General features: G+C 41.6%; 2 protein-coding genes across 2 annotated transcripts; both read right to left on the bottom strand.

The window, feature by feature from the left end:
• Nucleotides 1-25,798: 25,798 nt before the first annotated feature.
• Nucleotides 25,799-50,438, bottom strand: LOC109919993 (WD repeat-containing protein 31). The gene is made up of 7 exons (XM_048613347.1): nt 50,289-50,438; nt 49,424-49,578; nt 32,477-32,606; nt 31,981-32,055; nt 31,653-31,659; nt 30,426-30,611; nt 25,799-26,758 (listed from the first exon to the last, which is right to left on the bottom strand). Exons 2-7 carry the CDS (start codon nt 49,468-49,470, stop codon nt 26,598-26,600), a joined length of 606 nt encoding a protein of 201 aa, XP_048469304.1. The 5' UTR covers nt 49,471-49,578; nt 50,289-50,438; the 3' UTR covers nt 25,799-26,597.
• A 2,499-nt stretch (nt 50,439-52,937) lies between these two features.
• LOC109919994 (ganglioside GM2 activator) lies at nt 52,938-66,063 on the bottom strand. Its single transcript, XM_020520021.2, has 4 exons — nt 65,740-66,063; nt 64,294-64,455; nt 62,592-62,774; nt 52,938-56,298 (listed from the first exon to the last, which is right to left on the bottom strand). Exons 1-4 carry the CDS (start codon nt 65,848-65,850, stop codon nt 56,143-56,145), a joined length of 612 nt encoding a protein of 203 aa, XP_020375610.1. The 5' UTR covers nt 65,851-66,063; the 3' UTR covers nt 52,938-56,142.
• Nucleotides 66,064-72,089: the final 6,026 nt, after the last annotated feature.

The raw sequence follows: 72,089 nt of genomic DNA, 5'->3' as shown, positions 1-72,089 counted from the left end.
GCAATGGATTCATGGTCATCATTAGTCTTTTAATTCCAGATTTTTTTTATTGAATTCAAATTCCACTATCTGCCATGGCAGCATTTGAACCCAGGTCCCTGGGACATTATCTGGGTCGCTGGATTAGTAGTCCAGTGATAATACCACGAGGCCGTCATCTCCTGAAGGAGGAGTGGTGGGGGGGTGGGGGGGTCACTCCCTTGTGCAAAATTGGCTGTTTCTACATTTCCTACATTACAAACAAAAATAACCATCACCATTTTCGGAGAATGAGGAGGACAGTTTTCTTTGAGAATTGTATGACTTTCAAACTCTGCCTCAGAAGGTGGTAAAGGAGAAGGAAATGAATGTTTCTAACGTGGGGCTGGATAGATTCTAGTTGAGCAGGGGGTAGGGGTGCCATTGACTGTTGGAGGTAGACGGGAAATTGAAACACAATCAGATCAACCATGATCTAATTGAATGGCAATCTACATGATCCTGACAGCCTGTTTCAAGGTCCCCACTTTGGCCGCCCCTCCAACTGATCCTGACTGACAGTCTCAAGCCTCTCACCCCACCCGCTCCTCTCAGTGACACTGTCACAGGGTCCCCCACCTGCTCCTCTCAGTGACACTGTCACAGGGTCCCCACCCACTCCTCTCAGTGACACTGTCACAGGGTCTCCACCCGCTCCTCTCAGTGACACTGTCACATAAAGAATATTGGAAAGATGGTGAGGAAGCTACCATGGAAAGTTCCTGAATCAAGCCCCCTCCTACCCACAGTTAACCTGCACACACCGTAGATGAACACAGTTTCATTGGGTTTGCAAAGATAATGCATAAATAAACTGAAGAGATGTTATAGGAAAGTATTTGTTCATGAGATAGCTCTTAAGACTATCCATCCCCAATATCCTCCATGGAACAGATAACCTTGAAATTGTTGTTGGTGCTATTGTTGGATAAACACTAAGTGTGTTTGTAAAATGTTCCTTTATCCATTCTATGTGCAGCCACTCACTCATTTAAAATAAATGAATAAATTAGAATAAATAGATCTGGTTAATGCAATGGAAAGAGAAATGATGTTCTAAGTTCCTGAGATAATCCATGCCAGTCCTGAATGATAACTCCCATTGGGCTTTCGGTTGGCCAGTGTTAAGGTGAATTGGAAAAGAAGTCTGGGCCATTATAGCTCTCATGTCTCACATTAACATGCCTGCGGTCTATTTCCCACCCAGAGCTGGCAAAAACCCACTCTCCACGAGGATAGATTTCTGCAATTGCCTCACTGAAAGCTTGTGACGGGTGGGAGGTAACGGAGACTTAGCTTTCCTCATGGGATTTGGAGACAAGGGACAGCGAGAATAATATTCCAACCGCTTTCTAGGGTCGAGTAGCCGCAGCGCGGTGTTCAGCTGAAGCTGTTTCCTTGCTCAGGCGCAAGTTAAAATTACAGCCGGGATCCAACAATGTCATTAAGGCGTCACATACAGAATGTACAGAAGGATTTCTGATGAAGGGTCTAGGCCCGAAACATCAGCCTTTCTGCTCCTACGATGCTGCATGGCGTGCTGTGTTCATCCAGCTCTGCACCTTGTTGTCTCAGAAGGATCTCTTGTTGCTTGTTCAGGTTAGAATTCCTGTCACCTCCAGGGCATGTTGTAACCCTTCCTTGTTTCTACATGGTGGGTAGATTAAAATCGCCCTCTAGTGTCAGCTTGGCTCAGGTAGAGGCACTCTCTCAGCTTCAGCTCTGAATAGATGGCTGTGGGATATCAATACAGGTGAATGGGGTGATTGAGTCAAACCATAAAATACATGGCAGTGAAGAACAGAAAGTTTCTAAAATGGTCAACCTTTACTTTTCATGAGTTCGATCAGGAGTTTGCTAAGACACTATCACAGCCATGTCTCGTTTTCTCACCTCCATCTCTAGCTCTGACTCATTCTGTTCTGAAGAAATACAGAAACATAGAAAACAGCTCCAGGAGTAGCCCATTCGGCCCTTTGAGCCTGCACCACCATTCAATATGATGATGGTTGATCATGCAATTTCCGTATCCCACTCGGTCTTTCTCTCCATACCCCTTGATCCCTTAAACTGCAAGGGCCATGTCCAGCTCCCTCTTGAATATATCTAATGAACTGGCCCCAACAGCTTCCTGTGGTCGCGAATGCCACAGGTTCTCAGCTCTCTGAGTGAAGAAATTCTGGACCTGAAACTTTAACTCCGCTTTCTCTCCACAGATGCAGCCAGATCTGCTGAGTTTCTCCAGCAATTTCTGTTTTCGCTTCTGATTCATTCTGCATGGATTCCAACTTAAATTCCATGCTTCCTGTTTCCAGGATAACCCATAATCCAAGGTTGCTGAAGTCACTGTCCTTGTCACTTTGAGATCCATCCTCTCTTTGTGTTGCTATGTCCACTTTCTCAACTCTCCTCTTTAGCAGAACCGTTCACGATAACCCAAAGTTGTGTTGTACCTCAATTCCACTTCATCCTTTTTCTCACTCAGTTCTTTAATGATAAAGATTGGAAGGTCTGCACACTTTGATAACTGTTGGCTGTCAAGGCACCTCTTCAGATTCGTCTAGGAAACTTGTGTGAGAAAGTAAAATAGCCTATAGGAAGTTGGTAGATTGTTTTACATTTCTTCCCAAGTTCAAATCGTGACTTCAATGGAAATTGGAATCATTAAGCAAGCTGACAACTCACTATCACCCATACTACCCAATCAAATCAAGTCAAGATTTATCCTTAGTTCTTTTTTGTTTTTATCTGATCTTTATCTCTCCTCCGTCATCTCTTGTCAGGTTTTCATCAATTCCATTTGGCCTTCCATTCTCTGATCCCACATACGCCTCATGTCGATGAGCTCTGAGCTTGGCATGGTGTTGATCTTGCCTTGCACCTCCACAGCCTGGAGGTCTCTTCCTGGGAGTTTAACTTCACTAGATCATCCCTCTGGCCACATAGCTTCGCCTGATCAAAACCAGGGCAGGAGATCACAACATTGCTCAGTCTCCTGTACTCACGGCAGATATTTTGCTCACAAGACTCGCAGCCACTGAACTGGGTGTGTCAGAGTAAGCTGTTTGGCTTCCCAATGGTCTGGCAGCTTTTCCAAATACGATGCCCACTCCAGTGTCTTGTTATGATCTCACATGCCTCGCATGGTAAGGGTAGTGGGCACTGCTTGGTTGAAATTGCTTCTGAAGCATTTGCCAGTTTTGGCAAATATCCTCACATTTGGAGGCACCTTAAGGAGAAACACCGAATGGCTTAAGGTAAGAGGGAAGATGATTTCTCTCTGAGCTCATTGTGTTTAGGCTGTCATTCTATACTGAAATGCTGCACTGTCAGAGATGACATGATGAGATGATAAAGCCAAGGTCCTGTCTGTCCTCAGATGGAATCAAAATGTTCCATGGCAATATTTCAATAGGAAGCAGGAAGCTCTTTCTGGTATCCTAGCCAGGATTTATCTCTCAAACAAAACCTCAAAACAGATTTGTTTTTGGCCATTATCATGTTCCTGTTTGCCCTGTGCACAAAATTACTGGTACCCCCGTAAACTTACTTCATTATCTACAAATGGGCCATCCCACAATTGTGAATGATATCAATTCAAATATTTAACGTTGATCTGTTCTGACCTCATCATCATCTGCTGTAGATTCACTTGTGGACTTCTTAACATCTGACTGGATAACTTTGATATCTCACATAACAGAAGAACCACATGTAGGTAGCGTAACATTGAATGTTTCAACAGACTTTTATTAGTTCCTGGTAGCTACATTAATTATAACCACTATATTACAATAAATTATAATTGTGGTATTAAGGCACATTGGCTCAGTGGTTAGCATTGCTGCATCACAGCACCAGGAACTCAGATTCGATTCCACTTTCAGGCAACTGTCTGTGTGGACTTTGCACATTTTTGCCATCTGCTTGGGTTTCCTCTGGGTGCTCTGGTTTCCTCCCATAGTCCAAAGATGTGCAGGTTAGGTGGATGGGCCATGCTAAATTGCTCACAGTGTCCGGAGATGTATACGTTAGGTGGATTAGTCATAAGAAATGCAGGGTTACAGGGATAGGTTGGGGGAGATGCTCTTCAGAGTGGCTGTGTGGACTCAATGGGCTGAATGGCCTGCTTCCACACTGTAGGGGTTCTATACAATAAATTACAATTGCTATATCTGGGCTGGTACTGAGCAATTTAGTTACAAATTGTTGCATACTTCCACAGTGTGTCATGCTGCAAGTAGCCGTACAAAGATGGAGACTGAGACCTTTATAATATCAGATATGATGATATCATGAACATAAAGTGACATTGCGTACTAGTTGTGAGACATAGCACAACAGCTCACCCTGACAGTGGGAATGGTATCAATTCAAATCTTTCTGTTCTTTAAAGTTTTCTCTCTCTGCTTAACCACAACACATTGGTTAATGTCTAACATTCAATTCTAACATTGGAATAGTGGAGGCTGGCTCATTGAATATATTCAATGCTGAGTGAAACAGATTTTTGGGCTACAAGGGAGTTAAAGCAGAGAGGATAGTGAAGGGACAGCCATGAAAGTGGAGTTAAAACTACGATTAGATCAGCCACAATCTTATCAAATGATAGAGCAGGGTCAAGGGGTCAAATAAGATACCACAGAAGTAAATAGATAATGTGTTCTGGTTCTTAGAACAGATTTTACCAACATTTTACATTACATGCAGAGGTTATACCTCTCAGTTAGAAACTGGCTTTGCACAGAAGCTGAGGGATGAGTTGTAAAAATACATAGAAGCTACAATATGTTAACGGCCCAAACATGAATACATGAATGAATGAATGACTCATTTTATTGGATTACAAAATGCACAAAAAGAAATTTCTTAAATAGAGCTTCATCTTCTGTTCAATTGACAGAAAAATATAAAGGCAGAAAAACAAGAAATAATGTGCAACGTTACAATCCTTCTGGTCAAGCACGGCTTTGGATTTTCTTAAAGTCTCCGGGGTTTCTGTAAGGTATTCCAGCCTCCAGGCTGCAATGAGTCCCTATTCCAGGGCCAGCCGATACCCCAGGAATCCCTGGAGTGTTACCCTCAATATCATTCCCCAACAAGAATAAGCCATTAGCTCTTGGCTGGCAAACATTCCACTGAGAATTAAGCAAAATTTAGCTAAATTTTCAGGGCAGTCCAAACATCCTTCTGCCTTCACTCCGAGCAAGCATGTGGCAGATCAAAGGCCATCCACTCTCACTTGGAAATCCAATGCATTGATGAAATGAAATAGAATCTCAGTGAGACTAGGTTCTCAAATTGCAGCCACTTGTCGTTGACCCAGGTGGGATGGGTGCAGATTTGAGGCTAAACTTTGTGAAAAGCTACACTGAGATCAAGCAAATCCTGTGAGCTCAGAAAATTCCCAAAAAGACTTCAGTCATCCACAGGCAGCATGTTGCCATGATGGGCGTAAAATGAAGGGGATAATAATTCACTATTTAGACGTGAGACTGCAGTGGGGTGAGACAGCAGTCCAGTAGGCAACCCTAGTAATGTGTGTAAATGTGAGAATGGGGTCGTCCAAGGGGCTCGGAGATGGAATATTCAATCATTTCTAGTGCATTAAAACAATTCAAATCTAAAAACATGGCAACATATGCTGTTATTTATACTTTTGCTCATGGTGTCACAGTTTGCAGATGGCTCCTTATAGGTGTTTGTGATCAATATTTGTGTGTGTGTGTCTGTGTGTGTGTATCTGTGTCTGTGTGTGTATGTGTGTGTGTGTCTATGTCTGTGCATGTGTGTCTGTGTGTGTCTATGTCTGTGCGTGTGTGTGTCTGTGTGCGCGTGTGTCTGTGTGCGCGTGTCTTTGTGTGTGTGTGTCTGTGTGTGTATGTTTTCTTACTATTGCAGTCAGTCAGCCATTGTGAAATAACACAGCATCAAACCTTTTGTATTTAAAAAGGAAGATGGCTGGTTTAATTCTTTACACCCTTACCCTCAAGATAACTATATCTCACTCACGCACAATACTACCACCCAATGAAGATAAAAACAATACGAGTGAAAGTGGAATCGGGCTCAGCCTGTACCTAGGGGCAGGTCGTGTTGTTTCACCTTCACGTTGCCTGAAGTGAAGATATCGAAAATGCAGAGATTTCTCAGCAGTTGCAATGGTTCCTTCAGTCGATCTGCCAGAGGGTATTTTTTTTTTTAAAATGGAAGCTCAATGATGGAAGGAGGTACAGTTGGGGAGAGGATAGATCTTGATTTCTCTTTCCAGGCACTGTAGTAAGCATTGACAATCCCTCACAGATGAGGATGACTCCCTTCCACCCTCAGGGCAAGTCCGTAGGTGGCTGCACAGTCTAAGATGGTTACCACAGGCTCTAACACACTTGGGGTAAAAGTCAGTGACAGGGCGTAGGTGTGGCAGCATGTTCCTCTTGCTGTTTTCACCTGGCTTCCAATTTTCCCCAACAACAGATCTCAAGGTGCTTGATGCCTTCCCAGATTCTCCGCCTCCACTTTGGACTGTTTTGGGCCAGTGATTCCCAGGTGTCTGTGGGAATGCCGCACTTCCCCAGTGAGACCTTGAGGGATCACTGAAGCCCTTCCTCTGTCCCCCTGGGGTTCACCTGCCATTTCGGAGCTGGGAGTAGAGCACCTGCTCAGGGAGTCTCGTATCGGTCATGACGTGCCCAGTCGTTTGTAGCCGATCGAGGGGGCTCAGTGCCTCAATGCTGGAGATGTTGGCCTGGTCGAGGGCGTTGGTGTTGGTGCGTCTGTCTTCTCATTGGATTTACAGGATCTTGCACAGGCAGCATTGGTGTTACTGCTCCAGCACCTTGAGATGTTTGCTGCAGACAGTCCATGTCTCAGACCCATATAGGAGAGCAATGAGGCACCTTGGCAGCTGATGTCCTTTTAAAGGCTTCTCTTTACCAGAGGGAAAGCAGTCCGTCTAGGAGTGCAGGAAAAGTTTATTTTAGTAGGAGTAAAAATAGCCACTGTATCCCGTGAACTGGACAAAATGCTAAACCATCGTCTGATTAAGACATCAGAATAATTTTAATTCCAGTCTGAATCCTTCTTCCATACTTTTAAGTCTTTTTTTATCAGTTAATATTTGGGGCAGCCTTTAAAGTCAAGCACTTGTATTTACACTTGTTCAACATCCATCAGTTCTGCTGTGTTGTTCATTTCTGGGAATGTGATCCTTTTGTTTCCACGTTTTTATATTTTTTTCATATTCCCTCATAGGACAAGGGCATCACTGGTCAGGCCAGCATTTATTGCCCATCCCTGATTGCCCAAAGGGCAGTTCAGAGTCAACCACATTGCTGTGGGTCTGGAGTCACATGTAGGCCAGACCAGGTAAGGACGGCAGTTTCCTTCCCTAAAGGACATTAGTGAACCAGGTGGGTTTTTCCTGACAATTGACAATAGTTTCACGGTCATCATTAGACTCCTAATTCCAGGTATTGGAAAAACACACATGCACACACTCTTAGTCTATTTTATAAAATGTAACCAAGTTTCCATGCTTTATCATATAATTATGCAAACATAGCCAATGTCACTTGCCATGATTTGCCAGTGGTGGAGGGAGTGAATGTTTAAAGTGGTGGATAGATTGATAATCAAACTAAATGCTTTGCCCTCAATGCTATGAAGCTAATTGAATGTTCCCTGAGCGGCACTCATCCAACCATATGGAGATGATTCTGTAAACTTCTGACTTCTGTCGAATAGACGATAGAAAGGAGTCAGCAGATTAGCAAGTCACCACAAAATATTGAGTCTCGAACAATATCTCATAGCCACAGTATTTATGCCGCTGATCCAGGTTATCTGTTCAATGATGTCCCACTATGGATGCAATGGTGGGAATTTGGAAATGGTATAGCCATTGAATGCCAAAGGGAGATAGTTAGACTCTGTCACTTGTTAAAGATACCCCACACTATTCCCCTCAGTACTGCCCAGGTCTTCGTGTGTTGGGACACAGGCTGCTTCATTATCTAATTTGTAAACACTGTACAATCATCAAATAATCTGACCCATTTTATGGATGCCTGTACCAAGATTCCTTTGACAGCACCTTCCAGACTCGTGACCTCTATCATCTGGAAGGACAAGGGGCAGCAGACACATAGGAACACCACCACCACCTGCAAGTTCCCTTCCAAGCCACACACCATCTTGACTTGGAAATACATTAACATTCCTTCAGTGTTGCTGGGTCAAAGTTCTGAACCTCCTTCCCAAACAGCACTGTGAGGTGTCCCTACATCACATGGACTGTAACAGTTCAAGAAGGCTGCTCGGTACCGCCTCCTCCAGGGCAATTGGAGACGGTCCTGGCCCAGTCAGGAAATTAAGTGTAAAATTCTACATTTAGAATCAAAGAACCACAGATTGACAAGATATTAGATTGATAGATACAAACATTTACAGGAATGGTCATAGAAACATAGAAGATAGGAGCAGGAGGAGGCCATTCGGCCCTTTGAGCCTGCTGCACCATTCTTCACAATCATGGCTGATGGTCCAACTCAGTAGCCCAATCCTGCTTTCTCCCCATAACCTTTGATCCCATTCGCCCCAGGTGCTATATCTAGCTGCCTCTTGAATACATTCAATGTTTTGGCATCAACTACTCCTTGTGGTAACAAATTCCACAGGCTCACACTCTCTGGGTAAAGAAATGTCTCCTCATCTTCATCCTAAATGGTCTACCACAAAGCCTCATACTGTGACTCCTGGTTCTGGTCATACCCACCATCGGGAACATCCTCCCTGCATCCACCCTGTCCAGTCCTGTTAGAATTTTATCAGTCTCTATGAGATCCCCCCTCATTTGTCTGAACTGTAGTGAAAACAATCCCAACCTAGTCAATCTCTCCTCATACGTCAATCCTGTCAGCCCCGGAATCAGCCTGGTAAACCTTCACTGCACTCCCTCGAGAGCAAGAGCACCCTTCCTCAGAAAAGGAGACCAAAACTGCACACAATATTCCAGGTATAACTGCAACAACACATTCCTGCTCCTGTACTCGAAACCTCTCGCAATGAAGGCCAACATACCATTTGCCTTCTTTACCGCCTGCTGTACCTGCATGCTTACCTTCAGCAACTGGTACACAAGGACACCCAGGTCCCGCTGCACACTCCCCTCTCCCAGTCTACAGCCATTCAGGTAGTAATCTGCCTTCTTGTTTTTGCTTCCAAAGTGAATAACTTCACATTTATCCAAATTATACTGCATCTTTGTTTCCCCTTTGTCAACCAATTTTCTATCCATCTCAATACACTTCCTCCAATTCCATGCGCTTTAATCTTGCACAATAATCTCTTATGTGGGACTTTGTCAAACACTTTCTGAAAGTCCAAATATACTACACCAATTGGCTCCCCCTTGTCAACTCCACTAGTTAAATCCTCATAGAATTCCAACAGATTTGTCAAGCATGGTTTCCCCTTCATAAATCCATGCTGACTCTGTCTGATCCTGCCTCTGCTTTCTAAATGCTGTGTTATAAAATCCTTGATAATGGATTTGAAAATTTTCTCCACTACCAATGTTAGGCTCACTGGTCTATAATTCTCTGTTTTCTCTCTACCTCCCTTTTTGAATATTGGAGTGACATTAGCCACTCTCCAATCTGCAACGACTGTTCCAGAGTTTATAGAATCCTGGAAGATGACCACCAATGCATCCATTGTTTCTGGAGCTACTTCCTTAAGTATTCTGGGATGTGGATTATCAGGCTTTGGGGATTTATCAGCCTTCAATCCCAAAACTTTTCCCAGCACCATTTCTCTAATATCCCTCAGTTCTTCCCTCTTACTAAATCTTGCATCCTCCAACAATTCATCAACATTGAATATGTTAATAAACAGTGTAGAAATCAAAATATAATCCCTTAATTGAACAAACATTTCTCTTTTTTATTAAACATAAGGTCTGGGAAGAAAAATTCTTATGTCTGTGACTATCATTCACCAACTGGTCCCACTCTATTCTTGAGCTATTAAAATGATAGATTCTTGCTTACCCTGCCTATTTGCCTATGTGCACATGTGCAAAAAAGATCATTGCTAATTCAAAATTTACAAGTAGTATGAATACAAAAATTAGGCAGAATGAATTGACACAGGTCAAAACTGTTTTGTTTTTCATTTGCTACACTAAGTAGCTTATCTAGGGAATAGTGCATTAATGCTGTGGCAATTCTGATTTCTAAATGCAAAAAGATTGCTTAAAAGCACAGGAATACTGTCTCAAACTTTGTTATGAGAAATGTGTTAACATATGCATGTGCTTTCAAATTTAGTAAAGATAGTGTTCAGGATGATTCCTTTGTGTCACTTTCAGAAAGAAAACACTGATATTTATCTGATTTCAACTGCCGTGAAGTCAAGATAAGTCAAACTGGGATGTCATGAAATTCAGTTATGTCATAGTCATCAGTCATTCCTGTAACCAAAACAGCAAATCCCATAGAATTTATCAAAGTAAGCTGAAACTCCAACTTGGCAGCCGGGAACTTCAGATCAGCTGGAATTGTCTGAGTCTGTCTGACCAGTGCAGTCATGAATCAAAGCAGAATTAGACCACAGAAAAGCCTGAAATTGTGGTGAGACAGGCAAGCCATCAATTAACATTAATATCTACCTGTGAAAGGATGTGTGAGATCTGTCTGTACTGTATGGCCCTTTGAGAAAGTTAAGAGTGCAAAAGAGTTGTTGATCAGAGCTGGAGAAGGTGAAGAACATGCAGTAAGTAGAGGATCGTGGAACCAAGTGGAATGGGAGCATCGTGAGACAGTGGGAGATTCCACAGTCTAGATTGTCCACAGTTCTGAAACACAAAGTGAACAGGAGACACATTTTGGAATAGTTTGTCTTTTAACCAGCAAGAGGACGATAACGCTTACTTATCCCAACATTGAAGAAGCTCTGTTAATGTGGCTCAATGCAGTCTGAGCTGAGAACATTCTCACTTCCCAGTCCAATCCTGCAGGAAAAGGGAGTCACCCTGGCAAAAAGGTTGGGGCATGTGGAGTTCACCAGCATTGATGGATGACTGGATAGATTCAAGATAAGGCAGCACATTGTCTTCTGTGTGATAAGCAATGAGGATGTGGTACCTACAGCAACAATAACAGATGATTGCTTAAATTGGCTCACCCACATCTTGAATATGTCCCAAAAGACACGTGGAGGAACCAGACTGTCTTTTGCCAGACTGCTCTTTGCTGTTTAAAAGTGAAACATGTAATGGTGAATGAGTTATTGCTGTGGTCTGCAGCAACATGGATAGCTCTGGAAAACTGTGTGTGTTTTGGTAGAAAGTAGAAGCCATGTTTCTTTGGAGATGTCACGACATTACCAATGCAATGCGAACCAGGATGACAATGCTGCATTTCTGAGGTGTGAATTAGGAAAACAGACAAAACATATCAATGAAAGAAAAAGAAGATAATCATCATTACAGCTAGCCTTAAGAATCAACCTGACATTTGTTGCTCCCAAATCCACATTCAAGTTGCAGGTAATGGAACAGGGGGTGAGTCAAAATACTGATGGCAATTGGTCTCTCGGGTCATTGAGGCCATCAATAAGAAGCAGGAGCACAATACAACTGTTCTAGAGGTCATGTTCAAGGTAAAGACAGCAAAGGAGATAGTGACAGAAGGTATAATTGTAAACTGCTCCCACTACGGCTGGGTTCAAATGGGTTATGACTGAGAAAGGGCAGACCAACAAACCCAATGATGAGGTACTTATCACTCACCTCCAGTAGCACGGAAATTTGAGCAGAGACAACTGAGGAAATTTTCACTGAGGTAGGTGACACCATGAGCTGCACTGACACATTTGGCAGATGGTGCAATTGATTAACTGAGGAGCCTGATGACCTTAAACAGGCTGATGAATACGTGCCACCTCACCCACCTCTTTCCCTAACTGATGACACAAAGACTGTAGAGATGCTCTCGGACTTCGTAGTGCAGTACAAAACACCATAGACATGCTTAACTGCATTGAATACATGATGAACCGCTTAGCACATGTCCAAAGACAACATATACGCTAAGCACAAAAAGATTACAGATGTTTTCTGGCACTAATCTTTGGCCTTTTTCAATTGCTAAACTCAGGCATTTTACAAGGCCATTGTAGGGTTAAACAAATTAATTTTTTTAAATATCGTGTATTTACTGCTGAACTGTGTTTTCATTGGCATTTGAATCTGTTGTTTTATTTTATACCATGTTTGTAGGCATATTGGGTTACATCATGTTGCGTAGAGTGTGAACGGAGCCTCCTCAACAACATGAAGCTCCATTTAACATAAATTTGTGAATGGTTCCCTTGGGATTCAATTCTGCAGGATTTTACTGTAACTATCAAACTTCTGTCAGTGTAATTCTGGGTGTTAAAGAAAGAATGTAGTGCATTTGTGTGTATACAAACCATATCTAACTCCTAGTTTAATAAGGAATGAAATTAAAGCATTAGAAAAGCATACAGAAAAGATTCATAGAATTGTTCCAGGGATGAGGAACTTCAATTACATGGATAGATTGAAGAAGTTAGTTCCAAATAAGAGTCATATTGTCGTCAACTCAAAACCTCTCATCTCTTTCTCCCACAACATATGGTCTAACACTCAGAGATTCTCCAGCATTCTCTGCTCTTATTGAAGAAGTTCGGATTGTTGAGAGAAGGTTGAAAGGAGATTTGATAGAAGTACTCAAAAATCATGAGCAGAAGATTGAATGAAAAATGTTGCTGTGGCTGAAATCCTCCATAAAACTCCCCAAATTTGACATTTAGACAAAACACATGTACAAGCCTGTGATATTGTAACCATGTAAATAGTTAGTATTGTAAATAAACTTCAAGACATCTGTCTCAATAAGAACATGAGTCTCTGTGGTATATTGTTCTATGGGTTAACATACAGTAAATCGTAAATGGCATAATTGTTTGAGAGCGACAGAGGGAGGATTGAAATTGATACATCTACTACTGTTTGCTATCCAGTGTTTCAGTGTTATCAAGTTTATGGGTATGGATAGAGTGAATCTTGATGGAGCAGTTAACGGGCATTCAGAGGAAGAATTGAGTCTTGGCCTGCAGCCCAGTGAAAGTCAGGAAGAATAGCAGAAGAATGGAGAAATCAGGAATACAAAAGTGAAATGCTGCAGCTGCTGGAAATATGTAATAAAGCCAGCATTTAACAGGTCAAGCAGCATCTCTAGAGAGAGTAAGGAGCTTAATGTTTCAGGCTTTTAGCTGAAACATGAATTCTTGTCTTTCTGCCTATTGAATACTGGAGAAGACTGGTTTCTATGGCCTCACCTAACTATAGAGTGAGGAAAAGACAGCTGCTGTGAAAGTTTAAAAAAAACCATTGCAACGTATTTGCTGAAAAATCTGCCAATTTATTTTTACCTGTAGAAAATAAATATTTGAAAGATTTAATTGCTTTAAGGAACTTCTGCTGTGGGGAATTCTTTGTACACAGTGCCCCCTGTTGGATTATCAAACACATTAAATCTACAGAATAAGAGTAAACAACACTAATGATACATAACTTGGACTCTCTATAGGAGCTATGCAGTGGTCTAGATAGAATCATCGAATATTACAGCAGATAAGCCACCCCATGAGGTCTGAGTCTCCAACAGCTAGTCAAATCTCATTTCTCATAAACTTTAAGATTGCTTATGTTCAAGCTAACTACCTATTTTTTTAAAATCATGGACAGTGTTACCAGCTAGGATTTTTGGAATAGAAATCCACATTTTCAGCAACCTTTTTCTCTAATCACTTTAATCCTTTTATGATTATCTTAAATTTGGGCAGTTATTACCATTTGACTAACAATGGATTACTATCAACATTTCATAATCGTGAAGACCTCTAGAAGATCACTGCACAGCTCAAGTCTCTTTCAATAATTGTAACTTTACATCCCTGAGAGTATCTCAGTGAATTTACAAGGTACTTTTTCCAGTTCCCCTACCTGAGAAATCTAACACATGGAGGCACAGTCTCATAAGAAGAGACCAGGCATTTTTAAAACTTATTTTATGGGATGTAGGTGTCATCGACAAAGTCAGCACCTGTTGCTTATTATATAAGGTGATGCTTCGGAATGGATTAATGTTCATGTTACATTGGCTGTACCCATTCTATAAAACTTTAAATTGCACTGCTGGCTATTTGTAGTTATTTACTGCTTTCAAGTTTGTTAAATCTGTTTCTTTGTGTTGTTGTTCAACTTGACAAACTACCAAGAGACTCATGTACAGGTCACGATAATTTATTCAAAAATGCAACAAGATGCAACCTTATCAGTCTACAAGTAAACTCTGCAAAGTCCCACAGGTTTCCAGCTTCTAAATTCTCCACGTCACATCCAATATTCTTAACTTGATTAATTCACACTGTTTGTTCACCAACTATCCCCACGGTTGGGTGACTCATCTCCTTCAGTACATACATCGGGCAATGTTTGTATTTACCTGAGGTGTTCCTTAACCAGTAATGGCAAAAATACTACAAATGCTGAAAATCTTTAACAAACACAGAGAATGCTGGAGAAACTCTGAGTCTGGCTGCATCTGTGGAAAGAGAAACAGAAATAACTTTTTGTGTCTGGTATGTATCTTCTTATAGAGCTTTGTTGATGGTCGAGCTGTCCCCATTCCCTATCCTGTTTCTGTACACGTGGTCTTTCAGTTTTGTCTTCTTCACTTTTTATTAAAAGCACTGATTGAAAATTTCACCCTTAATTAATTGAAACTGATGCAACCCCTTCACTTTGAAATATTGTATCTCTGTATTGCTTACTGGGCTTTATACATTTCTCAGCTGAAACTACGGCTTAACTAGAGTCCCAATTCTTCTGATTCTTTAAGTTTCACTGACTTTACTTCTTCTGCTAGGCTCTTTCTCTAGATTTCTTAACATGTGCTTCTTTTCAGCTTTAATAAATTCAGTTTAAATTTCACTATACCTCACAGCTGCAACTTACGAACTCTAATGAGGCAATTATCCTGAGAGGCGAAATCTCTCTTTTATACTCCCCTTCTTTCTATTTCTGCTTTTTTATACCGTTTATCTTTAAGGGATGTCTATCTGTATCTCCTGATGCCTTCACATTGCTCCCAACAGAGCCTCCTTCATTAAGACTGCTGCATTTTCTATCTCTCTGTGGGTTTTTTTTCTCTTTTTGTAGCCCATACGCATGACCTAACATTTTTTTTTACCAGCTTTTGAACATCCTTTTGCCTTTGAAATGCTGAGCTTGCCTTTTTAGAGCTTTCACATCTGCAGCTTGTTTCTGTTGGTAATAATGTCCCTATAGCTGACTGATTTTTTGTGTCTTATAGAGTCATAGAGCCGTACAACATAGAAACAGACCCTGTGGTCCGATCAGTTCATGCCAACCATTATCCCAAACTAAACTAGTCCCACCTGCCTGTACTTGGCCCATATTGCTCCAAGCCTTACTTATTCGTGAATTTATCCAAATGACTTTTAAACATTGTAACTGTACCCGCATCCACCACTTCCCCTCGAACTTCATTCCACACACGAAGCACTCTCTGTGTAAAAAAAATTGCCCCTCGTGTCTTTTTTAAATCTTTCTCCTCTCACTTTAAAAATATGGCCCCTAATCTTGAAATCATCCACCCTAAGGAAAAGATACCTGCCATTCTCCTTATCTATGCCCCTCATGATTTTATAAACCTCTATAAGGTCATCTCTCAACCTCCTACGCTTCAGCAAAAAAAGTCCCAACCTATGAAGCCTCTCCTTATAAATCAAACCCTCCATTCCCGGCAACATGCTGGTAAATCTCTTCTGAACCCTCTCCAGCTTAATATCCTTCCTATAACAGGGTGACCAGAACTGGATACAGTACTCCAGAACAGGACTCACTAACATCCTGAATAATGTCAACCTGACGTCTCAACTCCTACACTCATAGGTCTGAGGATGTTAAACACCTTCTTTATATCTTCTTAAAAACAATAATGCTCTTTAAATAGTTAACGCATTTGGTTCGATGTTTTCCTTTCCTTCTCGCCTTATTGACCCCTTCCTCGTGGTGGCGTCAGATCCACAAAGCTTTTTTGAAGGATTCAATACAATATTAAAAAATACAGAGTTAATAAGGCTGGTAAATAAAGTACATGCAGCAAGGTTGCTGTAGTACAGGGTCTAGCAAACTCAGCTGTCATTCAACTTAAACAGCATCAGGGAACACAAAAATACAAGTTTAAAGAATAGCACACAAAAAACAATATTAAAAGTATATAGAATTAAAATAACTTTATATTAATATTATTAATCACCACATTGAGAAGAAATTGAAAAAGATGCAATAGTTCTTAGCAGATTCAAGGTCAGAGAAGAACTATACAAAACACAACCCTGGACTTCGTGGAGGTGAAGTTCTTAAGATGCAGCATTCCCTCAAAATTAAACACTAGACTGAGGCTTAGAAGGTTAATCCACTATTATAATCAATGGGTCCAATTGCAGATGATGTTATTAACAGGCAAAATATCAAAGTGACACTTTAGAAGATTTCATAAAAGCTTAAGTTTAGGAACAAATAAAATGAATGAGCAGGATTTAAGAGAAGAGCTCAGTTTGTAGGAGAATCCATAGACTATTCATTAACGATCTCTGAAGGTAAAGGGTAAAGTCACCATAGTTTTACCAGGCCATAGGGCTGCTCTTTCATTATTAAGAGATTACTGCTGGTGGTTTAACCTGAGGGTCACCACAGCTCAGGCAAAGTGAGAGAGAAGTTCAGGAGAGTCCTTTGTGTTGCGAGTGACTGCGAGTGAGGCAGGTAGAGGGACCTTGCAGACAGGAACACAGGAGTCGCAGCCCTTGACATTGTCCCACAGGTATGAGGCACTTGCTCCCTGCGTGGATGAGGAACAGGGCTGCAGGAAGGATGAGTCAACTGACTATGGCACCATGGTTCAGGAAGCCATTCAAGAGGGGGGAGCTAAAGGACAGATTGTAGTTGTAGGGGATTCCATCATCAGGGGGATAGACAGTATCCTTTGTGAGCAGGATAGACAGTCCTGCATGGTGTGTTGCCTGCCTGGTGCCAGGGTGCGAGACATCTCTGACTGGCTTGAGAGGATACTAGAGAGGGAGGGGGAGGATCCAGTTGTTGTGGTCCACGTAAGTACCAACAACATAGGCAGGACTAGGACAAAAGACCTGTTTTGGGATTATGAAAAGCTAGGAACAAAACTAAAAAACAGGTCTTCAAGGGTCATAATCTCTGGATTGCTGCCTGAGCCACGTGCAAATTGGCATCGGGAGGCGAGGATCAGGGAAGTAAACACATGGCTAAAAGAGTGGTGTGGGAAAGAGTATTTCCTTTTCATGGGGCACTGGCATCAGTTCTGGGACAGGAGGGATCTATACCGCTGGGATGGATTCCACCTGAACAGGGCCGGGTCGTGTCCTGGCAAAATGGGTAAACAGGGTGGTCAATAGGACTTTAAACTAGTAAGTAAGGGGGAAGGGAGGAGTGAGCATACAGGGAGTATAACAATTAATGGAAGGCAAAGCAGCAGGTTAGCAGGTGAGGGGGAAGATTCAACTCCATTGAAAATTAGGAAAAAAGTTGAATGGAAGGAGAACTCAAGAGCTGTTAGTAATGGAGGTGATAGGACCCAAAAAGAAGGTGCAAAAACTGGCATAAGGGCACTTTATCTGAATGCTCGGAGCATTCGAAACAAGGTGGATGAGTTGACGGCGCAAATCATGGCAAATGGGTATGGTTTAGTGGCTATGACAGAAACATGGTTGCAGGATGGTCATGACTGGGAGTTAAATATCCAGGGGTATCAAACTGTTCGGAAGGACAGACAGGAAGGTAAAGGAGGTGGTGTCGCTTTGATTTTTAAGGATGATATCAGGGCGGTAGTGAGAGATGCTATAGGTTCTACTGAACAAAAGGTTGAATCCATTTGGGTGGAAATTAGGAATAGCAGGGAGAAGAAATCACTGATAGGTGTGGTCTATAGGCCACCAAATAATGACATCGTGGTAGGGCGGGCAATAAACACAGAAATAGCTAATGCATGTAAAAATGGTACAGCAATTATCATGGGGGATTTTAATCTACATAGATTGGTCAAACCAAGTCGGTCATGGCAGCCTTGAGGAGGGGTTCATAGAATGCATCCGCGATAATTTCCTTGAGGGAAACCTATGAGGGAGCAAGCTATCCTAGATCTAGTCCTGCGTAATGAGACAGGAATGATAAATGATCTCACAGTTAGGGATCCTCTCGGAAGGAGCAATCACAGTATGGTCGAATTTAAAATACAGATGGAGCGTGAGAAGGTTAAATCCAGTACCAATGTCCTGTGCTTAAACAAAGGAGACTATGATGGGATGAGGGAGGAGTTAGCTAAGGTAAAATGGGAGCAAAAACTTTATGGTGGGTCAATTGAGGAACAGTGGAGGACTTTCAAAACGATTTTTCACAGTGCTCAGCAGAAGTATATTCCAGTGATAAGGAAGAACTGTAGGAAAAGAGATAGTCAGCCATGGATGTCTAAGGAAATAAAGGAAAGTATCAGATTGAATAAAAAACACATACAAAAAAGCAAAGAGTAGTGGGAAACTAGTAGACTGGGAAATCTTTAAAGGCCAACAGAAAGCCACAAAAAGAGCTATAAAGAAAAGTAAGATAGATTATGAGAGTAAACTAGCTCAGAATATAAAAACAGGCAGCAAAAGTTTCTATAAATATGTAAATCGTAAAAGAGTGGCGAAAGTAAACATTGGTCCTTTAGAGGATGAGAAGGCCAATTTAATAACTGGGAATGAGGAAATAGCCGAGGCATTAAACAGTTATTTTGTGTCAGCCTCCACAGTGGAAGACACAAATAACATGCCGAAAACTGATGGCAAGAAGGTTATAGCAGGCGAGGACCTAGAAACTATCATTATCACTAGGGAGGCAGTGCTAGGCAAGCCAATGGGGCTAAAGGTAGACAAGTCTCCTGGCCCTGATAAAATGCATCCCAGGGTACTAAAAGAGGTGATGGGGGAAATAGCAAATGCACTAGTAATTATTTACCAAAATTCACTGGACTCTGGGGTGGTTCCCGCAGACTGGAAAACAGCCAATGCGATGCCACTGTTTAAAAAAGGAAGTAGACAAAAAGCAGGTAACTATAAGCCAGTTAGCTTAACTTCGGTAGTGGGGAAAATGCTTGAATCTATCATTAAGGAAGAAATAGCAAGACATCTGGATATGACTTCTCCCATTGGGAACACCCAGCAGGAATCATGAAGGGTAGGTCATGTTTAACTAATTTAGTGGAACTCTTTGAGGACATTACTTGCATGGTAGACAATGGGGAGCCTGTGGATGTGGTGTATCTGGATTTCCAGAAGGCATTTGACAAGGTGCCACACCAAAGGCTGCTACATAAGATAAAGTTGCACGGTATTACAGGTAATGTATTGGCATGGATAGAGGATTGGTTGACTAGTAGAAAGCAAAAAGTAGGGGTAAATGGGTGTTTTTCTGGTTGGTGGTCAGTGGCAAGTGGTGTGCCTCAGGGATCAGTGTTGGGACCGCAATTGTTTACAATTTACATAGATGATTTGGAGTTGGGGACTAAGTGTGGCGTGTCAAAATTTGCAAATGACACTAAGATGAGTGGTAGAGCAAAGTGTGCAGAAGACACTGAAAGTCTGCAGAGGGATACAGATAGTCGAAGTGAGTGGGCAAAGGTCTGGCAGATGGAGTACAATGTCGATAAGTGTGAGGTCATCCATTTTGGTAGGAATAATAGCAAAATGGACTATGTTTTAAATGGTAAAACATTGCAGCACGCTGCTGTGCAGAGGGACTTGGGTGTCCTTGTGCATGAATCGCTAAAAGTAGGATTGTAGGTGCAGCAGGTAATTAAAAAGGCAAATGGAATTTTGTCTGTCATTGCTAGAGGGATGGAGTTTAAAAACAGGGAGGCTATGCTGCAGCTGTATAGGGTCCTGGTGAGGCCACACCTGGAGTACTGTGTGCAGTTTTGGTCTCCTTACTTGAGAAGGGATATACTAGCACTGGAGGGGTGCAGAGGAGATTCACTCGGTTGATTCCAGAGTTGAGAGGATTGGATTATGAGGAGACACTGAGTAGGCTGGGATTACACTCATTGGAATTCAGAAGAATGAGGGGAGATCTTATAGAAACAAATAAGATTATGAAGGGAATAGATAAGGTGGAGGCAAGGAGGTTGTTTCCACTGGCAGGTGAAACTAGGACTAGGGGGCATAGCCTCAAAATAAAGGGAAGCAGATGTAGGACTGAGGTCAGGAGGAACTTCTTCACCCAAAAGGTTGTGAATCTGTGGAATTCTCTGCCCAGTGAAGCGGTTGAAGCTACCTCGCTGAATGTTTTTAAGACAAGGCTAGATAAATTTTTGAACAGTAAAGGAATTAAGGGTTATGGTGTGCAGGCAGGTAAGTGGAGTTGAGTCTCAAAAAGATCAGCCATGATCTTATTAAATGGCGGGGCAGGCTCGAGGGGCCGGATGGCCTATTCCTGCTCCTAGTTCTTATGTTCTAAATAGGCACAGACAATGCCCTGCAGCACAGCGGCTCAGTGGTTAGCACTGCTGCCTCAACACCAGGGACCTGGGTTCAATTCCACCCTTGGGCGACGTCCCATGTGGAGTTTGCATGCTCCCCTCCGGGTGCTCTGGTTTCCTCCCACAGTCCAAAGAAGTTTGGGTTAGATGGATTGGCCATGTTAAATTGCCCATAGTGTCCCAGTGATGTGCAGGCTGGTGAATTAGCCTTGGGAAATGCAAAGTCACAACGATGGGGTGGATCTGGGTGGGATGCTTTTCAGAGGGTCGATGTGGTCTTGATGGGCTGAATGGCCTGCTTCCATACTGTAGGGTTTCTATAATGTCCAGCCTTCATTAAGGAAGTCTATATTTGCTACACTGTAGGTCACTTCCAGGTAATGTGTACAGGTAAGAGGTGGTTTCAGAACAGTGTAAGCATTGATGGCCACACAAATAAGAGGATCTACACATTAGAACACCAACACCATTAGAAAAGATACTTGCATTGTCAAGATATTACCATTGGAAAAGATGCAGGAGGCATTCCTAGGGGAATTAAATTATTCCAGCCATGCCAGAAAAGACAGAACATGTGTATGTCAATGGATAACGTCTTAATTTTTTTGCTTGATACAAGAACAACTTCAATTCTGTCCAAAGATGTGCAAGTGAGGTAGTTTGGGCATGCTAACTTGTTCTGTAGTATCCAGGGATGTGTAGGTTAGGTTGGTTAGCCATGGCAAATGCAGAGTTACAGGGATAGGGTAGAGGGATGGGTTTGGGTGTAATGCTCCTCAGAGGGTCTGTGTGGACTCATTGGGCTGAATGGCCTGTTTCCACACTGTGGGGATTTTATGGATTCTATCGGATTCCACAGAACTGTAACTTATGTTACCATGACTCAAGAAACAGAAGTCACATCCTACAGTAATAAGATTATGCGGTGAAGGTGGAGTGATCGTCAGAAGCATAGGAATGTCACAAGTTAAACTACAATGAAATTCATATAAGAACTTTGTGAACTATGTGCACATTTTCAATCAACTAACCATCACTTTGAGCCACTGCACATGACTGATCGTCAATTTCATCAGGAGAATTGGACAGAGAAACTGACCAGAAGCAGTCAGCTATCCAGACACTGATCCAGAATAAACCAATCAACGGGCAACCAGTGGAAGTCTGCATCAGGCTTCCCAAAACTAGACCAAAGAATGAAGTCAGGTAATTTCTGTGAGCTACTTAATGTCGTCAATATAGAAAAACTCAAAAACTTCACAGGATTGATGGAAATGTTCCAACCCTCTGCCTTCTAAAATAGAACAGGCAAACAGAGACAGTGCTGAGTCAACAGCAATTTTTCAATAACACAGCTGAGAGTTTGAAAACACTTTACTTCATCAGTCAAGCAAAACAATCCGTAAATCAAGATGTTCAGCCTGATCAACTACTCAAGGAAGACAAACTGTGTATGACTCCGTGTAGGCCAGATTCAGGAAACAGTCAAGAAGAAGAAGAAAAAGCCTGCTGTAAGTAATCAGCATACTGAAAAAAATAGACTACCTCTTTCAATTAGAAAGCAATTACCTTATCCAGAAATCCAGGATACTACAAGGAAAAAAATAGTACATGTTTCCATGACGAACATTCATGAGATTAAGAGTTCACCAGATGATGATATGGGACAATTGTTTAAATTAGTAGGGAGTTCTTCTGAGAAGGAAATTCAGGAGATTAAGAGTCCTTCAGATAAGATAATGGACCATCCTTAAGATAGAACACATTGCAGCCATGAAGCAATGATGACAGATGGAATTGCTACTGAATTTATTGGGTCGAGTGTCGATCAAGCAGGCTACTTTGTCTCAGAGCTTGTCATGTTTCATGAGTGTTGTTACATCCATCCAGGCAAGTGAAAAGCATTCTGTTCCACTCCTGACTTGTAGGTGGTAGAGAAAGTTTGGGGAGCTAATATAAGTTAAGTATTTGCCGCAGATATTCCAGCCTCAGACTTTCTCCAGTGACTATAGTATTTATGTAGTTGGTTTTGTTGAGTTTTGGGTCAGTGGTGACTCCCAGGACGTTTGTGGTGGAAGATTCATTGATGATAACACTAATGAATATCTTCTGCTGAAAGTGGAATTGGCTGGATCTTGCATGTCCACTTACCAAGCCTGGCTGCTGTTCAACACTTGGTATATGACAGTATGGAGTCAGGCTGCTTCATTAGCCGAAGAATTTCCAATAGAAAGGAAGGACTGTGCAATCATCAGTAAACAGCCTCACATCTGACATTTTAGTGTTGGGAAACTCACTGATGAAGCAATTGAAGATAGCAAGGCCTAGAATTTTACACCAGAAAAACTCTACAGTGACATCCTGCTGAGATAAATAGTCTACAATTACCACAAACTTCTTCCTTTGAACCAGGTATAACTCCAAGCAGTGCAACCAGTTTCCATTGACTTGGGTTTTAATGGGGTTCTTGGAGCTGTATTGGTTTAAATGTTGTCTTTTGTCAAAGGTAATTTCTCTTGCTTTATCTCTGAAATTTAGTGTTTGCTTCCATGTTTAGTCCAAGATTTTGATGTTTTGGAGAGCTCATCAAAGGGAGCATAAAGAACAAATTATTTTTGAGGAGGAGAAGGTTTGTGCCCATGAAGCTGGTGGAAGTGGAGGCAATCACTGATCGTAAAAGAAAATTGGGTGGGCACTTCAGGAAAATAAATTTGCAGGGCTGTGGGTATAGAGTGAAGAGGTGGGACGGAAACAAAAACAGAAATTGCTGGAGGGACTCAGCAGATCTGATGGTATCCGTGGAGAGAAGGCAGAGTTAACATTTCAAGTGCTGTAACTCTTCTTCAGAAGGGATAGTACTGATTGGATTGTTGTAGAGAGAGCTGTGTGGACATGATGGATTGAATGGCCTCCTTGTCATTACATATTCCAAGGGGCCCTTGGCAGAACTATTGACACTGACTGAGAGCAGGCTGCTGGAGTGGCAGTTATTAGGTTGGATTTGTCCTGCTTTTCATGAATAGTGAATCCCTGGATCATTTTGTATTTTGTTGGGTGTGCGTCAATATTACAGATGTAGTGGAAAAGTTCAGGCTTTAGTCCATGATAACACATGATCAAATCAAGAAAGAACGGATTTTATTTGATATGGTCTACATTACAAATTCTGTTCAATGTAATATCACAAGACATCAGACATTTCCATAATTTCAATTAAACAATTAGGTCCAATACTGATCAATCATCCTAAAATTACTTCTTTCAATGTTTATACAAATTATATTTTTTAAACCAATGATTAAGATCTGCAATTTTATCTTTCTCATTTTTATGTTAATTAAAACACAGTTATTTATACCTTTGCACTCCAGCAAGTAATCTCCTGTGATTATGGGAAGGATAACTTGCTTTGGTGCTCCCAGCTGGGGCAGGCGTATCATGACGCTTTGTCACAAAAGCAATCCAGTAAGAACATTACAGACCAGAGAAGTATTCCATTTAAATGGCACAGAAAGGACACACTAAATACCAATCCTTCCATCAGTAATGCTCCTTCCTCTGTTCTCTGTCAATTATTCAATAGCAACCACATTCAGAGGAGACATATACAAACGGAACAGTACCAGACTGAGACAACAAGGTGCAGGGCTGGATGAACACAGCAGGCCAAGCAGCATCATAGGAGCAGAGAGGCTGACGTTTCGGGCCTAGACCCTTCATCAGAAAAGGGGGAGGGGAAGGGGGTTTTGAAATAAATAGGGAGAGAGTGGGAGGCGGATAGAAGAGGGATAGAGGAGAGGATAGGTGGAGAGGAAACAAACAGGTCGAAGAGGCGGGGATGAAGCCAGTAAGGGTGAGTGTAGGTAGGGAGTTAGGAAGGGGATAGGTCAGTCCAGGGAGGATGGACAGGTCAAGGGGGCAGGATGAGGTTGGTCGGTAGGAGATGGAGGTGCGGCTTGAGGTGGGAGGAGGGGATAGGTGGGAGGAAGAACAGGTTAGGGAGGCAGGGACGAGCTGGACTGGTGTTGGGATGCGGTAGGGGGAGGGGAGATTTTGAAGCTTGTGAAATCCACATTGATACCATTGGGCTGCAGGGTTCCCAAGCGGAATATGAGTTGCTGCTCCTGCAACCTTCAGGTGGCATCATTGTGGCACTGCAGGAGGCCCAGGATGGACATGTCGTCTGAGGAATGGGAGGGGGAGTTGAAATGGTTCGCGACTGGGAGGTGCAGTTGTTTATTGCGAACCGAGCGTAGGTGTTCTGCAAAGCGGTCCCCGAGTCACCGCTTGGTTTCCCCGATGTAGAGGAAGCCACACCGGGTACAGCGGATGCAGTATACCACATTGGCAGATGTGCAGGTGAACATCTGCTTGATGTGGGAAGTCTTCTTGGGGCCTGGGATGGGGGTGAGGGAGGAGGTATGGGGGCAGGTGTAGCACTTCCTGCGGTTGCAGGGAAAAGTGCTGGGTGTGGTGGAGCTGGAGGGGAGTGTGGAGCGGACAAGGGAGTCACGGAGAGAGTTGTCCCTCCGGAAAGCAGATAAGGGTGGGGAGGGAAAGATGTCTTTGGTGGTGGGGTCGGATTGCAGATGGCGGAAGTGTCGGAGGATGATACGTTGGATCAGGAGGTTGGTGGGGTGGTACGTGAGGACGAGGGGGATTCTTTTTTGGTTCTTATTGCGTGGACGGGGTGTGAGGGATGAGGTGCGGGAGATGTGGGAGACACGGTTGAGGGCGTTCTCGACCACCGAGGAGGGGAAGTTACGGTCCTTGAAAAACGAGGACAACTGAGATGTACGGGAGTGGAATGCCTCATCCTGGGAGCAGATGCGGCGGAGGCGAAGGAATTGGGAATAGGGGATAGCATTTTTGCAGGAAGGTGGGTGGGAGGAGGAGTATTCTAGGTAGCTGTGGGAGTCGTTGGGCTTGAAATGAATATCGGTTTCTCGGTGGTTGCCCGATATGGAGACAGAGAGGTCCAGGAAGGGGAGAGAGGTGTTAGAGATGGTCCAGGTAAACTTAAGGTTGGGGTGGAAGGTGTTAGTGAAGTGTATGAACTGTTCGAGCTCCTCGTGGGAGCACGAGGCGGCGCCGATACAGTCATCAATGTAACGGAGGAAGAGGTGGAGTTTAGGGCCGGTGTAGGTACGGAAGAGGGATTGTTCCACGTAACCTACAAAGAGGCAGGCGTAGCTTGGGACACATGCGGGTGGACTGAGGTAGGCTGTCAGCAGGAAGTGCTGCATAGTTACAATGCTGCTGTGTTACATTGTCATCACTTCCCCTTACACATCTACATTCTTTCTGTTATTTACCTAGCTTTTCTCACATCATGACTAAATTGAATTCACCAATAGATTGGCAGAACACATGGTTAAAGTTGTTAAATGTTCTCCTCCCTTAGTAAACACTACAGAGTAGGAATTCCAATCAAATGGGCTATGCTTTTGCTGTAAGCATATGCAACAAATGACATTTGACACTAATGACATCTTAAAAGGTAATAATGGTTAGCAGTGTATGAAAGTAGCACTACTTCACGGAATCTTACAAGTGTGAAATAGAAAGAAAAATAATATAGCTCATCCAACCTGCCCAGCTCCCCAGCCATTACCTTCTGGTCATCTTCTGCTTCAATCTATCCATTCAATGATCCAATGGTTCCTGCCTCAACCACTTTCAAAACCTGGAATAAACGAATCCTGATATACTTCAGTATAATAAATAAATCTGAACCAAACCATTCTAATCCTCATTCCTGAGATCCACATAACATATAGACAAGATGCAGTGTAGAAAACGACTAAAACCAGAGTTCACTGCTTTTTTTACCCACTGACAGCTGATCAGCTAAGGACCTGCTATGTACGATCCCAGCTGTAATGCTACATTGTCACATCTCTGACTTATTCTACCTGCTCAGAATCTTGCCACCTCTGACAGGCTGCAGCTGTTTGAAAGGTTCACTCGGAGTTGGTGAATTCCTGTATTAAAACTGCCACACAGCAAATTCGCAGCATCACTGGAAGCTAATGACGTCAGGGGTCCTGCACCATCCAGGTAAAGGGAACTCACACAAACTATAACACGAAGAGAAAAATACAGGTTGGTTAATGAGACTGTCTGTCTTCGACACCTCCCATCAGAATACCCAATATAAATAGTTTACTTTTCACCACAGGAATCTTAAAAAGCTGATTTTTGGCTGGCTTGAACTCTTTATAATTCTATTCAGTTACTAATCTCTCCTTTTCTATTAGAAAGAACTGCTGAAAGAAATAAAGGAGCTGAACCATCCCACTGACTGAGCAGGCTGTGAAGAGTCTGCTGGAGATTACTCTCTCAATCAGCAGTAAAATAGCATTGAGGTCAAAAAATAGAAATGTTTGAGCAAGAACAGAAGGTACCAGTTAGCTGGGTCATTCCACACTGCAAAGAGTAAAACATAGCCTGCCGTGTCTGCTCCACACTATTTGGACTGCATGTTTGTCCAAGTCCCACTTGAAACTAGCTTTAGGACATGCCAAAGTGCAAATGCATAAAAAGTATTCCAGAAAATTGGAACACATGTTAAAAAAACATTGCACCCTCAAGCTAAGATAGTAGGTGTGCAATGAGAAAATGTTGTTAAATGATTACACTCAAAGGGTTTTCATTGCTGTTTAAAGGAAGCAGCCTGGCGTCAGCACTCTAAGCATCAAGTCTTTATGCCAGCTGAGTAGTTCATTTTGTATTATTATAATTTAAACAGCGCCCTATGTTGGTTCCTTTATGTAGATGCTGTCAATTTACTAAACACACTTGAGAAAAACTCTTAGAGGATTTCCAACTTCCCTCGTTTGGAACAAAACATTTTATCATGGTTTCAGACAGAGTGAAAAATTCTTTATACACTTCTTTATGCTTTTTTAAAACTAATTGTGCACCAAAACACTAGACAAAGCTTTAAAGAATATAAGGCCAGTATACAGCCAATAGTGGAGAATTATCCTGACTAGTGAGATTGATTCACAATGCTAGCCCTATGTTCCATCTGAGTTATACGTTAGTATAACTACTCATCACTCCAACTCTGTCTAGAGAATATTGCTAGACAGAAAGAACTTGGAAATACACTGTAATTTTCACAATGTCAATATCTAAAAGCACTTACAGATTCATAGAGTAATACAACACAGAAATAGACCCTTTGGTCCAACTTGCCCAAGTTTCCCAAACTAAACTAGTCCCAATTGCTGCCATCTGGCCCACATTCCTCTAAACCTTTCCTATTCATGTATCTGTCCAAATCTCTTTTAAATATTGTAACTGTACCTGCATCTACCACTTCCTCTGGCAGTTCATTCCACATACGAACCACTCTTTGTGTATGAAAAAGTAGTCCTTTAGGTCCCTTTTGAATCTTTCTCCTCTCACCTTAAAAAATACATCTTCTAGTTTTGAACTCTCCTATCCTATGGAAAAAGCCTTTACTATTAACCTTATCTGTGCTAATAAAGTACTTCTGAGGTGCATTCACTGTTCTGAGTATGAAGCACAGCAGACAATTCACTCATGGCAAAACAGCAGTGCTATAAATGACCAGATCAGCTGCTTCAGTAATGTTAGTAGAATGTAAGATGTCAGCTAGACAATAGCTCTTGGAATAGTGCCATGGGAACCTTGACATCCATTTGAGAGGGCAGATGGGGACCTCAGTTTAACATTTCATCTGAAAGGTAGCACTTCAGACAGTGTAACACTCCCTCAGTAAGGATAGGAATGTCAAAATTACGGAACTTTATATATAGGATAGACTCAACTGTAATTCAAAGGGTTTAAAATAATATATCATTAACAGGGAGTGTGGCCTCAGAATACAATTCCATCAATGCCATGAAGTCAGATATTGGGCCTAAAAGACCATGGCAGAAGTGTCACCTTTTCTACTCTGCGAGGGGTAACAGGCATTCATTCATGGTTTGTACACAGTGGAAGGTCTGAGACTGGGAATTAATTCTGTAAGGACCCTGGAAATAAACCATATTCTCCCTTAATGTAAAAATGTGAGGTCACCAGCAGCTATCTAAGCTTATGTTGGATTTTGACATAAATTATTTCAGAGATATTAGTAGAAGAGCTGCAGAGCCTGATCAGTAGCACCAGCATCTGACAGAAGCTGAATAAACTGTTCTTCTATGTGAATGTGATGCTAGATAGATTTACACTTTGAGGACAGGCTTTGAACTTGCCCAAAGTATTTGCTTATATGAGACAACAAGGTGCAAAGCTGGATGAACACAGCAGGCCAAGCAGCATCATAGGAGCAGAATAGGAGCTTATATGGAATTGTTAGTCCCAATTAATTTCCTAGGCCTGGACAAATGGCAATCCTAGCCATAGTTGAAATCTGTTTGCTTTGAGCAGTGAAACCCATCTGTATAAAATGGAATCCTCATATCAATCTCACCACAAAACAATGCATACTGGAACATGTATCAAACAGCTTAGGTGAATCAGTTTTTGGTTTTTGGAATATACATACAATTTCGTCTGCTTGAAATCCTACAGTGGCCTAATCATTGGATATTATTTCTCTATGTTTTCAATGATAGTTACATGTTATGAGATGGATTTTAGGTTGTTTCAGTCACCAAAGTAAATTGAATTACATAGATTTTACTGCACAGAATCAGGCTATATGGCCACCTCCTACTACTCTCATCTCAACATATCTGCATAACCTACTACTCCTTTCTCAGTCATAGAGTCACACAGCACAGAAACAGACACTTCGGTGCAACTTGACCATGCCCACCACAATCCCAAACTAAAGTAGTCCCACCTGCCTGTGCTTGGCCCATCTCCCTCCAAACATTTCTTATTCATGTACTTATCCAAATGCCTTTTAAACGTTGTAACTGTGCCCGCATCCACCAATTCCTCTGGTAGTTCATTCCAAACACGAACCCTCTCCGTGTAAACAAATTGCACCTCATGTCTTCTTTTAAATCTTTCTCCTCTCACCTTAAAAACTTGCCCCTTAGTCTTGAAATCCCTCACTAGGGAAAAGACACTTGTCATTCATCTTATCTATACTCCTCATGATTTTATAAACTTCTATAAGGTCACCCCTTAAATCATGTGCATCTCCAGCCTCCCCTTGAATGCATGTATGCTGTTTTCCTCAATCACACCTTATGTCAATGAATCTAACATTCTAACTGTGATTGGACAAAGGCACTTTTTGCCAAACCTTTTTGTCTTGCACTAATCAGAACAATTTACAAGAGATGCCAAAGTAATCAGAAATATTTGTAGCACACGACCAACGCTAGATATGATTCTGCAATTGGGCAATCTTTGCTATATGATTTGGAATGAGTGAAGAATTAAGACAACAACCAATTTAAGATTGTCAGTCAAGGGCACAGTATGATGCACTTGGACGTAACTGGTAGCTAAATAACACCTGATACACATAACTCAGTTCTTTGCAGACAGAAAGGTATTGAACACAAATGGAGCCTGTTTCAACTCAACAAAGCAGTGGAATCATCTTTATGTTTACTCCAACAAATACGCTCATAAATTTTAGAAAACCTACATTAGATCACCCCTCAGCCTTCTATTTTCTGGTGAAAACAGCTCAAGCCTGCTTAATCGTTCCTGAGAAAGACTGTATGTTGCAGTACAACCTAGACACATGCCACCAACTGAAGTTAGTTTCAAAATACTACGATGTGTTGTCCAGTATAAGGACAGTACCTGCAGTGTCACGATTCCAGATCTTCACAGTGCAGTCATGACCTGAGGTTGCAACCAAGGGGAATGAGGAAGTTGCATTTGGCAGAAATATACAGGCTGCTGTGGTCTGTAGGTGTCCCTTGTACTCACACACCTTATGTTTTGTCTGTCTCAGGTCCCATAGCTGGAAGAAGAGATGAAAACCATCTTGTTAAGAACCTCATTAGGACTCTACCAGTTCCTTAGCAGATAATATTTGTAGATGGCTATCAAGTAAAACTTGCATTAAAATTGACCAAATAGAAACTGAAAGAACTGTGGATGCTGTAAATCAGGAACAGAAACAAAGTCCAAGACAACAAGGTGCAGGGCTGGATGAACACAGCAGGCCAAGCAGCATCATAGGAGCAGAGAGGCTGACGTTTCGGGCCTAGACCCTGCATCAGAAAAGGGGGAGGGGAAGGGGGTTCTGAAATAAATAGGGAGAGAGTGGAAGGCGGATAGAAGATGGATAGAGGGGAAGGTGTGTGGAGAGGAAACAAACAGGTTGAAGAGGCAGGAAGAGGCGAACCATTTCAACTCCCCCTCCCATTCCTCAGACGACATGTCCATCCTGGGCCTCCTGCAGTGCCACAACGATGCCACCCGAAAGTTGCAGGAACAGCAACTGATATTCCGCTTGGGAACTCTGCAGCCCAATGGTATCAATGTGGATTTCACAAGCTTCAAAATCTCCCCTCCCCCTACCGCATCCCAAAACCAGTCCAGCTCGTCCCCGCCTCCCTAACCTGTTCTTCCTCCCACCTATACCCTCCTCCCACCTCAAGCCGCACCCCCATCTCCTACCTACTAACCTCATCCCGCTCCCTTGACCTGTCCGTCCTCCCTGGACTGACCTATTCCCTCCCTAACTCCCCACCTACACTCACCTTTACTGGCTCCATCCCCGCCTCTTCGACCTGTTTGTTTCCTCTCCACCTATCCTCTCCTCTAACCATCTTCTATCCGCCTCCCACTCTCTCCCTATTTATTTCAGAACCCCCTACCCCTCCCCCTTTTCTGATGAAGGGTCTAGGCCCGAAACGTCAGCCTTTCTGCTCCTATGATGCTGCTTGGCCTGCTGTGTTCATGTTGTCTCGGATTCTTCAGCATCTGCAGTTCCTACTATCTCAGGTAACAAATACGATTATGTGTTTGAACAGGTAGGATGGGAAGGGAACAGTAGGTAAGGAGTACATACCTCAATACCTCGAGCCTAAACAAAACAACTATGGTGGGAGCAGGATTAGCTGAGTGGCACTCTGACACAGGTCTGACAGGCTGAAAGTGCTCTTCTGTGCTGTGACCAGCCAATGATTCTGGGCAGAGTGGCCTCAGAGATGACAGATGTGATTAGAGCATTGTACAATCAATCCAATGCAGGGATAACTTCTATCCTTTGTCCCTAATCAGACTTTAAAACTAGGCTTCAGAGAATAAAGGATAGGCATGCTCCACTTCCACAGTCTGCCGCCATTTCTTCCTGCCTTTCATGAATAATAACTATATCACCAAGCGGTTTATTAATCATTCTTACCTTGGTCACATCACTTTCATGGCCCATGAATTTCTGCTGCACACAACCAGATTTCCAGTCATATATGACCACTGTCTACAGGGCAGTAAAGTGGGTACACCTTAGTAACAGACTGCACACATTACTACTGAATTCAATTAGAGCCCAAACATTTTTACATATATGCACATATGCAAACATAAACACTTTGTTATCATAACAATGACTGCATTGAGAAATGAACAAGGTGGAACTTAAAGTACACACTGAATACTAAGGCACAGGGTACTGCTGTCAGCAGTTTAAAGCCCGTACCAACCTTCTGGATAAAGAAAGCTAGAGCAAGGCATTATACTGTGAATATAGTTAAATACGAAGGTTTAATAAATTTGTGACTGCGCACGCATTTGCGGGTAAAGCACTCCATTAAAATGTCACAAGACCAATATGCATTCATGTAAATTCCTGTTCATACACATGCTCTCCTATTCTACCATTCTAAGGATGGAAATCTCACCTTGTCCTTTCCTCCAGACACGCAGTTATCAGATGTAAGAGAGGCTAACGATGTCACAGCATCATTATGTGCAGGACTGTATTGCTGAACCACTTGAGTGACAGAACAGTGACCTGCATCGCCATCAATCCTTGAAAAAGTACAACACAGTTCAAGCACACTCCATAGCTCAACCTGAGAAAACCAGTGTATGCAACATTGTCTAGAATATACTCTATACTTCCTTGACAGATTACAAGTATATAATTGCAATTAATAATCCTGTCGATTTCAAGCCCAGGTACAAATAGCTGAAGCTGTGGAGGTCTAGGTAATGAATTAATTAATACACTGTCATTTTACCTCTGTGTTGTTTCACCCATGAGTGAAATAAGAATCTGCTGGCTGTAAGGTTATCAAATGAAATAAATAATTTGCACTTTTAAGCACTTTTCAGTCTCTGAAGATGTTCTATTAGGTTTTAGAAGTAATGTAATCACCTATGAAATGTGGTCACTGCTGGTTTGTTAGTAATCGTAGCGGTAAATTTATTGAAAGTAAGATCGCACACATTGCAATGGGGTCAATGTCCAAATAATTTGTTTCAGTAGTATGGATTGAGGGATATATAATGCTAAGACACTGAGAAAACTCTGAGTGGGCAAAAAGTACATAGGTTTAACATCTCATCCACAAGACAACACCATCATCAGTATAGTGATTCTTTTGTACTGCACTGTAGGATGGAAAAACTAGAAAGTTAGAAAATAATGCTTGGATTAGACAGAGGGAAAACTGGAATATCTTGTATTTGAATTTTCAGAAGACTTTCAATATGGTCTCACACAAGAGGTCTGTAAGCAAAATTATACCAGATGGAATTGCAGGTAATATATTGGCATGGATTAAGAAATCGCTAATGGACAGAAAACAGAGTAAGAATGATTACATCATTCTCAGGTTAACAGGCTGTGACTAGCGTGGTATCCCAAGAACCAATATTTGGGGCCTGCCTACTCAATCTATAACAATGACTTGAATATGAGCAACAATTGTATTTCTTTTATTTTTTCATGTTATGTGGGCATCACTGGCTAGGCCAGCATTTATTGCTTATTCCTAATTTTCCTTGACAAAGTGGTGCTGAACTGCCTTCTTCTTTTAACCGCAGTCCTTGTGATGTAGATACACCCACAGTGCTGTCCATAGGAGAAGTCCAGGATTTTGAGTAAAGGGCGGCATGGTGGCTCAGTGGTTAGCCCTACTGCCTCACAGCACCGGGTACCTAGGTTCAATCCCAGTCTTGGGTGACTGTCCATGTGGAGTTTGCACGTTCTCCCAGTGTCTGTGTGTGTTTCTGCTGGGTGCTCTGATTTCCTCCCACAGTTCAAAAGCTGTGCAAGTTAGGTGAATTGCCCATAGTTTCCGGGGAGGTGCAGGCTAAGCGGGTTAGCCATGGTAAATGCAGGGTAATGGGTCTGGGTTTGGGTGAGATGTTTTTCAGAGGGTCAGTGCAGACTTGATGGACCAAATAGCTCCTTTCCATATTGTAGGGATTCTATGATTCTATTCTACAAACGGCAATTTAACTCCAAGTCAAGATGATGCATGGCTTGGAGTGAAACTTGTAGGTGGTGAGGTTCCCATTCTTCTAATGCCCTTCTGGGTAGTAGAGGTTTTGGCTTTAAAAGGTACAGTCTGAGGGCCCTGGATGAGTTGTTACAACCAACACTGTAAACATAGGGCATGGGGTGATGAATTAGCTGGAAAGTGACCCTATCATCCGGGACAATTCAATCATCATGGAGTGACCAATTAGAGAAAAATCATCCCCATAGTTGGAACAAACAGAATCTGAGAGGGGTTGTTATTCCAATTAGAGGCTGGTTCTCTCTTGTGGTTGCTGCTGATAGTTTCACTGCGATCTATCAGCAGGAAATGGTTGAGGGAAACAATGTGTGATTGGAGGAGCAGCTAGAGGCATTGTAGCAAGAATGACCAAGTCTGCCAAGACTGAAGCAGGCAGAGCTGGAGGCTGCAGCAGGCAGGACCAGCAACTGGAACAAGGAGAGCCAGAGAAGGCTGTTAGACACCAAAGATTAAAAACTGATTAGACAAAGTCAAAGCATATATTTTCTAGTCAGAGATTTATTCCAACTCAGACCTCAACACATTGATTATTTGCTCCACAGTTATACACTAGATTCTCACAAAACAGACATATAACCAATACCCATTCCTGACTTTCATTTGGTCTCCGGCATCCCTGCTAGAACCTACTAGATGATTAAAAGATTAACTCTATTGTTATATATATATTAATTTATTTTTTAAAATGGAAACAAACAAAACATAGAAATAAAAGATGAGAACTTATTGTGCAAAATGACAATATATTATCTTTCTGCCTTCTTTAAGTATACATTAGACTTCCAAACATCCTTTCTCCAGTATTTCTAGTAGTTTCTTAGAGCTTGCCCCTTTCTTTGTAAAGTAATCATATACCTGACAGCTACTATCTGGCCATTTCAATTTTGAAATTTCTCCATTCTCCAGCATCTGTTTTAAAACCAAAACACTATAAAGTCATAGAGTCAAACAGCATCGAAACAGACCCTTTGGTCCGATTTGCCCATGCTGACCAACTGTGAATCCAGTCCTTCCATGGCCAATTGTTTTCCCTAACAGAATGGGAGATGATCTAAGATTACAGAAGGATCTTGATCAATTGGACCAATAGGCTGAGGAGTAGCAGATCGAGTTTACTTTGGATAAATGTGACATATTGTATTTTGGTAAAACAAACAAGGGCAGGACTTTTACAGTTAACAGTAGGGCGCTGGGTAGTGTTGCAGAACAGAGAGACCTGTGAGTGCAGGTACATAGTTCTTTGAAAGTTGCGTCACAGGTAGACAGGATGGTTAAGAAGGTTTAGCATACTATTTACTCATACCATTGAGTAGGAGTTGGGATGTCATGTTGAGGTTGTTCGGGATGCTGGTGAGGCCACTCCTGAAATATAGTGTACAGTTTTGGTTGCCCTGCTATAGGAAGGATATTATTAAATTGGAGACCGTTCAGAAAAGATTTACCAGGATGTTCCCAGATGGGAGAGTTTGAGTTATAAGGGTGGAATGGCTGGGGCTATTTTTCCCTGGAGCATAGGAGATTGTGGGGTGAGGGTTTATAAAATGATGAGGGGCACAAAAAAGGTGAATAGCAAAGGTCTTTTCCCTAGGGTGAGCAAGTTCACAACTGGGGGAGTATATTTTTAAGGTGAAAGGAGAAAGGTTTAAAAGGGGCCTGAGGGGCAACATTTTCACACAGACGGTGGTGCGTATGTGGAATGAACTACCAGAGGAAATGGTGCTGGTAAGTTCAATTATAATATTTAAAAGACATTTGGAGAGTCTGAATTCTGAGTTCCTCAGAGTTCTGAGGAAGGGTCACCAGACCCAAAACGTTAACTCTGTTTTTCCCTTCACAGATGCTGCCAGACCTGCTGAGCTTTTCCAGCAACTCTGTTTTTGTTCCTGATTTACAGCATCTGCAGTTCTTTTGGTTTTTATTCAATGAGTGATAGTTGGTCATGTCTCATTTCAATAACATGGACAAACAGGGACACCAATTCGACTGGGATAATGTGACTATCCTAGGATAAGCCAAGCAAAGACACACACGAGAATTCCTGGAGGCCTGGCACTCAAACCGGAACTCCTATAACAAACATGTAGAGCTGGACCCCATATACCAAAAACTAAGAAACAAATCCTGAAGTGATGCTACCCACCTCAGCAAACCGAGACAGAACATTGACGCTTCACCAGAGTGCACTGATGATTCTTTATTCATTCACGGGATGAGGGCGTCACTGGCAGCATTTATTGTCCTTACCTAATTGCCCAGATGGCAGATAACAGTCAACCATATTGCTGTGGGTCTGGCATCATATGTAAGCCAGACCAGGTAAGGATGGCAGTTTCCTTCCCTAAAGGACTTTAGTGAACCAGATGGGTTCTTCCTGACAATTGACAATGGATTCATGGTCATCATTAGATTCTTAATTCCAGATATTTATTGAATTCAAATTCCACCATCTGCCATGGCAGGATTCAAACCCAGGTCCCCAGAACATTATCTTGGTCTCTGGATTAATAGTCCAGTGAGATTACCACTAGGCCATCGCGTCCCCTATATGATGTTACCTAGTATGGTGATGAAATGTCTGCGAACAAACTTACCAGCTCGGCAAGCAAGCCAACAACCACATCAACAACCCAAGCTACAAATCTTCTCAAAAACCTTGAACAATTTTTACCATCATCCTCTGTCGCCTACCATCAAGCCAATTTTGTATTCGATTGGATAGCTCTCCCTGGATCTCATGTGAGCTAACCTTACTAACCTGTCTATCATGCAGAACCTTGTCAAAGTGACTGCTAAAGTCCATGTGGACAACATTTACTCACCTCTTCAAAAAACTCAATCAAGTTAGTGAGACAAGATTTCCCACACATGAAGCCATGTTGACTATCCCTAATCAGTCCTTGCCTTTCCAAATGCATGTAATCCTGTCTCTCAGAAATCCCTCCAACAATTTACCCACCACTAACCTCAAGCTCACGGGTCTCCAGTTCCCTGGCTTTTCCTTGCAGCCTTTCTTAAATAATGGTAACATGTGCCACTCTCCAGTCTCCGGCACATCACCCGTGACGGTTGATAATACAAATATCTATGCTAGGGGCCCCCAATCTCCTTGTTAGTTTCCCACCAAATCCTGGGATACACTTGACCAAGTCCTGGGGACTTATCTACCTTTGTGTGTTTTAAGACCTCCAGCACCTCCTCTTCTCTAACTTGGACTCTTTTCAAGGCATCACTATTTATTTCCCTGAGTTCCCTAGCTTCCATGTCTTTCTCCATTGTAAAGACTGACACGAAATATTCATTTAGGATCTCACCCACCTCCTGTTGTTCCACACATAGATGGCCTTGTTGATCTTTAAGGGGCATTATGTCTCCGTAGTTATTCTCTTGCCTTAATTTACTTCTAGAATCTGTTTGGATTGTCCTAAACTTTATCTGCCAAGCTATCTCACGTCCCCTTTTTGCCCTCCTGATTTCCCTCTTACGTATACCCTTACACCCCTATACTCCTCAAGGGATTCACTTGATCCCAGCTGTCTATACCTGACAAATTCCTCCATTTCTTGATCATCCAATATTCCCTATTCCTGCCAGCCTTGCCTTTCACACTAAGAGGAACATGCTGTCCCTGAACTCTTGTTATCGTTATTGACTTCTGACCTTGTCCACTCCAGTCCAACACCGGCACCTCCACATCTGTGTTTTAGTGATTCAACAATAAATAATAACCAGGAACACCAAACAAACTCACCTTCTTCTTCCTCAAATAGAAAGATCCTTTGAGACTGGGAAAGGAAAAGGGACCTTGCATCAATGTCTCATCCAAAAACTGGGAGATTTAACACAGTGGGACCTCATCAGAACAGCATTGGGACTGTCATCTGGCTCAGTGGTTAGCACTATTGCTTCATAGCACCAGGGACCCAGGTTCGATTCCAGCCTTGGGCAACTGTCTGTGTGGAGTTAGCACATTCTCCCTGTGCCTGCACAGGTTTCCTCCAGGCACTCCGGTTTCTTCTCACAGTCCAAAGATGTGCAGGTTAGGTGGATTGGCCATGGGAAATGGGTTACAGGGAAGGGTTGGAGTAGGGGGAGTGGGTCTGGGTGGGATGTTCTTTGAAGGGTCAATGTGGGCTTGATGGACTAAATAGCCTGCTTCCATATTGTAGGGATTCTATGATCTTACTTTTGAAAGCCTTCCACTTGCCAAGTGTCCCTTTACCTGCAAACAACCTCCCACAATCAACTTTAGAAAGTTCCTGTCTAAAGCATCAAAATTGGTTTTGCCCCAGTTTACAACATTAACTTGTGGACCAGACCTATCCTTTTCCATAGCTATTTTAAAAGTACTAGAATTATGGTCACTGGTCCCAAAGTCCTCAGTCACTTGCTCAGCCTTATTTCCCAAGAGTAGGTCAAGATTTGCCCCTTCTCTAAAAGGGCCATCAACACACTGTTTGAACACAGTTAAATTCCTCCCCATCCAAAACCTTAACACTATGGCAGTACCAGTCTATGTTTGGAAGGTTAAAATCCCCTACTATTACAAACCTATTATTCTTACAGCTAGCTGAGATCTCCTTACATATTTGCTCCTCAATTTCCCACTGACTACTGTGGGGGGACCTTTAGTACAATCGCATCAAAGTGATCATACACTTATTTCTCAGTTCCACCCATGTAGCCTCACTGGACAATCCCCCAGTAATATCCTAAGTACTGATCCTCAGTCTTTTATTATTCACTCATTTTGTCAAATGTACATCATACCAGAGTGATTTATTATTGATGTATTAGGCAATGGGTATTGCTGCAGAATCTATTTTTAGTATATTTTCCACTTTGGGATTTTTCATTGATTCGAAGGCCTCAAAACTGGCATTCAGTTTCATTTGAGTGTGCAGTTAATTCAGCTGTCCAATTAGACTTTGCAATTCCTCCATTTCAGTTTTGGAAGCTGCTGGGTCTTTTAGTTTTGTCCTACTTTGACTAATTGTATTGGAGCCAACACTTTCCGAATAAAATAGCTTATGCAAAGTGATATTCGATCCATTTGCCTAATTTCCAACTCAATGTATTTGTCTGACCAGAAGTCTGACTTCACTTCTGAATTCTGCTTTATGCCTATTACAATAATGTTTTCAAATTCACTGCTTCCACCCCACAAAAAAAAATCAATGTGCCTCACAAAGATGCCTGAAAACTGTCCCTTCCTGCTGCCAGCAAAACATGACAGGATCTGCTTTCAACTGGTGACAGCCCAATTTTAGTAAGAGGGACCCTACTGAGAAGAATAAAACTCTACAGGCATCATTTAGGTCACATGCACATTTATTTAACTTCTAGAGGGCTCCCACTACTTTTGGTACCTCGTTTGGAGGGTAAAAAAGCACTACCTGTTTTGAGCTGAACTCCCTACATTTCCAATCTTTGGTTCCAATAAAGCTAAAACCAATGTCAAAATTGGTCTTCCTGCTGAAGGTGGATCAATCCATATCTTGGCCCAACAGTTGTCTTCCTAAACCTCGTACCACTAGCCTTGCTTTAGCGTTATAAGTCACGTTTCCATGTCTGTGATGGTGTTGGTTGTCCTTACCTCTCCAGTTTTTAAACTCTTGCTGTTTGACATCTTTTATTAACTTGTCATCTAATTTGTTTTTAGCCACCAAGACTTCCTGATTCCATGGATTCTTCTCCTGGTGGCATTCATGATCTGTCATATATTCTTTGACCTTAAGTCACACCCTCTCACTTCTTTTTTCTAGCTTCTTACTGTTTGATTTCCCCATCCTACTGAAAAGATAGGACCTCCTTCTAGGGACATTTTTGCTTCCAGGGCCACTGTCCACGCTTACACAACATTTTCCTGCCTTCCATTTTTGTACATCATGCTCCCAATCCATGGGCCTAATTTCCTTCTCCTTATCCTGTATACTCAATCTTTAATTTCTAGTGGCCTTCCTTGCTCTTCATATAATATTTGCATTTGTCCACTGACTTGTCCCTCTGATAAAAATTTGAATTCATTAATTGTCTTTTGGGACTGAAGGCTGCATTTTATTCATCAGAATTGATCTGTTTTTCATTAGACAAACTGTCAATTGTGACAGTCTGATCCTCATAGCAGTGTAACATATGGTTATGAGAAATACCTGGTTCCTCATTACTTTGTATAATTCCTTCAGAATCTGCAAATTTGTAATCCACACTGAGCAACCTTGAAACATGTACTTAAACAATCTGGTTCCCATGCTGCACAATTATTATTTTTCTGTGTTTACCAATAACCTTTTTGGAGCCACTCCACTGTTTAAACCTACTCTTTTATAATAAACTATGGCTTCCCAATTGAAACCAGCTTCCAATGGCTTTACATTGTAGTTTAACCTAGGACTATACAAGTTAGATGCAGGAAGGACGTTCCCAAAGGTTGGGAGTGGGGGGGGTGGGGTTGTGTCCAGAACCAGGGGTCATAGTTTAGTTTAAGGATAAGGGGTCAACTTTTATGACTGAGATGATAAGAAATTTCTTCACCCAGACAGTAGCGAGCCTGTGGCATTCACTGTCACAGAAAATGGTTCAGACCACAACACTGTGCGTTTTCAAGGAGGTAGACAGAAAGGGATCAAGGGCTTTTGGGTGGTTGGGGGGGAATTAGGATATCAAGCTCAGTAATCAGCCGCCAATATGAGTGGTGGAACAGGTGTGAGTGGTCAAATAGCCTATTCCTGCTCTTATCTTCTATATTTCAATGTAAAAGCTCGCCTTTTGTTTTCCTCAGACTGTGACGAAAGCCTTTTTGCCTGTGTGTAGTGCATTCAAATGCTCAACCTGAGTACAGCTAATTATAGACCTTTCTTAAACTGTGGACAGATCACTAATTACTGAAAGAACTGTTAGATTTCTGTGAGAAACCAACTGATATATTTTACAACCTGCTGCACAGAATTTTTAGCACGCACAGCCTATGCTGTTGCAAATGATCACTTGCAGTTTGGCTGATCTGCCAAAATTCAATGAGCTGATTTGCCAACTCCTGCCCAGTTCCTTTCATAAATCCTGTTACTAAAAGAGCATTTGCCCACCATAATCATAACTATTGTGTAACTGTCATGTTTATATTAGCCCACATATCCTTCAATTCATCATTAGCAAATTCCCCTCCTCCCATTAACATTCAGAAATTTAGCCAGTGGTCCAAGTGGCCTACCCACTTTTCTATTACCTTATCCACAATTATTTTCTTAACTTTACTATGCATTATTGTCAACTGGTGGCCACATTTACAAAATGAAAATTAAAAAGAAGTGTTTTCACTTATCTTATACTACCCATTATCTCATCAAAATCCCTCGCTAAGAGTAGACTTACTATAGACCGTGACTGTATCCTTCAGTGCTTCTTACAAATTTCACATTTGTCACTTATCTCTGTTATGAACTTATTGTATTCCTCCTTTATTTCTGTATTCTTTACCAAAATTGGTAGACAGATGAACAACTGTAGTTATAACTAATTAACGTTTTGTAATGTAAATTTCTGTTCCCTAATGTTATTGATACTTCCTAATTTCTTTAGTAAAGTTTCACTGAAGAAATACAATAGTGTAATGAGTAATTGCAAATTGACAGGTTTTCCAATTACAAAAATCTTATTGTTTGGTGTAAGCTGCACATTTTTTCTCAAACCAATGGCCTACTTTATACTATAGTATTTGACTAGATACATTTGTACTAAAAACAATTGTAAAATTACCATAATCAAAGAACGACTATTCCTCTTACAGATTTTAGAGTGTTATCGTGTCCAAATCTGAAACTGGCAGAATTCTCAAGTTCCTCAACCATTGTTCCAATCCTTATTACTCAAGAGTCTAAAAAGCATTTCAATCACTATTCCACACAGTGTAGATGAGCATCCGCTATCTAATACTGCATAATTGAAATATTCTGCTAACACATCACTGGGTTGAACTTTCTTAGTGACCAATACAATGCACTTCTTTTGTATTTGTTGCCTGTGAGCTGTACCTGGGCTGTCCTGTCTTTGTGTCCTTCATTTTCTATCCAGTGTTATGACTGCTGCTGGAAATAAATGTTTTTCAAGGATTTTTTTTCCACATTTAACTCCCATCAAAACTACAATTCAGTCTAAACTCAATATTTTGGTGCAGTCTAATTAGACCATCAGACACAGCAGCAGAAATAGGCTATTCAGGACAGCAAATCTGCTCTGTCATTGAGTCATGAGAGCTCTGATAATCCTGGAGTCCATTTCCTGTCATTTCCTTGTAACCCTTAATCCCCTTATTAATTAAAAATCTGTCCATCTCAGCCTTGAATACACTTAATGATCGGCCTCGACAGCTCTCTACAATAAAGAATTCCACAGATTGACTACCGTCTGAGAGGAGAGATTCCTCACCTCTGTCTTAACGTTTGACTCCTTATTCTGAGCTTATGCTCTCTGGTCCTAGATGCTTCCGTAAGGGGAACCAACCTTTACCCTGTCAAGTCCCTTAAGAATCTTATGTATGTCAATAAGGTCACCTATCCTTCTTCTATATGCCAACAAATACAAGCCCAACCTACTCATCCTCTCCTTATAGGGCAGTCCCACCATACCAGCGATCAGCCTAATGAACCTTCTCTGGACTGCTTCCAATGCCAGTATATCTTTCCTTTGCTAGGGAGCGCAAAACTGTTCACTGTATCCCAGCTGTGGTCTGATTAGAGCCTTGTACAGTTTTAGCAAACCCTCCCTAATTTTATACTCCATTCCCTTTGAAATAAAGGCCAGCACTCCATTTGCCTTCCCTACTACCTGCTGAACTTGGATGCTAGCTTTTTGTGATTCACAGTCGAGGATTCCCAAATCCCTCTGTGCTGCAGCTTTCTCAAGTCTTTCTCCATTTAACTCATATTCAGCTCCTCCACTCTTCCTGCCAAAATTCATAACCTCACATTTTCTTACATTATATTTCAGCTGCCGAGTTTTTGCCCATTCACTTAACCTGTCTATATCCCTTTGGCTTAGAAACAGCAACTATCCTTGTTACATTGAAAGACACCAGTTTGGCCAGACAGAGTCCAAGCAAATAGCTTTCCTGTCAGAATTTTATTCCAAATCGACAAAAACAAAACTCTTACACAGTGATTACATCTTCCCCATGTATGTACTCAGTTCTCACCCAATTATCCTTTAATTGACATAAGCATCGCCCGCTTCCTACATCCATTGGTCTCCGGCATCCCAGTCAAACCCAACGAAATAACAACAGAAAGGAGGCTGGAACAAGTGAACATGAGGAACGGGGCCAGAGGCAGGGAGGCTCAAGCAAGCCGAGCCAGAACCCAGAGAAAGTGGGGCTGAAGCACACAGGGCCAAAGAAAACTTGGTCAGAGCAAGCAGATTGGGAAGCTAGAGGAAGTGGGGCCACTGAGGCTGGAGTAGTACAACCTGAGGGTGAGGGTGGGGGCAAAGTGAGCCAGCAAAAGTGAGCCAGGCAGCATCAGAGGAGCAGGAATGTTGACGTTTCGGGTCAGGACCCTTCTTCAGAAAAAGGGGCTTCTGAAGAAGGGTCCTGACCTGAAACATCAGCTTTCCTGCTCCTCTGATGCTGCCTAGCCTGCTGTGTTCCTCCAGCTCCAAACTGTGTTGACTCTGACTCCAGCATCTGCAGTTCTTGCTATCTCTTGTTGCTAACTTATTGCCTGTCATCTCCTGCCAATTTAAATACTGTAATGTTTGAAATTAATTATTTCCTTGTGATATGGCTTTAAGTTTAAGGGAGTGGTGATGATTATTGAGTGTTTTCTGAATTTTTCTAACTCTGCTTCTGTGCAAGTTGAATCTTTTAATATGTTGGCACAAATACAGGAAGTAATGTAGCTAAGAAACTGCACCACTTCATGAAGGAGTTAATGAGAATGAAAAAACAGCCTCCAAAAATCAAAATGTAGCTTTTGAAAAAATAATTTTTGACCCCGGTCACAGTGCATCTTGAAGATGGTGCACACTGCTACCACTGTGCACTGGCGATCGTGGGAGTAAATGTCAAAGGTATTAGATCGGGTGAAAATCAAGTCTGCCGCTTTGTCCTGGAGAACACTGAGCTCCTTGAATGTTGTTGGAACTGTACTCATCCAATCTAGTGAAGAGCATTCCATCACATTCCTGACTTGTGCCCTATAGATGGTGGACATGCTTTGAGGAATCAGGTGATGAGTTACTCATCACAGAATTCCTACCCTCAGACCTGCTAATGTAGCTACAGTATTTATATGGATGATCCGGTTTAGTCTCTGGTCAACAGTAACTCTCAAGGTGTTGATAACGGGGGATTCTGCAATACTGTTAATGTCTAGACGCAATGGCTGGATTCTGTCTTATTGGACATGGTCACAACCTGACACTTGCATGGTGAGAATGTTACTGGCCACTTATTTGCCCAAATCTAAATGGTCCTGGTTTTCCTGCATTTGAATAGGGACTGCTTCAATATCTGAGGATACTGATTGTGTAATCGTCAGCAAACCTCCCCACTTTTGACCCTATGATGGAAAAATAACTGATGAAGGAGCTGAAGATGGTTGGTCCAGGACACTACCCTGAGGACCTGTAGGGATTCTTGTTGCAACGTGGTAGTGTCCCTACTCTGGGCCAGGAGACCCAAGTTCAAGTCCCACCTGCTCCAGAGGTGTGCAGTAACATCGCCAAACAGGTTGATTTAAAATAAAATTAAAACACGGTGATCTCCTGAAAAAATGTCCAGTAGCTAAGATAACTGACCTCTAATAACCAGAATTATCTTTCTGTGTTCTATCATGTGATATAAGTATAACATTTCCACATTTGCTGATGAAACAAATCCAGGAATGTGAAAAGTGAGGAAGATGCAAAGAGGCTTCAAGAGGGTTCAGACAGGCTAAATGAATGGGTAGGACATGACAGGCAGAATATAATGTGTAAATAACGTGAAATTATCTACTTTGGTAGGAAAAACTAGAATGCAGGCTATTTCTTAAATGCTCAGAAATTGGGAAGTGGTTAATGTCCAAAGAACCCAGGGGAATTGGCTGCTTAAGCACACTGAAGACCAGGTTCTATGGGAAGGTAAGTGATTCCTTGGGCATCAATGGGATGGGGCTGCTAGAAAAGGAGGAGGAGGTTGGAGGAAAGGGCAGGGGAGTGGATTTTTACACTCAGTTTATCACTCACGATCACTGTTTCTTCTCTTGTCTGCCTGAAAGTTAAGGAATCTGAGCCTCAATAACATCATGGTTGATCTGATTACTCCATCTTGGCAGTGGATTGGGAAGTACGATCCTGTGCATTCCCAGCCAGAATTTAATTCTTCATCTGGGAGGAAGATAAATGTATCCCACTGGTGGCAACCCATCTGATTATTTGCCCTCCCTACTGTTTGTTGTTTTTGCTGTACCAAGTGTGTATGGGTGAGAGCTCTACGAGATTGTTAAAAGATTTTTCTTCATCACCACATGGCTCTTGCGATCTGTTTGTAGTGGATACTGACTGAGTGGCTGTGGAGTGGCATGGCATTATGAGTTGGCCTGGAGATAGGAGGGGGAATGTGGTGGATGTCTTGGAGGTATAGTATACATGGAGCTGGCATGGAGAGGGCATGATTCATGAGTTACCATGGAGGAGTCACGGTTGGAGGGGTGAGGGGTCGAGCGAGGTGAGGAGGGCCTCACAACTTTTAAAACAGCTGGGATAAATTTCCACAGAACCGAGGTGGGTCTTTCAACTAAGCAACCTCAGCCTTTGTCCACTTTGGTGGCTGCCTACAAACTGCTCTTGAGCCCAGTCAGCCTGACTCAATCCTCCCACCACCTCCCTGGTGCTTTAATTGGGTGTAACAGGGCCCTTTAAGCAGAGATGGGTCTGCCAATTCGGAAATTTCTCAAATGGAGCTATGGACTTTAGTAATGAAAATCTGGCCCAAGGGCTGGGACTGTTTATTGCCCAAACAGCCTGTCTTTTTAAAACAAAAAGTTCCCTAAAACAGAGACTTTTGAGAACTGCTGGAAAAAAGTTAGGATTTATTGATAACCATGCTGTCGTCATACCACTCAAACTGGTTTGTTTACAACACTGATGTTTTTAATTTTAAAACAATGACATTTTTATCTTCAAATAATCATTTGAAACCACAAATACAGAATGATTACCCCTCTTGGTTTGTCCTTTACTCGGAATATGAGGAAAGCTGACATTTGTTGCTCATCCCATTTATCCCCACAATATAATCACAGCTCTTACTTCTCCTCACTTAATTCTTTTTTAGGCTATTTTCATAATAATGTGATTCAACTAAAGTTGGTTGGGAACCTCAAGTGGGATACTGGAGAACACTGTTTACTGTTAACCATAGGATTAAAAAAAGGGGTGTGGCAGGTTGGCTCAGTGGTTAGCACTGCTGCCTCATAGCACCAGGGACCCAGGTTCAATTCCAGCCTCTGGCAACTGTCTGTGTGGAGTTTGCACGTGTCTCCCTGTGTCTGCATGGGTTTCCTCCCACAGTTCAAAGATGAGCAGGTTAGCTGGATTGACCATGATAAATTGTCCATATTATCCAGATGAGTGCAGGGTTACAGAGTAGGGTGGGGGTATGGGTCTGGTAGGATGCTCTTCAGATGGTTGGTGTGGACTTGATGGGCCAAATGGTCTGCTTCCACACTGTAGGGATTCTATATTTAAAAAAAAAAGAACCAAGTGCAGCTGTAGAGTGGCAGTTTGCACCTACATTAGGTGGTGAAATACATAAGCTTGAAGCTTGAACACATGAACTTCTGTATCAGTGGCAAAGGTCAGTGTTCCCAATAGGCTAAGTTGACATTTCAATCTGGCAGTGATAATCCAGCTTCCAATAGCTACAGGCCCAACCTGACCAGCAGGACCTACATGCTGAGACTTGGGCTACAGTATCAATCTATCATATGTTGCAATGATATCCTGATGTATATTAAAAAAAAAACTCTTTCCTAAGTCATTTTGAGTTAATTAAAATCAAAACAACTACAGATAAATCTTACACCACTGAGCTCCCCTGAAGTTATTTGATTTCACTTGCAGTCTATGAGCTGATATCAGCTATTGCAATAACTGGAGCACTAAAATGGGTCTCAGTTTCAATACAGCAGTGTGGGAGAAAAACAAATCAACTAGTGTTCCTGTTGTGATCCATCATCTAGTGTAAGAAAATTACATAAGGACAGAATTGGGACCATTGTGACTCTCCTACCATTTATCTCCATGGCAAAGCTGACAGTAGCTGTTCATGCAGCATGGAGACTGTGAAGAATCATCATTTGGATAAGTAATACAGGCATAGAGGTACTCATGGAGCTAGACCATAACACTAAAGTAGGGACCTGTAGTTAATACGTGATGACATTGCTTAATCTAGTCTTTTTTACAGTTCAGAAATAATCAGAAGTAGCACACTGTGAGATGAGCTTAAACTATGAAATGCCACTTGTATTGTCCCACTGCTCATAAACAAAGTTTGATTACTGGTAATAAATAAGAATTCAGTGTCTGGCCATTATATAGCAATGCTGACTTGGTACAATGTAGAATATATATTCTACAAACTCCACTCCTTTGTTTCACTTTGTATTTAGTGTTTAATTTTGTACTTAGTGTTTCATGGGGCTGAGCCTTCCATAGAATGAGACTGTTTGCTTGGATTTTGGTACCAAATCATTTTTACAGTAACCCAGGCTTTTTTATTATCACGACATACAGCATCATGGTCTTTCATCTCCGTTTTCACTGCCCTTTTCCTTAACCCTTTCTTCTTTGTGTCCTGTATAAAAACTCACCAGTTCATCTTAATGGTCAACCCCTTGACATTGCCATCTCACATGGTCTAGCTTATCCCAATATAACAAGCACAGATAAAGCTATGTCTTATCACTGCTTTTGATCCATCTCCATCCATATCCCTCTTCCCTCATACCATCATCTTCTTTCTGTGTTTACCTCTGGTTAAAAAAAAGCGTGTGGATATTGAGTTCCAGATTATTATCACCCAGACCCTCAAGAATGTGGTTGATTCTTAACTGCCTTCTGAAATAGCCTACCAAGCCAAATAGTTATAATGAATCACCATGCTTGCAATCGGTTCAAGAAGGCAGTTCATCTGCACCTTTTGAAAGGCAATTATGGATAGTTAATAATTGTTGGTCTGGGCAGTGACACCCACATCCTGAGAGAACATAATAAAAATATAAACGGAGGTAATATTCAACTTGTGCAAAACCTTACATCTGCTGCAATTGAAGCTGTGTGTACACTGATTCGAACCCCACTGTAGAAAGAGCATTCAGTTGGAAAGGTTCAGATTCATCAGGATGCTGTAAGTGACAACTGTTGCCAGCTATTAATACAAACTTGAGAAGTCATAGCTTTTTCCACTTTAACTAAGGTTAAGAGGAGATCTGACAGAACACTTCAAGCTTATTAAGGATAATTATAAGACAGATAATGACAGCCATCAATAAGAGGCCACAAGGTTACAATCAACAACTATCAAATTGGATATAGGGTTGAAAATTGTTCTATGCACAACATGCAATTACTTGTGAATCTGTCTGACTTAAAGTGCTATTCGGGCAGAATTCATAAATCCTGTTCAAGGAAATTAGTTGGTAACTTGAAATGATAGAAGGAAGAGCAGGGAAGTGGGATCAGACTAAGTGGCTCATGTGGAGAAAAGCAGTGGTGCTGATTAGTTGGGTTAAATAGCATTAATATTCTATGATTACGAGAATAGAAAAGAAAACATTGTAATATAAATTTAGAATTTTGATTTTTCTTTATTTAATAAGGGAGTCAAGGAGTACTTGAACATAAGGCCAGAGAAGACCTAACTTCTAAGTTAAAGATTCATTTTATGCAATTGAAAAGGACAACATTCATAGCCTCACAGTAATCAGGCTATCAGGCCAAAAAAGCTTAGAGTTCAAATACCACCATGGCAAGTGTTGAAATCAAACTCAAAAAATATGGTTTGGTGCTTGAAAACCCTTTGAAATCTGTCAAATTGTGACAAAACTTCCACCTTTAGCACGTGTGCCATTTGTGAGATTCTACTCCTCACAGTGGGCAGTGGACTCTTAATGCCCTCAGGGCAATTTGGAGTCAATATAAATAATGTCACCTAAATCTCAAGAATAAATAATAAAAAGATCTACTTTGAATATTTAGATAGAGACAAACCTCAGCATGATGCTATTAATGATGATTCATTAATTGTGTCTACTATTACCACCTTTGATCATGTGCTCATACCTGTATCGGGATATGTTGCGTTTCTGCTTACTCTGCAGTTTCCCCATGACAATAAAGCGTTTACTGGAGGCATCTAACAGTCAGGTAAAGAGCTTACTGGCCAGCATGATGTAAGCTGTAATTCTCAGTGCTTTTAAGCCAGATGCAACCAGAGCCTAAGAGAAAGGAAACGCGAATAGTGCAAGAACAATATTGAAGTTACAAATGCATAAACTAAATTCATGAATTAAATGCATATTTTAAAGTGTAATTTGAAGCAAGCTGGGGTGGAATCAACTGCCAAGATTTTTGATTAATATTTTGCAGAACCAACAAGCTCACACAAAAGACAGAAAATCTAATTAGATTCATAGAAAATATCAAAAAGAATGGGTTTTCCATTGTGCAATGCCATAATCTGTGCAATTACATAATTCCATTAAAAAATCTTAGAGATTGGCATTATATTATGCAATACTGCGGACACAGTATGTCAAACCTGTCAATCAGTAAACTACATTTATCCAAATTGGCAAGGAAAACAAAATCTAGGCAATGCACAAATCCAGACAGGTATTGCAAAGTTGTAATTGCAACACATTGCAACATCTTTAGTATGCTTATACCGTGGAATCTGAATCCAAAATATCCTATTCTTATGTCTCTGAACACTTTATCTGATTGAGAGGAGAATGCTGGCAACACTGTCCTGTGTTTGCTATCAACACAAATCCTCTTTTGTAGACATGAGATCAGCATGGCTTTCCATCTGCTGAGGCTCTGGGATTTCTCTCTGGATGGATGAATCAAGATGAAGCTTCATAATAGCCTTCCATTAAGGTTTATGCCCAGTAGTTTCTTTGTCAGTAACCTACAGGGTTCTTACCTTCACAGAGCTATGTCTAAGGTTGATTAGTTTGCTTATTGTCTGCATAGATTGTGTCGGATTTGTTTCTCAGTCTTCTCGGACAGAGTTTTATTCATTCCTATTCCTGCTAGCTCTCCATATTCACCCCTCTATTGTTGTATCCGACTTTATCTTTGCTCCTTTCTGCCATCCCCACCTCCACATGGGTTGCACCTGGCAACGCCGCTCCGGTATCCAAGGAGATCCCACCCTCTAACCTGTCCCACGCCTCCACTTCCGGTCCGTCAATCTAACCCCTCCTACACCATCCTGAGGGAGGGTGGTTGATGATGCAGTAACCAGCTAGGAACAGGTCATGAGACTGAATTATAAAGAAAGAATTTTTTGTTTCAAATGTAATACATATCCCAACCATTAGACAGTTTTATAGAGATAAGCATCACTGAATATCTTACCCTGCAATCAAAATTAATAACATTACGGGGTAAATGTGTGCGGATTTTCAAGTGCAACATTGGATGGATGCAATAGATTTAACTTCATTTTGCTTATCAACATTGTTTGTAATTCCACGTCCCCCTAATGCAGACCCTGGATTCCTTGGGATGCTTTTTCCATCAGTGGACCACAGCTACCCAAATTAGCCAGAAAAACAAAATCTAGGTAATGTGACTGGATTCCTTGGAAGCTTTCATGGTATCAGCTTCTTCTCTTGGTGTACTCTGATTTTAATGGTTTGTTAAGTTAGCAATATGACTCTTTGACCTCACCTTTCATTCTGTCACTGCGATTGCATATGAATTACATGATTCCATTGCCTTAAAATTACACATCAAAAATGTTTCTCTTGCATAGCCTTCTTGGTTCACATGTCCCACAGGTTTTGTCTTATTTGCAAAGCCACAGCTAGCTGCACCAAGCTCAGCACTCCCATTATCCAATGTCTGTCTTCTCTGCCAGCTCCCTATGCTCAGCATGTCAATGTTAAGAATCACTTTTTCTTACCCACGGTATGTCACACTCCATTTCAGTGATGACTCCCCAAACACCTTCTCACCCTTAATTACCACTGCTGTCAAGGCTATTATTTGTTGCTTTATCCTTAGATAATCTTAAGGTGGCAATTGGGAAGGTACTCCTACAATAGTGTTCAGTAGAGGGCAGGGAAATCTACAGTGCCTTTGTTCTGTTCATCATAGCCTCATTTGTCAGAGTGCAAATTGACTGTGTTACCCATTAATTATGAGGGGAAAATTGAATTTTATGTATGATGAATTGTATGACCCCATTTATTCTAAATTGAGATAATTTCTGTTTCTATGTGTTTGTGAGATGGTGGAAGGGGATGGTAGGTGGGTGGCATGTGTAGCTTCACCATGATTGGTTGAGATGGACCTAAGAAAGCAAGCAGTCATTTACTAACCTTATCGTGTGGATAAATTATCAGTCCATTCCCAAGGCTGAAGCTAATGATTAAAAATGTTTCAAACTATTTTGAAGATATGACATGACAAAGGAGGAATTCTACTTCCCTTTAAGCATTGGAGAATCTTTCAAAATCTAAGATTTAAATGTGAGGTCTTAATAGGATGAGATGTGACTTTACCTGATTCTTGTCCTTTTTGTGACCTGTTCTATTAGTCAATTTGTTAAAGAAACACGATTGAACCTACACAAGACAGAGTCCAGAGGTTCCAAAAATCAGCTTACCAAGGCCTTCTCAAGGGAAATTAAGGATCAGCAATAAATGTCTTTGATGAGTGAAAGAATAAATGAAAATGCATGTGCCAGGTGTGGAGAGCAGATGTTGGCCATTTTGAACTTTGGGTGAGTAGACCAAGCTGTCCTTTAATGCTATGAGCAAGGATGGAAGTTGAATTCAATCCATGTTAAAATCCTGTATTAGTGAGTCCTTCTCCTGTCTCCTTTACTATGTCTGATAGAAATGCAAGTTATTTATAATCTGGAGCAACTTTCATGACTTCAGGGCATCACAAAGTACTTTACAGCCAATTACTTTTTTTTGAAGTTCAGTGACTATTGTAATTCAGTAAGAAAGGAAGCAAATGAAAGGGTGATCACATAATCTGCTCCACTAATGAACATTGACTGAGAAACCAGGGAAAGAAAACACCATGTACACTGAAATTCCAAAGTAAAAATACAAATTTCTTAGCAGGTCTGGTGGAGACCTGTGGACAGAAGAATGGAGTTAATTTATCAGGTCAGTGACCTTCCATCAAAACTCTTGTCAGATAAATTCATCACGTGTTCTTAGAAAAATGCTGCTTGTCAAGCTGAGGTTGAGTTTTGGTGCTGGTGGTGAGAACACTCATCAATTGTGCTGATAAAAGATCATTGATCGAAAATATTAACTCTGTTTCTTTCTCTCCACGTGTCGCCAGACCTGCTGAGTATTTCCAGCATTTTCTGTTAATAAGGAGACCTGCCTTGCTATTCGTTGAATGCCATGGAATCTATTAGCTCCCCCAAAAGAGTATGTGGAGCCTCAGTTTAACGTCTTGGCAGAAAGATAGCATGGCAAACAGTACATAGTTCCATCAGCATTGCATGGGAATGTCAACCTTCATTTTGCGCTTAGCCAGAAATAGAAAGAAACTATATATTGAGAAAATAATTTAGAAGACTTACAAAGGCAGACATGACTTTTATTTTTTGAAAACAAAGCATGTTTATTTGGTAATTTCATACAAATTTGACATTAAATTTTGCAAACAAAAACATTGCTTCAAATCCAGATTCTAATGCCCACTCGAGAAGTTAATGAGGAAAACAATTTAGCAAAGGATCCTGTTTCCATTTCCTTGTAAACTAAATGCAACGTGGTGCATTTTGATATCCATTATTATGTACTTAAGTACCATGTGACTGGAAAGAAAATGGAGTACAGCAGGTTCTCCTATAAAGTGTGTCCTGGCAACGCAAATTGGCTGTAACGTGATTGATGAATAGGGGAACAGTATTTCTAAAAAACGAACTTGTGTTGGCTATAACACAATTACATCGAGTATGGATTATATGTCATAAACCTCAAATATTCTATTACACAAAGAACTTATTAGGAAAATATGTAAAGTCTTAGTTTGAAGAGTTTGGGCTGAACATATTAAATGCATCAGCATTGTTTAAAAACGCGGCTCATTTAAAGAGAAGAATGGACTCCAATAGTAAATTGATGATATAAATAAAAAAGTACAGTTTAAAATAATGAGTGCTGTTAAAACATGCATCTTTGTGTATAGTATCTTTGCCTAGATTTTGTTACGTATTTAATATGTAAGAATTTTTGAACTTGCTCATGTAAATCATTTATACAGTACCAAAACGTGTCTGTGCAACAACCCACTCTTTTCCAGCACTATTTTGAATACAATGTTACTCAGGTTTATTAAGCATTTTAATCCTACAATTAACTTCAATGCCAATGGGCTACATCAGAAAGAAAGGTCAGATTCCTCTGCTTCACTTATCTGAAAATCTATCCAGAAGTCTGTGCTGATGGAATGTCAGGTCAGATCAGCATTTAAGTGGGGGAGGGAATTTTACTAAAAATTGTCCACATGTCAATTTCAGTGGAGTTTCATGGAGGGTTGCTGGTAGTGAGCTCTTATCTCTCACAATTTTGCACTGTTCACCTTTTTTGGATCATAGCACTCCAATAACTTTCCACTTATTTCAGGCAGGTGTTAAAGATTATATCTGAAATTGCTGACATGTCAATTTCAGGGGATTTCATGGAGGGTTGCTGGCTGGGAGCTCTATCTCTCACAATTTTGCACTGCTTACTTCTTTTGGATCATGCTTACTCTATCATGAAGTACTGATCGTTGCTGGGATTTCCAGTGGCAAAACTCTATTTAAAGCCCAGCTGTCACTTCATTGCAAATACAAGGTCAGATTCGTAAATGTATTGCCTGTTTGCAGCATCACCTGTCTGATAAACTGTCATTATAACTGCAGCTACAAGAATGAAACTACACAGGTGAGGAAGAATTTTGGAAAATATAATTGTTATGTGTGCTTTGTGCCCCTAACCCTGTTTTTCCCAGAGGCCCCATTATTTATATAGCGCAATTTTCTATAATGCGGTGTTGCACTGGAACACAACTGTCACGTTATAGCAGAACCCCTGCACTGAGTCCAGTTCTGGTCTCCCTGTTATAGGAAGGATATTTCAAGCTGGGGAAGGTTCAGAAGAGAATTACCAGGATATTGCTGGGTATGGAGGGTTTGAGTTATAAGGAAGGGCTGGATAGAGTCGGAGCATAGGAGGTTGAGAGGTGACCTTACAGAGGTTTATGTAATAATGAGGGGTCTAGATAAGGCAAATGACAAGTTTCTTTTACGTAGGGTGGGGATTTAAAGACCACAGGGTATATTTTTAAGGTGAGAGGAGAAAAGTTTTAAAAAAGACATAAGGGGCATTTTTGTTTTAAACTGAGTGGATCGTGAGTGGAATGAACTTCCAGAGGAAGTGGTGGATGTGGGTACAGTTACAACATTTAAAAGACATTTAGATAAGTACATGAATAAGAAATATTTGGAGGGATATGAGCCAAGCGCAGACAGATGGGATTAGTTTAGTTTGGGATTATGGACTGGTTTGGTTGTTTCCATGCTGTATGAGTCTTTGAATATTTCTGCTTTTCCCCAGAACAGAGGCCTGCCAGGCACAGACAAATGAATGCCCCTTTATAAGCTGAATCTGTATTCTCCTGGAATTCTGCTAGTGTTTAATTTAACACGAATCATAGAGAAAAAATGCATGTTAGCCTCAATCACATGAATAACCCTGCACATTCAGTCATGTTTAATTATTTGAGTGTCCACCCAGTCTTTAGTACACCAAAAATAACCTGCATCACGCAGTTTGATAAGTATATCCTGTGTGCTGTCATAAGTGATTGTCTAGGGTCTGGAATGCACTGACTGTGTGTGATAGAGCTTACAATCGCGATTTAGATAATTATATGAGGAGCAAATATTTTGCAGTGTGTCAGGTAAGGGTGGGGAGTGGCACTAATTGAGTTGCAGAGAGCCAGCATGAACACAATGGGCCAAATGGCTGCTTCCTGTGCTGTAACCATCCTGTGATAAGGAACACTGTTCCTGTGGGAAGGAGACTTGGTAAACAGACTTTAGATAATAGGGAAAAGAATCAGAGGGTTTTTTTTTAACTTGCGAATTATGATCGGGAATGCACTGCCTGTGAAAGGTGGTGGAAACAGATTCAGAAGTAACTTTCAAAAGAGGAATTGAGTGAAATATAAGGGAAAGAAATATAGGAAAAAGATAGGGTGTTTGGAAAACTCTTTCAAAAACCAACACAGGAATGGTGGGCCAAATGGTCTCTTTCATTGTCTGTATGATCCTACAAGCTAGATTGTTAATCAGTAGGGGAATCAAGTGTTATAGGGATAATGTGGGAAAGTGTATATGAGGAATGTTGGATCAGCCACGATCCTACTGAATAGGAGAACAGGGGAGAGGAGCCAAATTGCCTACTCCTGTTCCTTATGGTCTTACTCGGCTTTCTGTTTATTGCTTGGGTAAAGAGAACTCTCTATAACAATACGGAACTTTGTCTTTTGTAGCTGATTGTCAAGTGATGCATACACTTTAAAAAGCAGAAGCAAGTACCATAGTTCTGGTTCATGAGGCCAGAATGTCAGTTCCTGATTCAATTTAGAACTGAAACAAGTTGTTTACTGCTTCAAAAGAACTGTTGATATTAAAGAGAAGAAATACTGAGCACGTGACATTGATGACAGCTTACAGATAAAAAGCAATTTCTTATTCTGCCTCCAAGAAATTCAGCTTCTGGAAATAGTAGGTTAATAGTTGGATTTGTTCACTGTGACTTGAGAGAGAAGGTGCCTTTGAGACAAGCCAGCTCCTGCTCGTTTCTGGTAAGGACTCCCATAGCTTTGTAATTTCCGCTGGTCATCCAAGATGGCAGCTCTACAGGAGGGAGGTCGAAGTAAGTGTTTGGCATAGAGTACTTGCCCTAGGTACCAAACAAAAGAGAGCATTTTGGTGTGACAGGCAATTAAACAGGAAACATTTATCCATCTAATTGAAGCCACAAGTTTTTACGTTAGACATTAACTGACTGCTTTTATCGTAATACTCTACTTCCTTTTCTAGCCAACATCTTCCCCTTCATACCCAAGAGAATGCTTTATTGAAGTTCCATGTGTGTGTCCTCCTCCAAGTGCCCTTTGTTCATGTGTACTGTATCTGAATACTGTAGTAATAATAGATTATAATAGATTAAAAAATGTAGATAAATCTAATTTTAATTAAAGTATGCATTCAAACTACTTCCAGTGTAATTAAAATTATCAGCTAGTCCACTTTGACTACATATGCTTGTCTATCCCTCAGCTCTTGTTAAAAGCTAGTATGGAGAAGAGCACAGATGAGTTTGTGAGTGTATTTTTCTTGTATCTGAGAGATTGGTTGCATTTAGGGAAAACACTACAATAATAGTACTGGGACCAGGGTGATTTTCATTGTTCATGACACTTTGCCAAAATCCTTTGAGAGATTTCATCAAGAAGATGAAATATCCTTCTGTGCCTCAGTACCCTTAGAATCTGCTTTCCTAAAATACCTCCGCAGGCAACTTCTCTAATAGGAAAACATGCTCAACCACAGCCCTATAAAGAGTTTCATTGCTGTAGGATCAACTCAGAAAGGTTTGAATTTACTCTGATAATATGGATGTTTATGTATCTTAGCTACTATACCTGTGCCATATTTCCTCCTATTCAATCTACCATCCATTTTGACAGGTAGGTGCTTGTCGTGACTAACAATTTTAATATCCTCATCATGAATCTTCATAGGAATAATATCATTAACTGGCTTTTTTTAAAAGTCTACAACTGGTCCTTTTGCCTTGCTTTTGTTCAGTTAAAGAGAATTATTTTTGCACCATTTGACAAAGTTCTCTACCAAGCCCCTTATTTACTCCACTATTCCCAGTGACACCCACAAATACTGTACCGTTAACAAACTACAAGATTGTTATGTCATTGTATGCTGATTGACATCATTCGGATAGCAAGTGAAAAGTAAAGATGGCAGTACACAACCCGAAGGATAGCTAATGTTTGTTAACGTAGAGTCCAAGAAAATCTTGGAAACTAATACTAGCTGCATGTTATTTGACTGGTTGTGTTCATACCAGTCAACAAAGATCTGACTACAGTAATCTCATTTTCCACCTCATGGCCAATAGCTCTGGAGGCTTTGATAATGCATGTGAATATCTAAATACCACTTAAATGTTACAAGAGTTTCTAACTCAACCACCTTTTCAGGCAGAGAGTTCCAGACTCCAACATCCTCAGCGATAAAATGTCTCAACTCTTCTCTTGTCCTTCTGCCTCTTGCCTTACATTTATACCCTTTGGTTATTTACTCCACTGGAAGAAACAGCCTTCTGTCCACCTTGTCTCTCAATCTTAAACACCTCTATCTGGTCCCTTCTCAACTTTTGCTGCTCCAAGGTTAACAACCTCAGCCTGACCAATCTCTCCTCATAGCTCAGACCCTCTAGACCAGACAGCATCCTAGTAAATCTTTGCACCCTCTCTCGTGCAATTACATCCTTCCTATAATGTGGTGACCAGAAGTGCATGCAGTAGTCCAGATGTGGCCTAACCAGCATTTTAGACAGTTCCAGCATAACTCCCTTGCTGTTGTATTCTATGCCTCAATTAATAAAAATAAGTATTTATATGCCTTCTTAACTGTCTTATCTAGCTACGTTGTTAACTTTAGGGGATATGCACACCAAGGTTCCTCTGATCTTCGGTACTTTCCAGGGTCCTACCATTCATAGTGCAATCCCTTGCCTTATTACCTTCCCCAACTGCATTACTTCACACTTTTCCAGGTTGAATTCCATTTGCCATTGTTCTGCCCTCCTGACCAGTCCCTTGATATCCTCTTGCAGTTTATGGCTCTCCTCCTCAATATTTAACATCCAACTAATTTTCATGTCATCTGCAGACTTCTTTATCTTACCCAAATCATTAATGTATACAAACAAAAAAGACAGGTAGGTCTCCAGTAATGTGGCATGCAGAACCCCACTGGAAACAGACTTCTGGTCACAGAAATATCTCTCCACTATTACCCTTTGTTTTGCTGTCTCTCAGCCAATTTTGGATCTAATGTGCCACATTGCTTTGGATCCCATGGGCCCTTATTTTCTTGACCAGTGTGCCATGAGGGACCACATCAAATGCTTTACCCTCATTAATACTCCTGGTTACCTCAAAAAATTTCGATCAAATTTTTCTAACACAACCCTCCCTTAACAAATCAGTATCGAGTATTTGTAATTAATCCATGTGTCTCCAAGTACAGGTATAGACTGTCGCTAAGAATTGTTTGTAATAACTCCCCACCCAACCCACCCCAACCACCATTTGGCCAGCTGGCCTGTCATTTCCTGGTCTATCCCTTCCTCCCTTCTTTTAAGGATAGGATAACGTTAGCAGTCCTCTGGCACCTAATCCGTAACCAGACAGGATCTGAAAATTACTGCCAGAGTCCCTGCTATCTCCTCCCTTGCCGCACTCTTCTGTGAAGGTTTACAGATAAATGATCAGGTTGGAGATCCTTGCTGATTTTTCTGTATCCAGGTGGAAGAGGCGATTTGTGATATCCCTAGCTCTGCCCTGGATAAAACAAGTCAACTAGACACAAACTAAACAAAGACATTTCTAGTCACAATGTTTCAACCATTCAGCTTTCATCAGCTGAGCTGAAAAAAATAGATTAAATTCATAGCTAATCAAATTTAAAAAAGTTCCAGACTAAACATTCATGAAACAATACTGCCTTGAACTCAGACGTGATTTTGTCAGCAGGTTTGAAGGAAGCAATTCAATTAATATTATATTATGCAATATTTGTCACAGATGCATTGATACACTCATATAAAATTGTTACCTGTTATCTTAATGGTGTTAATCAGTTAAGAGAACAGGATTTTGTCTCTCTCTCAAAGAATTACTCTTGCCCTTTTTGTTTTAGGCTTGTCTTTCTGGTCGTAGACTATCCCATGTTTCACCTGATCATCCCAACACAACCTCCATTTTTGTTCACAGGATCCGGGCGTCGCTGGGTGGCCAGCATTTATTGCCTGTCCCTAGTTGTCCTCAAGATGGTGGTGAGCTGCCTTCTTGACTGCTGCGGTTCATGTGATATAGGTTCACCTATAATGCCATTAGGGAGGGATTTCCACGATTTTGACTTAGCAACAGTGAAGAAACAGCAATGTATTTACAAGTCAGGATGGTGAGTGGCTTGGAAGGGAAATTGAAGGTGATGCTTCCATAAATCTACCACCCTTGTCCTTCTAGATGGTATCGGCCATGAATTTGGAAGGTGCAGTCTGAGGAATTGGTGAATTTCTGCTGTGCATCATGTAGATAGTACACACTGTTGTTACTGAGCATCAGCAGTGGAGGGAGTGGATCTTTGTGGATGTAGTGCCAATCACGTGTGCTGCTTTGTCCTGGATGGTGTCAAAATTTCTTGAATGTTGTTGGAGTTGTCCATCCAGGCAAGTGGGAAGTATTCCATCACACTCCTGACGTGTGCCTTGTAAATGTGGATAGGTTTTGGGGATTCAGGTAGAAAAGTTACTCACTGCAGGATATTCTTAGTCTCTGAACTTCTCTTGTAGCTGGTTGTGATTTATGCATTTAAATGACTAGTCCAGTTCAGTTCTTTGTCAGTAGTAACCACCAAGGTATTGTTAGTGGGGATTTAGTGACGGTAATTATAATGACGTTGAATGCCAAGGGCCAGTGCTTAGATTGCCTGTTAGAATGATAGCACTGTGTAGTACAGAAACAGACCCTTCGGTCCAACTCATCCATGCCGACCAGATATCCTAAATTAATCTAGTCCCATTTGCCAGCATTTGGCCCATATCCCGCTAAACCCTTCCTATTCAGATATATATCGGGATGCCTTTTAAACGCTGTAATTGTATCAGCCTCCACCACTTCTCTGGAAACTCATTCCATAAACGCGTCACCTTCTGTGTGAAAAATGTTGCCCCTTAGGTCCCTTTTAAAGATTTAAGCTGAGAGGGAAAATCTATGTCCTCTAGTTTTGGATTCCCCGTTCCTGGGGAAAAGACTTTGGCTATTCACCCATCCATGCTCCTCATGATTTTATAAGGTCACCCCTCAGCCTCTGAAGTTCCTCTTGTTGGAGATGTTGCCTGGTACTTGTGTGGCACAAAAGTTACTTGCCACTTGTCTGCCCAAACCTGGATTTTGTCAAGGTCTTGCTGCATTTGGCCATGGACTGCTTCAATATCTGAGGAATAGCGAATGGTGCTGAACACTGTACAACCATTGGCGAATATCCCCACTTCTGTCCTTACGATGGATGGAAAGTCCTTGATTAAGCAGTTGAAGATGGTTAGGCCTCGGACACTACCCTGAGGAACTCCTGCAGAGATGTCCTGGAGCTGAGATGACTGACCTCCAACAACCACAACCAACTTCCTTTATGTCAGGTATGACTCCAACCAGGGCTGTGTTTGCTGTTGTTGTTGCCAGTGCCTTAGCTGATATTACCTGTTCTGTGCGGTTTCATTCATTTTTTTAAAGATGATTAACAATAGATACAACTGCTAGACCATTTCAGAGGGCAGGTAAGAGTCAACCACTTTGTGGTGGGTGCCCATGTAGGACCATGCATGGTGAAGACAGCAGCTTCCTTCCCTAAAAGGATATTCAGGAACCATATGGGATTTTAAAACAATTTTATTTCCAGATTTTACTGAATTCAGATTCCACCATCTGCTGTGTTGGGATTCAAACCCAGGTCCCCAGAACATTACCTGGATCTCCAGATTACTACTTCACTAACTGTACCGTTAAGACATTGCCTGCTTTTATATATGCAGTCATATTCTTTCTTGGTCTGTTTCCATCAACTTCTCCCAGGCAGTTTGAACTGCATTAACATATCCTATATTTCTGATAATGTCTAGAATTGTTACAATACAGAAGGCCATTCAGTCCTTTGCAAGATGAGCTCACCTAGTCCCTGCCCCCATGGAGAGCAGCAGGCCACTCAGCCCCTTGAACTTGCCTCACCATTCAATGAGATCATAGTTGATATGTTTGTGTTCTGAATTCCACATCCACAACTCCCTGTAACTCTGCTGTCTTAAAAATATTCAATGACAAAGTCTCACAACTCAGAAAAAAAAATCCCTTCCACATCTGCCATATCAAAATCACTCAGGATCTTATACACTTCCGTCAAGTCACCCCTCATTCTTCACCTTCTCATCAGTATACCAATCAACCGTATTCTCAATCTGCTCTGCCATCTCCAATGATGTGTGAATATATACCATCAGCTCTCTTTACTCCTGCACTCCTTTTGAATCATATCTTTACATTTCCTGTCCTCATTCCTCCTTCTGATTCACACCACTCTGCACTACATTCCATTGGCCTATCCTCGCAATTCACAATATTCTCCAAATTTTGTGTCATCCGCAAATATTGAAATTGTGCTAGAAATACCAACATCTAGCTCATTCATATAGATTAGGGAAAACAGTGGTCCTGATACAGACCTTTGGAGAATTGTATTATATTCGCCACCACTTGCTGTTTTCTGTCACTCAGGTAACATCACGCTCATGTTGCCAATGTCTTTGTAACTCCACAGGCTTCAATATTGCTGAAACTCTGATAAGTGGCACTTTATCAAAAACTCCTTGTGAACCACATCAATTGCATTGCCCTCATTCACTTCTTGCCTCGTTTAAAAACTCAGTCAAATTTGTTAAACACAATTTGCCCTTAACATCTGTGCTGGGTCTCCTTATTTAATTCACAGTTGCACACGTAACTGGTATTGTTTTCGAGATTAGTGTTTTTTAGAAGCTTCGCTTTGTCAAGGTTAGACTCAACAACCTGTATTTGTTGGATTTACCCTTGCATTCCTTTTGGAACAAGAGAGTAACATTTGCAATTATCCTCTAGCACCATCCTTGTGTATGGAAAGGGTTGCAAGATTATTGCCAGTGCCTCCCCAAATTCCATTCGCACTACCCTTGGTAGTCCCCAGATTCATCAGATTTGGTCTTGGTGACTTACAAACTTTAAATGTAGCCATCATTTCCAATCCCAAATCCCTCAAATTGTGTCGCAACAGCAACCATGTCAAGGATCACAGCTCCTGTATATGTAGTGCTCCTGCCAGGAGTTGTATTACTGCCTACTTTGTTTAGACTCTTACCGCTTTGAAAGGACAGTGACATGGGAGTCCATATGTATATAGTGGCTCCGGGCAGTCTTGTCCAGGTGGGATCACCTCGTTCAGTAGTTGGCAGACATCGTCATAAACACAACTTCCAATTTCTTCAATACATGGAATTTTCACCCAAACTCCAGCAACTTCCTTATGCAGTGTTACGTTAACCTATTAAACAACAGCAACTTGCATTTATATAGCATCCTTTAACAAGTAAAACGTTTCAATGACAGTGGTTATCAAATTTGACACCAAGCCCACGTAAGCGATTGGTGGAAAAAAGTCGAGGATAGATGAGGAAAGAAATCTTTCATCCAGAAGGTGATGGGGTCCAGCACCTACTGCCTCAAATGGGTAGTAAAGGCAGAATCATTCAACTCGCTTAAAAGCTACCCCGATAGGCACCTCAGGTGCTGAAAAGTGGGATTAGGCAGGCTGGCTCACTTTAATGCTGGCACAAACATAATGGGCCAAATGGCCTCTTTGCTGTCAATATTTGATGAATTTTTGATAAGGAGATATTAGAGTGGTTGCTCAAAAGCTTACTAAGAGAGTTGTTTTTTTTACAGAACATCTTTTATCTCACATGCCTTTTCTATTTTCTGATTTATTTTCTTCCCCACATCCTGACTATTGATAGGAGCTTGTATCTAATTCCCACTGGCTTGTTTTTCCTTTGCAGTCATTCTACTCTACCCACACAGATCCTACGCCTTCCGACTCTATATTAATTCTTATAAGGCAGCACGGTGGCTGAGTGGTTAGCGCTGCTATGTCACCAGGGACCCGGGTTTGATTCCACCCTCGAGCGACTGTGGAAACTCCACACAGACATTCTCCCTGTGTCTGCATGGGTTTCCTCCGGGTGCTCCGGTTTCCTCCCACAGTCCAAAGATGTGTAGGTTAGGTGGATTGGCCATGCTCAATTGCCCATAGTGTTCAGGGTGTGCAGGCCAGGTGGGTTAGCCATGGGAAATGCAGGGTTATAGGGGTAGGGTTGGTCTGGGTGGGATGCTGCTCGGAATGTCTGTGTGGACTTGATGGCCTGCTTTCACACTGTCGAGTTTCTACAGCGATTCTCTGAAAAGCTTAGGAAGAGAGTTCCAATGTTAAAGATCTAGGTAACTGAAGCAATAAAAAACATGGATGAAAAACAGGTCAGATTTGGAGGAGTATGGATATCTCAGAAGTGTAAGGCTGGGTAGGTAGACACGGGGCCAGGGATGTCAAGGGCATGGAAGGCTTTGAAAAATGAAGGTAAAACTGTGAATGCTGGAAATCTGAAACAAAAAACAGAAACTCAGCAGGTCTGGCAGCACCTGTGGAGAGAAAGCAGAGCTAATGTTTCTGAAGAAGGGTCACCGGACCTGAAATGCCAACTCTGCTTTCTCTCCACAGATGCTGCCAGAGCTGTTGACTTTCTCCAGCAATTTCTATTTTTGTGTGTGAAGAAATGAAGGTATTGGTGGATTAGGAGCTGATGTATTTCAGCAATCTCTGGGGTGATTGGGAGACAGGACTCAGTCCAAATTAAAATATGGGCAGCAGAAGTTTGAATCAGGTTTATCAAAGTTGCAAGGTGGCAGGAGAACATTGAAATTATCGAGGGTCAAAGGCAAGAAAGCCATCGATGAGGGTACTGCTGAGGAAACAGGAAGCTGTTGTGAGATGTAGGATTGATTCTTACCGTTAAAGGCGCTGTAAGATTAACAGCAGTGAAACCTGCAGCACTGGCCTGTAGGTCACCGGGAATAGAGATTGGATCTGGTTGGATTGAAAGACTCTTGAGGACAGCAGGTTCCTTCTCACCCCCACAATTAGCCCAAGAAAAAGTACCTTGACTTAGAATCTGAAAAAGAGGGCATAGTGCAAGTCTGTGAGAAGAGAACAGATATCTGTCACCTTTGAATGCAATCACTGCAAAGGGTAACAAAAGGCATTTTCAGTCTTTTTTTTAATCTTAATCACTATATCCAAATCATCAGCACTACTCTGGACTTCAATGCCAGAGCTCTCAGTCATGAGAAGGGTTATTGTCTCTCTGACAGTTCTCATTCCCGTCCCTCTGATTATGGTGCACGCTCAGCACTGGTCCTTCCTAAGTTCAAAGTACCGACCTTCCGACGGCACAGGGCTCCCTAGGTGTTGACCCCGATGTACAGCGATCCATTAATACTTTAGAGAATTCATAGAATCCCTACAGTGTGGAAACAGGCCCTTCGGCCCAACAAGTCCACACCGAACCTCAGAGCATCCCACCCAGACCCATCCCCCTATAACCCACCTAATCTACACCTCCCTGAATACTACGGGCAATTTAGCATGGCCAATCCACCTAACCTGCACATCTTTGGACTGTGGGAGGAAACCCACGCAGACACGGGGAGAACGTGCAAACTCCACACAGACAGTCGCCTGAGGCTGGAATTGAACCCGGGTCCCTGGCGCTGTGAGGCAGCAGTGCTAACCACTGTGCCGTCCAAATACTTTCTCCGACAGTGCAGTGAACTGTCAAGTTTTGGCTGTGACAGTGCCAAGCTCCCTCAGTACTGACCCTTTAACAGTTCAGGACTCCCTCGGCACTACCCTTCTCTCAGTGCAGGGCTCCTTCAGCATTACATGACTTCCAGATCAGTGCTGGCTGGTGGACAATGCAAAATCCCAAACACACATCTCCATTGTGCTTGCTGACTTAAATTGGCTCCTAGTCTGGCAGTGGCTCAGTGTTAAAATCCTTATCCCAGTTTTTGAAATCCTCCATGGCCTTATCCCTCCCCATCTCTGTAACCTCCTGCAACAATCCTAGGTCTCTCTGCTCCACTAAATCGGCCTCTTGAGCCTTCCGACTTTAATCACTCCACCACTGCCTTAAATTCCATAATTCTCTTCCTAAACATATTTGCCCATTCTCCACCTTTCAGGTGTTCCTGAAATCTTGTATCTTTAACTAAGCTTTCAGTCACCTGCCCTGATATCTAATGTGGCTCAGTGTAAAATTGCATCTGATAAATCTCCTCAGAGGTGTCTTGGGACAGCTTATGATATACATACAGGTGCCACACAAATGTAAGTTGTCCTAAAACAGCAATCTGCAGCAACTGTACTTAATCACAGAAACATGAAAGGGACCTACCAGCTTCAGCTTTTTATTGTGTAACGTCCGAATGTAGAACGTATCCCCATTATCCACTTGATATGCAGAGACAGATCCTAAATAAACGAGGAATACAAAAATAACCTTCATCGCACTGATCCCTGTGTAAAGATTCCTGGGGAAGAAATGTAGAAAGAGAAAGTGGAATGCTATCACCAAAGGTGAAAGAAAAGCCAGGGATACGCCTGCAGACACTGTGTAAGCGGGTCTGTGCAAACACTAACATTAAAAGCTGAATAAAACATTCATTCTGCCTGCCGACTCAAGTCAGGAAACAGTTGCAAATAACCACAAACAAGGATTATAAAGAGAGCTGCAGGATGCACCCCTTCGGCATCAAGTTCTAGTTCAGATACACTCTTTCACCCTCTGTGGGCTGGAGGGCTACACTTCAAAAATGGGCAAAGCACTGGCTTGAGCATTCTGTGCAAGCGTAGCCACTGTACAGTAGAAGTATCAGCACAGAAGGAAGGCATTTGCTCCAACAAATCTGTAATGGCTTTTGTGAAGGGCATGCCGATTTAGTTCCACTGCCCGGCTCGTTCCCCCATATTCTTGCAACATTTGTCCGTTTTATATTCATTCATGGGATGTGGGTGTCAGTAGCTTGCCCAGCGTTTATTGCCCATTCCCTATTTGGGAAGAGTCAACCACATTGCAGTGGGTCTGCAGTCACATGTAGGCCAGACCAGGTAAGGGCAGCAGATTTCCTTCGCTAAAGGACATTAGTGAACCAGATAACTCCACAGAGTTAGGTATTCTGTCACCAAGTCACCTTTCATTTACACATGCATTGTACTTGACACTGGTCCAAGTTCCTCAAAGCTAGCTCTTAGAATGAGCCAAATCTCTGACACTCCTGTTTATATCTGTCAGCCAGGGCTCCCTTTTTGGACCAGGTTAACAACCCAAATCTGGGAACTCATTTTTTATGATGTCCACCTGGCTGGCTTCATTACAATCACTACAATTATCATTAGACTGTTATTTCCAGATTATTATTGAATTCAAATTCCACCATCTGTCATGGCGGGATTCAAACCCAGGTGCCCAAAACATTAGCTGGGTCTCTAGATTAATAGTCTAGCGATAATACCACAAGGCCATCATCTACCCAATTCCCTTTTAAGGACCTTACTAAATCTGTACCCAACATCCTATTAGGCAGTGCCTTCCAAATCCTAATCACTCAGGAAATAATAGAATGGTCACTGCACAGAAGGAGATCATTCAGCTGGTTGAATCTGTGTTGGCTCTCTGAAAGAACAATTCACCTCAACCTACATAGACCATGGACTTCTCCTGGAATTTTTGCATGTTTTTCCTTTGTAGGTAATAATCCAGGATACCTTTTGAATGGACTGTTTGCACCTGCTTCCACCACACTATCAAACAGTGCATACCAAATCATAACCACTCACTGTGTGAAAATGTTTTTCTTCAGGTCAACATTGCCTCTTTTATTCATTTTCTTGAATGTATGCCCTCTGGCACTTCATCCTTCCATCACTGGGAAAAATTTCTCCCTGTCTAATATATCCATACGCTAAATCTTTTTGACTGCTTCTATCAGATCTCCTCTCAAAATTTTCTTCCCTTACGGGAACAGTCCTAGTTTCTCTCCTCTGTCTATGTAACTGAAGTTCCTCATCCCTGAAATTATCCTCATGAATCATTTCTGCACAATCTCCAGCATGTTAGCATCATTTATGAAGTGTGGTGCCCAGAACTGAGTAATTCTACAACTGAGGAGACAGTGGTAAAGGGATATTATCACTGGGCCAATAATCTGCAGGTCCAGGTAATGTTCTGCAAACACAATCAAATTGTACCATGGTAGTTGACATTTATTTAGTGAATTTAAATTCTATGATAAAATAAAGTCAGTCTGAGCAATGGTGACCGTGATAATCATCATCAATTGTTGCAAAATCCCATCTGGTTCACTAACATCCTTTAGGGAAGGAAATCTACTGTCCTTACCTGGTCTGGTCTCCATGTGATCCCTGATCAACAGCAATGTGGCTGACTCTGAACTGCCCACCAAAATGGCCTAGCAAGCCACTCAGTTCAAAGTTAATTCGAAATGGCAACAAATACTGGCCCAATCAGCAATGCCCATATCCCACGAAAGAATTACAAAAAAAGCTGAGGCCGAGCCTATGTTTTATGAAAGTTTAACATTGCTTTTGCACTCTGTGCCTCTGTTACTAAGGCCTGGGATATTGTTTGGTATATTAATCAATCTCTCAATCTTTTTTTAATTTAACCCCTAAAATAAAGATGGAAGAGATTGGAAGCACAACAGAAATTGTTGGAGAATCTGAGCAGGTGTGGCAGCATCCGTGGAAAGAAAGCAGAGTTAATGTTTTGAGCCCAAATGAAGAAGGGTTACAGATGCCTCCAGACCTGCCAAGTTTCTCCAGCAGTTTGTGCTTTGTGTGTTTCTCAACCTTTCTTTAAAGCTTTAAAGAATTTTGCACATATACACCCTCACCCCTCTCCTCCTGCATGTCTCTTTAGAATTGTGTTCTTTGTTCGATAATGTCTCTCTGACCCACACCAATCACTTTACACTTCTCTGTTTCAAACTGCAACTACCAATTGTTTAACCATTTCACCAATCTGTCTGTCCTTATGAAGTTCTACACTAAACTTCTCACAGTTCAGAATACTTCTAAGTTTTGTATCATTGGCAACATTTGAAATTGTGTTTTGTACATGAAACAATGTGTCTTTAATGTAAATCGGTACTCTCCCTAAAGTCTTTTCATCCTTCCTAACTATGTCAAGGCTTCGCAGAGTGTGCAAAAGAGATTTACAACAGTGGTATGTTAGTTATGAGGAGAAACTGGAAAGGTTGACATATTTCTCCTTAAAACAAAGAAATAATTTTATGGAAGTAAACATGATTGTGAAGAGTTTTCACAGAGCAGTTAGGGACAGACTGTTTCCACAGGCAGGAGACTTGGTAACCAGAGGACTCTACCTTAGGGAGACACTGTCTTACACAGTGCGTTACTGTGGTTTACAATGCATTTCCTAAAAGTGCAGTGGAAATGCAAGTAATAATAAATTGAAAATAATTTTCAAAGCAAATTGGAAAGTGTTGAAAAGGAAAATGTCATAGTTATAGAGGGAGAGAACAGGGTATTGGCACGGATTGGATTGCTCTTTCAGAGAACCAGTATGGGATGATGGACTGAATGGCCTCTAGCTGTGCTGTATGATTCTACAAAGAGTATAGGAAAACAATTGCGTGAACCAGAACTCTTTCTTTGACCTGGCTTTCCAGAATTATCACTAAACTTCTCCGCGTCTCCAGCAATTGAGGAAAAATGTCCCATATACTACTGCATACAATCAAGGAGAAACACCATTAAACATTCAAAACGTTTTGTGTTTAATCACATTTTCATAGAATCCCTACAGTGTGGAAATAGGCCATTCGGCTCAACAAGTCCACACCGACCCGTCCCCGTTCCCCACCTAATCTACACATCCCTGAACACTATGGGCAATTTAGCTTGGCCAATCCACCTAACCTGCACATCTTTGGTCTGTGGGAGGAAACCAGAGCACCCGGAGGGAACCCACGCAGACATGGGGAGAACGTGCAAACTCCACACAGACAGTTCAACCACTGAGCCAAGAAGGAGCAAGAGACGCTGCTTGGCTGTATGAAGCAGTTGGAATTAGTTAATAATGTGACTAAACCTCCAGGAATATGTCCAACCAAAATTGGCAACTGTCACTGTTACTCTGGGTAACTTGCTGCACCATTTTTCCACTGCACATTTCCTATTTCTTATCTGTCATTGTTATTATCATTGTTATTACCATTTCTATCTTGTTGTCGAAGGATGATAGATTTTAGAACTTAGGAGCACGAGTCGGCCATTCAGCCCTTCAGGTCTGCTTTACTGCTCAATTAAATTGTGACTGATTTACCTGTGATCTCAATGCTGCCTTTGTCTGTCCCCCATAACCCTTCTTACAGTATTTGTTGTCTCCTTTCCTGTGACTAATTCTGATCTGATGATGCTTTGTCAATCTTTTTCTTGGGTGAAAATGGAATAAAACTAAACAGTAAGATTCACACAAGTGGCAGTGATGAGAAGATGGAGCTATTGACATTTACAACTCATCATTCGTTACACAATCCAGCACATTGTATCGGTTGTACTAAATGTCTAAATAAACATTGTTAACAATCCAAATGCGCTGCTCTTTCCTCAGAATCTTATGATCATAAGGCTGTATTTCCCTGTGCTTAAAACATTTATTTTTTTTAACGTTAAAAATGCAGTGCCCTGTTCCTCAACTGTAACCAATTACAAAGCATTCTCTGTAAAAGAACAAATTCTCCTTGTCTCTTTCTTCCTCCTTTGTGGCATACTTCTGTCCAAGCATGTGCTTTTTTGCTCAATAAAGAGAGCCCTAGGATTATCTATTGAGTGTAAAACAAAGACTATTTTATATTCGGTTAGAGACAAAAAAAACTGCAGATGCTGGAATCCAGTGTAGACAAACAGGAGGCTGGAAGAACACAGCAAGCTAGGCAGCATCTAGAGGAAAGGAGAAGTCAATGTTTCAGGTATTACCCTTCAGTCCTGAAGAAGGGTAATGCCCGAAACATTGACTTTTCTTTTCGTCGAGATGCTGCCTGGCTTGCTGTGTTCTTCCAGCTTTCTGTTTGCCTACTATTTTATACTCATCTGGTAAAGACTACTGTATATTTGCACATTGCGAAGGATGTGACAGTAATGAAGAGGATGCAGATAAGGAAAACCAGAATGATAATGGGCCTTCGGGAGATTTACATGAGGTATTTTCTTGCGTACAAGTTACATTTATATCTTCAACACAGTGAAACATCCCAAGATGTTTCCCAAAAGTGTTTCAGACAAAAAAAAACCTAACGTATTAGTAGATTGTTGTTTGTCAGTACAGAACTTGAGTATTGCTGAGAAAAGGTTTTATCAAAGCTTTTCATCTTGCACTTATCAGGACAATTCACCAGATTATCGATTCCAGGGGAAATCATCATTTATACTGTATGAGAGGAGAGTGCTGTTGGTTAGCAGGTAGTTGTTGATTGGCAGAGGCGTTGCCATGGAGAATGCAGCAGTTCATGGTCAACGTTCCACACGTGGTGACTGCGCCATTGTCTTCTGATTCTGGAAATCACTGCTGCACACAATCCTCAGAGGATTGCACAGCCAGAAAGAAAACGAGAGGGAACACTGTTCATGTGTTCATGTCTGCTCCTATGATGCTGCTTGGCCTGCTGTGTTCATCGAGCCCTGCACCTTGTTGTCTCACTGTTCATGATGTGTCCTTTTTCAGCGTTACATTCATAAATGTTAATGTACATGAACAAACCCTTGGTAATGGGATTTTAAAGAGTGATTTAAAATGAAGAAATGAAAAAGTACAGCGCAGGAACAGGCCCTTTGGCCCTCCAAGCCTGTGCTGACCATCATGCCCTAATTAATCTAAAAACAAAGCTGCCATTTTTCGATCCGTATCCCTCTATTCCCTCCCTATTCATGTACCCATCTAGGTGCCTCTTAAATGTCTTCAATGTGCCTGCTTCCACCACCTCTTCTGGTAGTGCATTCCAGGTTGCTACCATTCTCTGCGTGAAAAACTTCCCTTGCACATCTCCCTTAAACTTTCCCCCTCTGACCTTGAACCTGTGCTCCCTTGTAATTAAAACTTCAACCATGGGAAAAAGCCTGACTATCTACCTTATCTATGCCTCTTATAATTTTGTAGACCTCTATCAAGACTCCTCTTAGCCGCCGTCTTTCCAGTGAAAACAATCCTAGTCTTTTAACCTTTCCTCATCGTCAATGCCCTGGAGACCAGGCAACATCTGGTGAATCTTCTCTGTACTCTCTCCAAAGCTTCCACATCCTTCTGGTAGTGTGGTGTCCAAAATTGCACTTAATACTCCAAATGCGGCCTAACAAGGGTTTTATATAGCTGCAACATGTTTTGCCAACTCTTGTACTCCACGCCCTGGGCGATGAAGGCAAGCATGCCACATGCCTTCTTAATCACCTTGGCTACCTGTGTTGCCAATTTCAGGGAACTGTGGACTTGCACACCCAGATCCATCTGAATGTAAGTGTTCCTAAGGGTTCTGCCTTTTACAATATAATTCACACCTAAATTTGATCCTCCAAAAATGCATCATCTTGCACTTGTCTGGATGAAACTCCATCTGCCATTTTTTGTGCCCAAGTTGCCAATCTGTCCATATCCTGTAGTATAATTTCACAATTGCTGGCACTATCAGCAACTCCACCAATCTTTGTGTC

The sequence above is a fragment of the Rhincodon typus genome, chromosome 28 (genome assembly GCF_021869965.1).
Source record: "Rhincodon typus isolate 14 chromosome 28, sRhiTyp1.1, whole genome shotgun sequence".
NCBI lineage: Eukaryota > Metazoa > Chordata > Chondrichthyes > Orectolobiformes > Rhincodontidae > Rhincodon > Rhincodon typus.
The sequence above is the reverse complement of the archived record's forward strand: the minus strand, read 5'-3'. Positions and strand labels throughout refer to the sequence as shown.

Bases quoted from the DNA above. Each gene is read 5' to 3' on its own strand.
- LOC109919993 (XM_048613347.1), bottom strand. From the start codon at position 49,470: ATGGGGAAACTGCAGAGTAAGCAGAAACGCAACATATCCCGATACAG. The intron at 32,607-49,423 runs GTATGAGCACAT...TACTTTTTCAAG, and splicing joins CGCAACATATCCCGATACAG to GATTGATGGCGATGCAGGTC. The intron at 26,759-30,425 runs GTACTGTCCTTA...TTCGTGTTATAG, and splicing joins CTGGAATCGTGACACTGCAG to TTTGTGTGAGTTCCCTTTAC.
- LOC109919994 (XM_020520021.2), bottom strand. From the start codon at position 65,850: ATGAAGGTTATTTTTGTATTCCTCGTTTATTTAGGATCTGTCTCTGCA. The intron at 64,456-65,739 runs GTAGGTCCCTTT...CCTCTTTTTCAG, and splicing joins ACAATAAAAAGCTGAAGCTG to ATTCTAAGTCAAGGTACTTT. The intron at 56,299-62,591 runs GTAAGAGTCTAA...TTTGGTACCTAG, and splicing joins GTCACTGTCCTTTCAAAGCG to GGCAAGTACTCTATGCCAAA.